Here is a 72,089-nt window from a genome sequence, read left to right as displayed (position 1 = left end):
AATTTGTTGTGGAATCTAGAAAAAAAATTATAAATGAACGTGTTATGCTCAGATAGCAGCTATAAGGATAGGATTAATTGTGACACATAATGAAAGTATGCAACCTTTGCATGTCCTGCCGGTAAACTGTATGACATTGACACAATGAAACAGTAACAAAGTCTCTCTGCTACACATTTCTATTGTAAAATGATGTAAAAGGACACAGTAATGTGAAAGAACCAGTGAACATGTGTTATCATCTATTTGAGATGATGAGAAAGTAGTAGAAGTGCCTCTATTTCAGAATTCATTGGATACGTCTTATTAGGATCTATTTTTATAGGAAGTCTTTCTCTGATTTTAATTAATTAATTTATTTATTTATTTACACGTGAAGTTCCGTAGGACCAAATTGAGCAGCAAATCTCCAGGGCCATGGAATGTGTTAGTACATGAAATTACAACATAAAAGTAATAACAGAAAAAAATAAATGTTCATGAACCCGAAAAAAAGTCAGTCCATAAGTTTAAGTAAACGCAATCAACAATGTAATAAGAATCAGCTTAATTTTTCAAGGAACTCCTCGACAGAATAGAAGGAGTGACCCATGAGGAAACTCTTCAGTTTCGATTTGAAAGCCCGTGGATTACTGCTAAGATTTTTGAATTCGAGTGGTAGCTTATTGAAAATGGATGCAGCAGTATACTGCACACCTTTTTGCACAAGAGTTAAGGAAATCCGATCCAAATGCAGGTTTGATTTCTGCTGAGTATTAACCGAGTCAAAGCTGCTTATTCTTGGGAATACGCTAATATTGCTAACAAGAAATGACAGTAACGAATATATATATTGAGAGGCCAATGTCAAAATACCTAGGCTCGTGAACAGGAGTCGACAAGAGGTTCGTGAACTTACACCACTTATTGCCTGAACTACTCGTTTCTGAGCCAAACATATCCTTTTAGAATGGGAAGAGTTACCCCAAAATGTAATACCATACGACATAAGCGAATGAAAATAAGCAAAGTAGACTAATTTTCGTGTCGCACGACCACTCACTTCTGATACCGTTCGAATAGTAAAATTGGCTGTATTAAGTCTTTGAACAAGATCCTGAACGTGGGATTTCCAAGACAGCTTACTATCAATCTGAACACCTAGAAATTTGAACTATTCAATTTCAGTAATCATATGCCCGTTACGTGAAATTAAAACGTCAGATTTTGTTGAATAGTGTGTTAGAAACTGTAAAAACTGAGACTTACTGTGATTTAGCGTTAGTTTATTTTCTACAAGCCATGAACTAAGGTCATGTACTGCACTATTTGAAACCGAGCCAATGTTGCATTCGACATTCTTTACTACCAAGCTAGTGTCATCAGCAAACAAATATTTTAGAGTTATCCATAATACTAGAGGGCACATCAGTTATATAAATAAGGAACAGGAGTGGCCCCAACACTGATCCCTGGGGCATCCCCCACCCCTCGCCCCCCACTTGACAGTACCCCACTCAGACCCCACATCACAGCCGTCATCAACATTGTGAATAATAACCTTTTGCTGCCTGTTGCTAAAGTAAGAGGTGAACCAGTTGTGAGCTACTCCTTGTATTCCGTAATGGTCCAACTTCTGGAACAATATTTTGTTATCAACACAATCAAATGCCTTAGTTAAATCAAAAAACATGCCAAGCGTTCGAAAGCTTTTGTGTAGCCCATCCAGTACCTCACAGAGAAAAGAGAATATAGCATTTTCAGTTGTTAAACGACTTCTAAAGCCGAACTGTACATTTGATAGCAAATCATGTGATATAAAATGATCAATTATCCTTACATACACAGCATTTTCAATAACTTTTGCCAACACTGATGGCGTAGAAATAGGTCTAAAATTATCTACATTGTCTCTTTCTCTCTTTTTATAAACTGGCTTTGCTACTGAGTACTTTAATCAGGAAACTGACCATTCCTAAAGGAAAAATTACAAATATTGCTAAATACATTTCAGACATCAATCTCGGAAATGCATTTGCCAAGAAAGTTACATGATTTCCTGTAGAAACCAAATTTTTATTTACTTCATCACCAATGTTCAGAAAATGATTGTTAAATACTGTACATATATATGATTTATCAGTGACAGAAATATTTTTACTGTGAACTGACTTTATATTGTCAATCTTGTGCTGCTGAGCAGACACTTCCTTCACAACTGACCATTGTTGTTGTTGTTGTGGTCTTCAGTCCTGAGACTGGTTTGATGCAGCTCTCCATGCTACTCTATCCTGTGCAAGCTTCTTCATCTCCCAGTACCTACTGCAACCTACATCCTTCTGAATCTGCTTAGTGTATTCATCTCTTGGTCTCCCCCTACGATTTTTACCCTCCACGCTGCCCTCCAATACTAAATTGGTGATCCCTTGATGCCTCAGAACATGTCCTACCAACCGATCCCTTCTTCTAGTCAAGTTGTGCCACAAACTTCTCTTCTCCCCAATCCTATTCAATACTTCCTCATTAGTTACGTGATCTACCCATCTAATCTTCAGCATTCTTCTGTAGCACCACATTTCGAAAGCTTCTATTCTCTTCTTGTCCAAACTATTTACTGTCCATGTTTCACTTCCATACATGGCTACACTCCATACAAATACTTTCAGAAATGACTTCCTCACACTTAAATCTATACTCGATGTTAACAAATTTCTCTTCTTCAGAAACGCTTTCCTTGCCATTGCCAGTCTACATTTTATATCCTCTATACTTCGACCATCATCAGTTATTTTGCTCCCCAAATAGCAAAACTCCTTTACTACTTTAAGTGTCTCATTTCCTAATCTAATACCCTCAACATCACCCGACTTAATTTGGCTACATTCCATTATCCTTGTTTTGCTTTTGTTGATGTTCATCTTATATCCTCCCTTCAAGACACCATCCATTCCGTTCAACTGCTCTTCCAAGTCCTTTGCTGTCTCTGATAGAATTACAATGTCATCAGCGAACCTCAAAGTTTTTATTTCTTCTCCATGGATTTTAATACCTACTCCGAATTTTTCTTTTGTTTCCTTTACTGCTTGTTCAATATACAGATTGAATAACATCGGGGAGAGGCTACAACCCTGTCTTACTCCCTTCCCAACCACTGCTTCCCTTTCATGTCCCTCGACTCTTATAACTGCCATCTGGTTTCTGTACAAATTGTAAACAGCCTTTCGCTCCCTGTATTTTACCCCTGCCACCTTTAGAATTTGAAAGAGAGTATTCCAGTCAACATTGTCAAAAGCTTTCTCTAAGTCTACAAATGCTAGAAACGTAGGTTTGCCTTTCCTTAATCTAGCTTCTAAGATAAGCCGTAGGGTCAGTATTGCCTCACGTGTTCCAGTATTTCTACGGAATCCAAACTGATCTTCCCCGAGGTCAGCTTCTACTAGTTTTTCCATTCGTCTGTAAAGAATTCGTGTTAGTGTTTTGCAGCTGTGGCTTATTAAACTGATAGTTCGGTAATTTTCACATCTGTCAACACCTGCTTTCTTTGGGATTGGAATTATTATATTCTTCTTGAAGTCTGAGGGTATTTCGCCTGTTTCATACATCTTGCTCACCAGATGGTAGAGTTTTGTCAGGACTGGCTCTCCCAAGGCCGTCAGTAGTTCCAATGGAATGTTGTCTACTCCTGGGGCCTTGTTTCGACTCAGGTCTTTCAGTGCTCTGTCAAACTCTTCCCGCAGTATCGTATCTCCCATTTCATCTTCATCGACATCCTCTTCCATTTCCATAATATTGTTCTCAAGTACGTCGCCCTTGTATAGACCCTCTATATACTCCTTCCACCTTTCTGCTTTCCCTTCTTTGCTTAGAACTGGGTTTCCATCTGAGCTCTTGATGTTCATACAAGTGGTTCTCTTATCTCCAAAGGTCTCTTTAATTTTCCTGTAGGCAGTATCTATCTTACCCCTAGTGAGATAAGCCTCTACATATGGTTTTTATTTTATCCTGTGAATTAGCTATTCTATTTGCATACCACATACTCTTTGCCTTCGTAATAACATTTTTAAGCACCTTACAGTACTGTTTGTAATGGGCTACTGTAGCTGTATTGCCACTACTTCTAACATTTTGTTATAATTCCCGGTTTGTTCTACAAGATATCCTTATCCCACTAGTCAGCCACCCGGGCTGCGTATTACTGCTAGTACCCCATTTAGATTGTTCTAATGGAAAGAGAATGAGATATGTTAATTAATTGAAACCCTAAGCTGCTGTCAGGTGTAGTTGATATACCTTGATGGGGACAGCTGAAAATGTGTGCCCCAACCGGGACTCGAACCCGTGATCTTCTGCTTACATGGCAGACACTCTGTCCATCTGAGCCACAGAGGACACAGATGAATAGCGCGACTGCAGGGACTTATCCCTTGAACGCTTCCCATGAGACCCACATTCTCAACTGTCTACAATGTACCTATGTTCAGTAAGCCCATGTTGAATAATGCTTTTCGTGCAGCCACAAGACGTGTTACAACTCACACTGTGCGCAATAGGCTGCATGATGTGCAACTTCACTCCCAATGTCCATAACGAGGTCCATATTTGCAACCACGGCACTATGTTGTGCGGTACAGATGGGCCCAACAACATGCCGAATGGACCACTTAGGATTGGCATCACATTCTCTTCACCGATGAGCATCGCATATACCTACAGCCAGACAATTGTGGGAGACGTGTTTGGAGGCAGGCTGGTCAGGCTAAACACCTTAGACACACTGTCCAGCAAGTGCAGCAAGGTGGAGGTTTCCTGCTGTTTTGGGGTGACATTAGGTGGGGCTGACGTATGCCACTGGTGGTCATGGAAGCCGCCGTAACGGCTGTACGATACGTGAATGCCATACTCCAACCGATAGTGCAACCATATCAGCAGCATATTGATGAGGCATTTGTCTTCATGGATGACAATTTGTGTCTCATCGTGCACATCTTGTGAATGACTTTCTTCAGGATAGTGACATCGCTCGACTAGAGTTGCCAGCATGTTCTCCAGACATTAACCCAATCAAACATGCCTGGGATAGATTGAAGAGGGCTGTGTATGGACAATGTGACTCACCGAACACTCTGAGGGATCTGCGCCATATCGCCATTGAGGAGTGGGTCAATCTGGACCAACAGTTCCTTGATGAACATGTGGATAGTATGCCATGACAAATAGGGGCATGCATCAATGGAAGAGGGCATGCTACTGGGTATCAGAGGTACTGGTGTGTACAGCAATCTGGACCACCACTTCTGGAGGTCTCACTGCATGGTGGCACAACATGCAATTTGTGGTTTTCATGAGCAATAAAAAGGATGATAATGATGTTTTTCTTGATCTCTATTCCAATTTTCTGTACAGGTTCCGGAACTCTCTAAACTGAGGGGATGGAAAACTTTTTTGATGTGTCTATAAAGGGTGTATCAAATACAAGTACAGATATTTCTATTGGTGAGTTAGGACCACATACTGAACAACATTACATCAGTATTTATGTCATTTGCAGACTAATAATTGTATCCATTACAAGTCTTATGTTTTTATGTTGGTTAGTACCTCCAAGTACATGTGGCAAAAGCAAGCCATTAATTATTATTTTCTCCTGGCAGCAGGTCAGGTGTTGAAGTGTGGACGTGTGGACACAAAAGAAGTTAGTTTATACTGACAGACACAGTCCATATAATGGTGCAGTCTGATCATGAAGAAAACATCAGATCATAAAGTTTTGAGACTTTGAGGCAGAGAAAAAACAAGCAATACACCAATACACTGATGTGTGTGTATATTAAGGTACCACATACAAAAATATATTTACTTATACCTGTTACACCCTATATTACAAATCAGGCTTATTTTTCACCAGAAAGGGCAATATCCCTCAGAATAGAGATTGTTGAATATCCATCTATATTACACACACATGCAAAAATTTTTGATTTATGGAATGCACACTTCTTATTAAGGATATGGTGTGTATTCTATCAACTGCAATCAAGATGTCATGCACTATTCCCTCAGAATCAAGATCACAGAGTGTCTATCTATATTACAGGCACAACCAAAAACCTGTTGAATTACCTCATATAATGCCTCCTCCTCATCAAAGACGGTGTGTAACACCCTGTACTTTATCATTTGCAATGAGGATGCCTCACACAGTATGGGTCAGATAAATAAAATACACTAAGTATAATTGTTTGAGGTAGTGTGTTTGTTCCAACATAGGCCTCAGATTTGGGAGGCTTATGATCTGTCCAGACATTTCAGTTTAGGTTTTTGATGGTTTTGTTAAATCACTTCAAGAAAAAGCCAGGACAGTTCCTCCAATGAGGCCAACTACATGGCTTCTCCTCATTAAACATTGGTTTACATTCACAGAATATGAATATGACTTTCCTCCATGTTCAGGTGTCAGATCTTATATCATTGTAAAATAGTCCTTGAACAAATAAATTACTAATACTAATCAGTATAAGAAACACTGCAGAAAAGAGAGAGATAGTTTCTAAGTTTTCTAAGTGGTAGTCTGTCTCTTCTACTGTTTTGATGCTACAGTGTGTTGTTTGATTGTTTCATAGAACTTCAACACAGACTCTTTGCTCTCATAGACAAAGATTTGCTGTAATAAAATGTGTTTCCTCCAAACTAACACTAGAATTACCTTCTTATTCAAAAACCTTGGGTGTAAGGGTATACAGTGGCAAACATTTTTTAATTTTTTTGAAGAAATTATACCTCATGGTACTTCTCATGAAGTGCAAGAATTTTCAGAAAATAAATATCTGATAACTGTAGAACAAACGGTTTGGTAGCATATGAATCTTACAATGACACGTGATTCTACACAGGATAAACTATGTGTTTGTGCTGTTAACCACAAGATAAAGCAGCTAACTGCTAATGTCTAAAGTTAGAAATCAGTACAATAACACTGCTGACACAAAGTCAGTGTTTAATGGAGACACTTTAGGTTCAAAAAGTACTCTATATGTTGTGAAATTTATTCAGAAATAACAACTATCTGATAGAGTGCTTCAATCCAAGTCTACAATTCATACTTACTGGCTATTCCATGACACTAATGGACTTCAGTTTGAGTGACAGCATATTGTATGCACTTACTGGCAACTCAACTGGAAACACTGTTCGGGTGAGCACTCAGAGCCATATGGTGAACTGTGAGAAAGACTTGAATATCCTGGATAATGATTTCATAAAATGCATGCTTGCAATATATACTGCCAGTAAAACTGATGACAAAAAATATTAACAATATGTAGAGATATGTCATAATGAGCTTCTGAGCTCACATTAACCGAATGTGTCTTTACACACACAAATAACAGCAAGGCACTCATAACTAACTCTAATTGCCTCTAATTACAAAAGAACTGTTAACCTACAGTTTGACATTTGAACAAAGCATGTGACTAATTCCGTAGTAAACAGTCTTGTCAAGAAGTGTATTTAAACAGTGTATCATATATTCATCAGCATTTAACAACTGTTCATGTTCCCTTACGAAGTGATTTTTCTGTTGATCCGTGAGTGTACTCTACATTCCAATATTATTGTATTATCTTCTGAAATGATGTACTGCATACCTTCTGATTTCATCACTATATTTTTCTGGTTAATGCAGGTAACAACTATTATACCTATATTTTTGTCACTAGAAAAATCAATTATTTCCCAGAATTATGGAAATTTTATCATTCATCTTTTGGAAATACTCAAATTAGTATAGTCTCTCCCCCAAAATTTTTGAGTTTTTGATTTTGGAGTCATCTACTGCCATGAGACAGATTAATGTTAGCAGTTGAACTTTACATTTAAAACTAACACATTTAATGACAGCAGTAAAGACAAACCCTCATCATCTACTTGAGTCACCAAGCAGTCAGGAGACACATAAACAAATTTTAAAACATTGCTGAGGTTCCAGACAAAGTCATTCTCTAGCGTTAACTGGCTGGAATTTTTATATAGAAAACTGAGAAGGGTATTTCCAAAGAGTGAGAGAAAATTGCTGAATCCATTATGTAAAGAATGTAATAAATATAAAAAATTTTCTTAAAACTTTTATGTAATACTCTTACTGACATACAGGTTGTAACTAAAAATGACCATTGACTGGAGCATATAACTGCCAAAATTCTTGCGCTTCAACAAATAGCAACTGAAAGGTTGTCACACAGAGAGAAAAACAATCTAATTTTAAGGATGTGTACAAAACTTGTTATCATTTATCACTAACTAGGTACTAAGAAACGGAACAAAGAAATCTACAGAACAGAAACTACTGGGACTTAAAATGTGGAAATAATTCAGTAGTGTACAATAACACAGTTCTAATATTTTTAGGTAACAACTGTAAGATTTAAAAATTGTTGATACTGTCAGATAAGAGTCAGCAGAAAGAGATGACTCTATAATGATTATATGCAATATTGAATGGGATGATTAGGGTGAATGGGGTAATTCAAAGAGAAGAGATTTGAGCAGAAGGATATATCTATGAAAACAGTGCTTATAATCCACATGAAAAGAAACTTAATAACAATTCAAATTTGAAACTGAAAAATAAAAGTTTCTTAAGGTTAGATAGTTTCTAAATGAAGCAACATGACTTTGTTGGGCAGAACATGTGACTCTCATGCCTGATAACCTTTGAGGTAAAGCTGTGGTGATGAGAAGACCTGAGGGAGTACATCAGAGAGGCAGACCCAGGACGTAGTGCATGGTTCACGTCAAGTTGAAGAATATTCTTTGTTGACTGTTTGAATAAAAACAGAACATACGTGATCAAATTTCACTCCACACTCATTAGTTTTTGATTATTATCTGTAACATACAGCAGTTCTGGTTATGAAAGCAGTAATACCAAGCAAGAATCACCAGAAATAAATAAAATGTATTCCATGAAAGTAGTTTCATCTTTTCACAACAATAACACTATGTAACTTAAAGCCTGATCATCACTACAAAATCAAATGTAGACAGAAAAGAACCTAGCTTGGCAGCCTAGAATTTGCAGAATTGTCTCCAGAATTGATCATGGACCTTTGGTTCTGAGTTAAGTGTAAGGACTGAACTAGAGACTTCGAAGGCCCTATGAAAAGCTAGGCTGCAACTTTCTGGACTTACCTGTATTCCATAAGGTTGGGTGCTGTAAGATCCCCCTACATGGGTCAGATGTGCACTACACATTGTAGGCTGCTACTCAGGTAGCTGAGTGTGTATGGGGTGCACAAAGGGTGTTTTAGATTAAGCAACTCTTCCAATCCAGGTAACAATAGCTGCAGGAAGGTCAGAGGTATCAGTTTAAGATCAAAAGAAATACCTGCCCCAGGTGAGAGTATTAAAATCCTAATGGTTAACTGCCAAAGCACTCCCAACAAAGACCAGAGTTTGAAGTGCTCCTGAAAAGCAGTGAAGCTCACATAATATTGGGCAGAGAAAGTTGGTACAAACCTGAAATTGATAGTGGTGACATTTTTGGTAAAAATTTAAGCGTATATTGAAAGACATGGAAATGGGAAATGAAGGTGGTTTATTTGTCACAGTAGATAAGAAACTCAAATCCACAGAAATAGAAATTGAAGCTGTATGTGAGATTGTCTGGACAAGATTCTGTATCAGGGATGGGCATAAAATGATAATTGGATTCTTCTACCGTCCATGTCTATCATCTGTGTAACCAAAAACCTTGGAGAAATCTCAGTTCACATATACATAAATTCCCCAATCATACTGTAATCATCAGTGGAGACTTTAATCATCCACAATCAACTGGGAAAATTGCAGTTTTGTTAGTGGTGGGCATGATATGGCATCCTGTGAAACATTAATAAATGCCTTCTCTGAAACAAACAAATAGTTCAGAACCCCCACTAATGATGGAAATATATTTGATCTAATGGCAACAAATAAATCTGATGTCAGAGGACATCCACATTGAAACTGATATTAGTGATCATGACACATTTGTGACAACAATGATTATCAAAGTACACAGGTCAACTAAAATAAGAAGAAAGATTTACATGTTCAGTAAACTAGGTGAAAAATCATATCTCAATGAGGAACTTGAAACTTTTAACACAGGGCAAGTGCATGCACGGGAGCTATGGCTCAACTTTAAAAGAATAGTTGTCCATACACTGGGTAGATATGTACCCAGGAGAACAGTTCATACTGAGAGGGAATCTCCATGGTATGCAATCACTATAAAGAAACTTCTAAAGAAGCAGATAGTACTGCATAATAGGTGTAAAACAAAGCATTGGGCTATAGATAGAGAGATGCTGAATGAAAAATGTTTGGATGTCAAGAGGGCAATGTGTGGTGCCTTCAATGACTACCATAGCAGAATATTGCAACTGATCTTTCACAGAACCCAAAGAGATTTCAGTAATATGTAAGGCTGTTAGTGGCACCAAAGTTAGTGTCCAGTAACTAGTGAATGAGACAGGAACTGAAATTAGGGGTATCAAAGCAAAAGCTGAGATGCTTAACTCCTTTTCAATTGTTCCTTAACAAAGGAAAATCTAGGAGAATTGCCCCAATTTCATCCTCATACTACTGAAAAGATGAAAAAAAATACATATTAGTGTCAGTGGTGTTGAGAAACAACTGAGATTGTTAAAACTGCTCAAAGCTCCAGGGTCCAGAGGAATCACTATCAGACTCTCTACTGAATTTGTGGCTGAGTTAGCCCCTCATATAACTACAATCTATCATACATCTCTGTAACAAAAAACAATGCCCAATTCTTGGAAAAAAGCACAGGTAGATGTAGAGGTAGATAAATGAGGGGAAATGAGCTCTTACACTCAGAGCTGCTGCATCATAGATGCAGACGAGCCCTTTAAATAGAGAGGTGTTTGGAGCTGAAGAACGTATTCTGTTGGGCTGCCATTCTGTCTGTGACACTAAAACCACGGAAAGTGATAGTCTATTGAGTATCATTGAAACCACAAGCTGATCGATGATGGCCAGCCTGCTATTTGCCATACTAGGTCACAGCTGAATGCCTTGGTGGGCAGCATCTTGCTCACCCCAACACTGCCACCAACACAGCATGTGGTCATGGCACTGACGGGTGGCAGCATCACATCTTGCTGATCAGAACCCCTTTGTGGCACACCCACTTACACCTAGCTGCTGACTGCAGCTCTGAAGACACTTACAATTTTCTGCACTCTGCACAATAAATAAATGTTATTACAGATGCTACTATATCACAGATGTTTCTGGGCATACAAAGTACAACCAGGCACAACATTGGTTAAGTTCAGTGAATGGTCAGGAACTGGAGTTACCATTGAGGCAAAGCTGATGGATAGAGATTTTAATGTATTGGCAGAATGGCTGACATACCTAGGTTTTGATTACTAATTACTCAACTACATTTTCTGAATAGTAATTCTAGCACTTATTCTTTAAATTTATCCAGGTTTTCAGCAGATTTTAGAACAGAGACGTTGTTTTTAAGTTTACAATATGAGTAGTAGATTGTGGTTTTTCCGGTGTATTTGTGTGAAACTGGAACTGAGTGAGTGGCACTTTGACCAAGTTTGTATTTTATACTTGATAAGCTTTGTGGGTTTTAACCACATTAATCTTGGACTATTTTAGTAAAGGCATTAATAAACTTGTTGTTGACCTCTCTCTCTCTCTCTCTCTCTCTCTCTCTCTCTCTCTCTCTCTCTCTTTTCTGTGTCAGTCTGCCTCTATCTCTTCAGAATATACCATGTTGTAGGAGTAAATGGCAGTTGTGTCACAACTTGAAGTACAGTCACAATTCCATTACATAATTAGACAGCAGACAATGCTGAAAAGTACAGAAGAATGCCATTTGACAGGCTAAACTTTTCCGTTTTTCCATTAAACCAAGATAATTAGGAGATTTCAGAACATATCTGTAGCTATGATTAGTAGTGATAGAATTCTTAGGGGAGAAATTGAATACTCAGCTTATTATACTTCTTCTGTGGGGGGGTGGGGGGGTGGGGGGGGGGATGAAACTGTTAGTTGTTCTCAAGAGATGTAAAAAGAATATTAACCATTTCTTGCCAACAGTTGAGAAGGTACGTTAAAATTTTCTTGGTGAAGGTAAGTATGCAAGGATTTTACATAGAGTTACTACAGAAGAGTTGTGTACCATACAGCTATATGAAACAAAGAAATATAAAATTGAATTAATTATTAAATCATTAATGTTTAAAGACACACATAGTATGATGAAACATCAGCTGGGCCAATGAAACTCAGTGCACCAAACATTAATTCTGTATTCAGTCAATAAGTCTTCGGCAGAAAGGAATTTCCTGACTGATTAAAACGTTTCCTTGCAACGAATCTTTCTCAAAAGTGAGGATTATGTAATGTAGACAATTACAACCCAATTTCCTCACTACTAGTCTGTCTCATGTTCTTGAGAAGGACATTTACAGGATGTCAGTTACTGAACTTTATGAAATAAAATTGTCATAACTTCTGAACATTTCTGTTAGGACATTCAAACTGCATGGTTGGCCATGTGGCATAATGGGAATTAGTATGTGTGTATGGTTCGGTTTATCAATGAAGCCCACTTTCATTTAGACGGGTTCGTCAATAAGCAAAATTGGCTCATTTGGGGGACTGAGAATCTGCAACTTATGACTGAGAAGTTTCTTCACCCTCAACATGTGACTGTGTGGTGAGCAATGTCTAATCAAGGAGTAATTGGTACAGGATTCCTTGATGGCACAGTGACTAACAAACAGTATGTGAAGGTTTTGGAAGATTATTTCAGCCCCATTATTCACAGTGATCATGATTTCAACAAGGTGTGGTTTATGCAAGATGGAGCTCAAACATATCGAAGCAGGAGAGTGTTTGATGTCCTGGAGGAGCACTTTTGGGACCACATTCTGGCTCCAGGGTACACAGAGGCCACTGGCATGGCCCTCGATTGGCCACAATATTCTCCAGATCTGAACACATGTGACTGCTTTTTGTGGGGCTATATTAAAGGCCAGATGTACAACAATAGCTCCTAAGCCATCGCTGAGCTGAAAACAGCCATTCAGAATGTCACTGACAATATTGATGTTCTGACACTTCAATGGTTCATGCAGAATTGTACTAATCACCTGTGCCACATCATCACCAGTGATGGCAGGCATATCAAACATGTCATAACCTAAATATGAATACCTGTAGTGATGTTTACTTGTTGAATAAAGTGTATGCATGCTGTAGTTTGCAACTAATTTATGTTTTTTTTTCATACAGTTCAATAATTGTCACCCTATATGAAAAAATAGTAACATGACTCAGTGCAAATAATTTGTAGTCAGACTAACAGTCTGTCTACAGAAAAGAAGCATTAACAGGAAATGCAACTTATTATTTTTGTATTTGTACAGACTAATCATAAACTGAGGTTGGTAGTTCTTTTGATTCAGTTAACATAAGAATTTCATTACATGGATCATGCTGTGCTTATGCATGAGTAGCACTGTGTAACTGCAGAAAAGGCTCATCAGTAGTCCCTTTTGTATCTAGCATATAATAACCAGAAGGCTGTTAGTTTTAAAAATAGTGATAAATTATAGTCTGGGGGTACTGTGACATGATGAGGACCACATGGTTATGTTCCAAGTGCACTGTTTTTCTTCATATATATCATTTAGACACTCAAACATGGCAGTGGGCCATAAAGATGAGAACTTAGATTACCTGAGGGGAGAGGAGTGGTTCTGGGCAACAAGCCTTGCCTCCGCCTCGCAGACCTGTAATTCACACCCATGTTTTATGCTTGAGCGAAAGGAGAACTGACACACTCTCATAGGGATCACTGATCCCTAACACTCAAATCTCATAATGGACCAAGATTAGTCTGTTTACTCATTTCAAAATAAGAAAAGGAAACAACAACTAATGCACAAATCAAAGCAATGTGGAGTACACAAAATATTTGACAATAGGTGCAATTCAATTGCTTGGTTAAGTTGACAGTGTCACTTACATGGTAGATCAGGCCCAGGCTCTAGCCGTATCTATGCAATCATAGTTCAAACCACCAGTCCCCATCCCCCCACCTAAAACTGCCACATCTAAGTGTCTGTGTTATATCTATCTGCCACTAAATGAAAATGATTCAAACAAAACTCCATTTGCAGATACAGTGTCCTCATGGAATATGTTTTGTGTACTGTAAGCTATTTGTCATTGATAGTGAGTAATTACAACTACTGACTTATGAATTATCACTAAAAGTTTTCAACATAAACCTTGTGTAACAGAGAAATTTTATTTCCATGCAATGATGAAATAATTTAATAAGTCAAAGATTTTTAATTCTAAAGAGAGATGAAAATCCTACAGTCAGGGTCTTGTGCATAAACTGGGTGATGCTACCTTTACTATAAAAGTAAATTCCACTGTCACTAACTCCGATATGTTATATTACTTTTGTGGTATCACATTTTAGGGCAAATCTGTAGATTCAATAGAATATTCTTAGTCAAGAAAACAACACTAAGCTAGAGCTGCATTGTCACTACTCCCTCATGAGATTTACACACACACACACACACACACACACACACACACACACACACACACACACACACACACACACACGAATATTTTTTATATTCCTTATATTCTTTTTGAATGCACAGGTTTGCCCTAAAATATGATACCATAACTGCTACTGCTCTTAAAGAAAGATATAGTAGAATTACTTTATTGTACTAAAAATTCTGCCTCTCAGTAGAAGCAGTGATCAAATAAGGGTGTCCTTAGGAATTTATAAAAGAATGAAAAATGACGAAATAACTTTCATTTTATTTCACATACCATTTTGTATTTGTATAGTACTGAAGACTTTTGAAAGCTGTTTTTCCTGCATGAGGAATTATTCTTACAGCTCTTTGTTAGGTAAAGTGGTGTCTGAATGAGCAATTCTGCCACCTGGGAATATAACCCCACACTTTAGAATACTGTGGAACTGGGCAATTTGAACTATGTGGAAACTTGAGTTGTGTGCAAGTAAACACGCTGTAGCATACTTTCTTGAGTGTAGTATTCGTTTTTGTTATGTGTGTCTGACATTTAAACTCATGCTTAAGAATTTTGTTTCCAGTGAGGATGTAATTCCACTGGACTATATTGTCACAGAGTTTCTGGAGGCTTCCCTTTTAAACAGAAGTTTGAAAATGTTGTTTTTGATGTATTTATTATTGGTTTCTTTCCTTCAAACCAGTCATTTAGCTTGTCTGCAGCTTTATTTATGTTTGGTCATAGTTTTCTTAGGGTTTTCCCTGTATAATGGATGCTAGTGTCTTCTGCAGACAAGGTATTTCTTTGAGACTCAATGCATAGATCTAGGTCAATGAACACTAGCTAAAAATGATTTGTGCTTGCATCACACTTCCTTAATCACTGTAAAGAAAGTGTGCATTACTCAAAATGTTTCACTGTCACTATACTTCCAGCACTATGAGTTATCAATATTTTCAAATGTAAGCGCAAAGTAGTTCATGGTGCACAACATTTATGCATTATATGTACTTCTCAAAGCAGTTTAGAGGCTTTCACTGAATTGAGTTACTTATTTTAGTTCATCATCATCATCATCTTCTTCTTCTTCTTCTTCTTCTTCTTCTTCTTCATCTTTCTCTTCTTGTGTGAATGGGTCACATAGGATCATGAAAACTCGGAAATTATCTGATTTACAGTTACCCAGGTTTATTGTCATGCTAAATGTGCATGAGTTTCTGTTGCTCAATCTGTGTTTCTTGTTTGTTCCCACTCTCTTCTTTCACAAAAACCCATGTTTGTGTAACTTTCCATATTGCATCTTGGTGCTGTAAATTGGCAATTCTAATTCCTAAAGATACTTTTCTGTCTATTTGTAGAAATTGGGTTAGGTAATCTTATTTTTCAAGAATGTGTGAATCTGATAGTTTAGCCTGTTTGGATATATTCCTTCTGTGTGTGTCCAGTGAGTTGGATTCTACAGAGAGAGAGAGAGAGAGAGAGAGAGAGAGAGAGAGAGTGAGGGGGGGGGGGGGGGGGAGACAAAATACATGTCTCTAATGCGCAAAGTGCTTTTTGTTTGATTGCTATTCTGTAAAGTCATATTTTACAGTTCCAAGAAAGTTACAATTTTTTGTGATCCTCTGAATGGAGCATTTAAATTGTTTAACATAGAATATTTTGTTATTTGGCTCCTCAGTTTCTCCCAGAATATTTGATGACAAACAGTAATCTACAGATATACTGCCACCTATTGGTGTCCAAAGAGCAAGGAATTTTGCACTTACCCTGTAGGTAGCAGCAGTATCAGTGAAATATGGTGCTCTTTGGACACAAACAGGTGCCAGTACATTTGTGAATTATTTTGTTCTTTATGATTGCTAATTGTGAGCCCACTCTTTCATGATACATTTAGATAAAATTAGTACTGTAGTCCAACTATCCCTGTGATTTTGAAGTTTTTTTTTGTGCATCAGTGATATCCTTTTCCTTTAGAGCTATCTAATATGTAAAGACTAGGAAATCTAATTCTGTACCTATGAGTTTAGGTCTTAATTGTTGTGTTAGTGAACCTGCTTTCGCCATTGCCTTGCCTGTTCATCAAGAAAACAGTTGAATAGTCATACTCTTCTGTCTTTAAATTGTTTGCTCATTTTCCCCACAAATTTTACTTTTAATTCTATCTCCTTTATGATTTCTCTAGATCCATTCCAAATTCTACTAGTATTCCACAGAGAGATTCCCAGTCTACATCAATGGACTCATAGTTCTGCTTTTTTGAAACTGACAAGCATAATATCTCCTTTGTTTGCTGTGTTGTATTTTGTTGATTTCTCGAGGTTAAGAATTTTTTCATGAAAATTGCTGTTTTCTGAACCCACCCTGCTATTTACCAATATGAGGATCTAGTTGTGGCTCTGCTCAGTTGAGAAAAGCTTTGGACACCATTTTTTAGGTGACTTACAGCAATGATTCTTGTTTCAGCGTATCATACCTCTTGTTTTGTGTAATGGAACTATGACTGCTGTCTTCCAGTCATCAGAGACTTCTTTGGTTCATCTGATTTCATTAAAACACTCTTTGAGCCTTATGATGATGATGATGATGATGTTTTGGTTTGTGGGGCGCTCAACTGCGTGGTTATCAGCGCCCGTACAATTTCCCAACCTTTGCTCAGTCCAATTTCGCCAATTTCCTGGATGATGATGAAATGATGAGGACAACACAAACACCCAGTCATCTCGAGGCAGGTGAAAATCCCTGACCCCGTCGGGAATCGAACCCGGGACCCCGTGCTCGGGAAGCGAGAACGCTACCGCGAGACCATGAGCGGCGGACTTTGAGCCTTATAATGACGTTATTTATTTGTGAGTATTACTATTATACTTTTAATTATTTAGCCAAAATTTTTGAAATCATATAGTAACTTGTTCCATACTCAAGTAGCTCTTGTTTCTTTGGCATCCTGGAACTGCAGAACATCAGATATTGAGAGCATAATAATTAAATCCATGAATAATAGTACTAATTAACTGAGAAAAATTAAAGGCATTTGAGGATATAATTTAAATTAGGATATGCAAGAAACAAACAGCAACACCCCCAAGTACAAGAGTTCCTGATTTCAAAGTTTTTGATCTGGGCCATTGGTCACTGCTTAATTAATTAATATGTGTAAGATGGCAGTTAATTAGAAGCAACCATTGCAATTTAAATGTGACTTCTGTTGTGACTTCCCATGCCCACTCACAGTTGGCGCCAACCAGAGATGGCTACAAAGGTCGCTACCCAGCCCAGTGTGCAGCTGGAGGAGTGAGTGCTATCGGTATTGCAGGATTGGTAACATGCAATAGTCTGAAGTCTTCCTAGCTGACAACACTATGAGTCCAACCCACCTCGATCTCACTCCATTTATAGTCCATATGAGATATATCGTTGTGGAGACAAGTTGTCATCAAATGGTGGCAGAGTAACCATTAGCTCAGGGTGTCTGTTTTGGACTGTTTGTTGATACAGACCACTGCACAGATCCAGAAAGTGTTAGCTAGCACAGGTAATCAAGCATTGTTCATTGTATTCTTCTCTGCATGATTTGAGAACACTGTTAGTTCAAAGTAAGCTGAGACTTTATTAGTTGATTATCTGCTGCTGAATTCACTGCAACTCAAAAGATGATGCTATCTGCATTCTGAAGATTTTGTCCAACCCAGGCAATGCACTGATAACTGGAGTTACATCTCCATGCCAATTGTCATCCTTGTTGGTATTACCTTTGCTCTTTTCAATAACTTCAGTAAGTTTCAGCTTTTGGGAAAGCAGAATCCATTGTATTCAAGTTTATTTTTCATTTCTTAGATTAACTATGGTCAGTAATAATGATTACAAAACTGACTACACTGCTTGTGGTAGGGATGAACCCTAATTTACATTTGCAAATATTCTGGTTTTGGTAAATGTTTCCCATGCATCAGTAGAATGCGGTACCTGCTTGTATAGTAACGGAACTGTATCTGGCAGTGTTTTTGTTATCTTTTCAAATCCTTTTGATTGAAGAACATAACACCATTTTTTCATGCAGATGGCTAATTATTATGTCACTTTGTGAAACCTTCTTCCCATGTACTGCCTTTCATTCTGCTGACCAGTTTTCCCCAGCCACAGTATCCACAGTATTTTTTGCAATAAAAGCCCCATACCCACTTGTGCTTCAAGATTTCAATTATCAGCAATTTGTTTCCTGTTGCCAGGGGAAAAAAAACTATAGGAAGGAGTTGTGGAGGTAAGACAATTGACCTCCACAACTCCATCACACTAGCCATTAACATTGATGTAGGGCCATATATTTTTTTAACCTTTATTTTTATAATAACTATGCTTCCATATTGAATATGAGGAATTGAAACACAATTGTTACAAGAAGAATTTCCCAACAAGTACCTTCCATTAACACTAATATTTTCCTTAGTAGATGGATCCTTGAGGGAGTATAGTGCATGTAACATGTAGAATTTAGTGGTCAGGGAAGATCATAGGTCCATGCATCATTGCGTTCCCACTTACCTGTGTGATATGATGCAACATTGACTGTACTGCCCCTTTCCTGGAAAATGAATTGGTCATGGAGTCCTCTAGCATGGCCAGGTAAACTGACAGACTTTATTCTACTTTATTTCTTTTTATGAGGCCATATGATACTCCTAATTCATGAATCAGAGATTCCTGACATCTTCACCCTCTGTCAGAGAACACAATATGCCACTGACCTTACATGAAGGAAGACAGACGTAATACTGTTCAACAATCCTTTCTGCATAGAATCAAATTCCACTGTACAAAACATAATCATCATATTAAATAACACATATGAAAATCCTATGATCTTTCATGTGTTGGATTTCTGTGTTATTTTCGGTTCTCATGCTTTTATTGTACTCATTTGCATTAACTGAAATATAAATTAGTATTCATATTTTCATTGCTATTTGTTTTACCTATTCTTAGAAACAGACTTAAGAAAAGACAAGCAAAATTAAAATTCCATTTACACTAATACTGTTCCATCTTACGTTTCCTTTACCCATGTCACTTACTCCCTATGCAAACCTCAGTTGGAAGAAACAGGGGATAGAGAGGAAAGAGGAGGGTCAGGAAAATATGGTAAGAGCAGAATTGTGTGTGTGGTTGTGTGTGTGTGTGTGTGTGTGTGTGTGTGTGTGTGTGTGTGTGTGTGTAGAATGTATTCCTTCATTAAAGAGGCTCCTGGTGCCAAACTAGTGATAACTCACTGTGTTAGTTAAGATACTAGACATATGTCCATGAAAGGCAGGATTCCGATTACAATATGGCCATCAAGATTTAGAATTTCTGTGCTTTTTCTAGATCATTTAATCCTGAAGTGAGTGTACCTTTGTATAAAGTGTGCCAGTCACAAATAATATTGTCTTGTACTGTTTCATTGTTGCTTTACAACTGTATGCCCATACCTATTCCTTCATTATTGCTTCACCTAACCTAGTGATGAGTTGTACTGTCACACATCCAAATGAGCAACAGTAGCATAAAATAAACTGTGTGCTGGGCAAGAAAAAAGTATGATCCATGCAAGAAAATGATCCACATTCTGAGCTAGTGGAACAATCCCACAATGAGGCACTTGTGTATGAAATAATTATCAATTTAACAAACGGTTGGCTGTGATCTCATGAAAATTCACTGTTAAATGCTTCAGGTGTGTCATTACTGTAGGGTAAGATTTGTACATAGCATCAGGGTGACATAATGAAAGTTTATTTTATTATTTTCTAATTAAACTGTGATTTAGTTCATATAATGTAAGTTTATTTTCTCATTGTTTAATTAAACTAAGATTAAACAGTGATTTTGCTCAGTCAAGTTTACCTTGGTAACAAGAAGACAGCTATTCTATAAAGGTGTACAAATGGCACTGCACACTCGCTTGTGTTACAAAAATCAGCATGCTCACTCGAGGGTTAAGATGAATACCAGAACCATTCCTTAAAAAAAGGCATGGCTAGGTTTGCTTCACTCTACCCTCTTTGTTCAATGCATCTGGTGCTCAATGTTGAATGACTAGTGGTCAAACTGTATCCTGGGTGACTACCTTCTTTCCTTCCTTCAGCAGCTTTGCTATACAGTGAGTAGCAACTTTCTTTTTCAAATATTGTTACATTCCATCTTGGATTTTCAATTGTGTGACTTCCTTAAAAAAACTGACTCTGTCTGCAATGAGCTCATTAACCCATATCATGTCATCCCAGTCTGTGACACAATCATTTCCTGTGTCTAAAGCCAGCTTGTATTACATTAACTGAGAGGATGTGAGGCACTGTCAAATTTAATGCTATCGGGAGCTATCCAACAACATACAGAATGAATGCTCGGTCTGACAATCTGTACACCCAGGCTTAAAAATACCAACCTTCCATCAACACAACCCTGGAACTATAATCCAGCAGTACTCTTATTGTTAACATGACTTCTTCTTTAAACGAAATATACTTATTTTGTCATGACCTGTGATGTGAACAGGTATAATGACAGTATTGACGATCAGTGGCTCACTCATGATGCTCATTCTGTACTCATGACATCTGATCTTTACTCTCAGGCAGAAACCTTTCTGAATGCCAGTCCTCAAAAATTCGTTCAATGAATGATTTAGTTGTATAATTTTTAGAGTATTGTACCACAGTAAGTGATGTATTAAATGTGATTCTTGATAATAAATGCTCTACTGTTTTGCAGATTTAGTTGGTTCCATGTGTTACTACATAACTGTAGGTTTTTTGATTACTTATGAGGTGGCACATAGGAACTGTAACTCATGAAATATTAGTTCACTATATGAAATTAATAAATAAGAGATTTACGTAAGATGGCGCCCAGTGTAAAAGTCTATCGTGTGTCTCGTCAGAAAGGCGCCAATTTTGCTGGTCAAAAGAAAGTGTGTGTACAATATAGATATATCGAAAGTAAATGACGTGTTTCTAAATTACCACTCATGATCAGTAAACTGAAAGTGGATATTAGTAAACTTACATTACAAAAACGTGATCTGATGTTGATCCAGGAAACGACGAAAGAAAACTCGACTTATTCGGATAAGCTGACAAAAGATATGTTTATAAATAGCTCACAGAGTGTCGGAAATAAAAAAAGCGTGAAAGTAGCGTAAATTTAGTGCACAACAACGGATGTGATGTGTTATCTACGATAAATTACGAAAACTCCAAAAGTAAACAACGTGCTCTTGCATCCAGCCGCTACTCCTAGGGTTTCGCCTCTTCCGCTGTCATGGCCTACTGATCTACACACGATATATGCTTCTGAGAAACGCCTCATCTGAGTCATTCGTGGCGCAGATTTTGCTCTCGTGCGTAAGATTCCCTCACAGTCATTTTTAAGTACTAATTTACGGTCGAGTTTATCTCTCTCTGTTCGTGATTCGGGATTACTTAACCTCATCTCTTAAATGTAAGCGTCTTTCATTGGTGTCCAACTTCTCTGGATAAAACTTTTCCCGAGCATTTTAGGCTATTTTGTTTTTCACTTCTAGTGGCGGAAATGGTGTGTTCTATCTCTGATTGATACAGAGGGGTAGATGTTATATTTCAGAGCTACCAAAAGCTGGCGATGAAGTAATTATTTAATAACCACTGGGATTGACCATATGTTTATCATTAGGTACCATACAATTGTTTCACAGAAGCCTATATGTAAACTTTCTTACTGTGACATCAAATAAGATAACAACCCAGGGGTGGAGGGGGGGGGGGGGGGGGAGCATTCTGGCATAAATGCTTGCTATTGGCTGGAACCCACTGACGTCACAATGAGGTTGCATAGCGTAGTGCACCAATGTCATTATACGGTAAATGCGTCGCACGACAAGTGCTGTGGCGTTTTACTCATTCATTTTACTTTCGGTTTGGTTCTATTTACAGTCAGCATGTCAAATCAAGTGGCAGAACAAATTTATTACTGTTTAGGACTAAATAATGATAATTAAGATGAAAAATAACTCAATCATTTGATGAAGAAGCAAATTCCGGATTTCAGTTGCCCTTGATAGTGGGATAAATCTGATTATGGCACACTTCTGATTTCAAATTGATATGCAAATTAATTAAATTTTGATAGCTGATTGATTTGTGACCTTTAGCGATTGTCATGCTAAGTGGTTTTTCATGTAACCTGCACCTCTCCTCACTCCAGGGGTCCCTCGACCTATTGTTCTGCAAAGTGGTTCCCCCCCTCCACCCCCCAAGAAGCCTCCCCTTCCCCTCCACCTCCTCTACCACTCTGGGAGAAGGGAGTCTCCTCCTGGGGAAACCTCAGCCCTCCTCTCCCCTCTTCCACCTCCTCCTCCCCACACCCACCTGTGAATTAGTGGGAGAAAGACTCAGTCTGTGCTGAGTTGCTGGAGAAGAAGGACATACCGTAGTATCTTCATTTATTTATTTTATTTAATTTTGAGAGTGTTGGATTGTTCTCCACACTGTGGCCCCCTTCCTGCCCCAACTTTTTCCAATAACTTGTGTGTATATGTTCATATCAAAGTTTTAAGACCAACTGCCCTAGACCACGCACAACTAGAGGATGCTCAAAACTGTCATATAGCTGACCCCAAACGCCCCCCACCACCACATGTGAATTGGCGAGAAAAAGGCTGTTCGTGCTTTTGCAAATGGTTGGCCAATGCACACTGCAGGAGACAACTTTGTCATATTCAGCTGCCGAGACTGAATAAACCAGAGGTGCTCGCCTTGGTGTATGGCACTCACCTGAGGACGCTTGAAATGGATTTTGCTCCTCTTTCCGATCATGTGTGTGTATATGTTCACTTTGTTCTGTGCTCTAGTGCACAATACCACTTAAAAATAGTTGGAAACTGTCCTACAGCCACAGCCAGAAAAACTGTCTCCTATCGATCTACAAGTGAAATAGTTGCTCAGGGACATGTACACAGATACATGGTAAGAAGGGATACAGTAGATGAGTAAACTAACACTGAAATGTAGGAAGGCTTATACATGCTATCACAATTGATGGGAAATGCTTCAATACTCTAACTACACATTGGAATTATCGTGAAAAGAAAGCACTGCTTGTAAACAATCAGCCATAATGCAAGAAACACACTGGGAATTCAGAAAAATTATTATAATAACACAACTACTGCAAAAACTGACCACAAAAGATCTCACCAGGAGAGAGTGGCGGCTGCTGCAGGTGTTTTCACCTTCATGTATGGATACAGACAAACCAGCTTACAACCAGTGTTACCTCCCCTCATACCTCCGCTCCTTCCTCCTCCTCTTCCTCCTGTTGATAGGGATACCGGTTTTCCAGGCGTGTTCTAAACTGTCCCTGATAGTATACAAGAGATCCATCTTCCTGGCAGTGATATACTCCTTCTCGTCTGGAGAAATCAGTCACAGATGGACAAAAGACTAAAAAATAGGACGCTTCCTGTAAGCAATTAAACGTATTTCTCGAGAAGGCTAGCCCTCATAGAACAGTAGTGAAACACCTGAATGTTTGTAACAGATGAAGCACTGAATGGTCAACAGTGATGGGCTTTAAAATTTTCTGGATGTGCTGACACTATCTACAATTGGTCCTCAGCTAAGTAAAATCAATTTCATTTAGGAAAACATTGAAATAATATGTCCTGTGCAAATGAGATAAACACAGATCTTTATATTAGTCATGCCACAGTACGCCAATCTACCCACTCTGCCCATGGCAGATGGATAGCAGTGTCTATACTCGCCAGTCTCTGCCAATGAATGTGGTTATAACCCTTCATTGCTAACGTTTATTCTAATTCTTCAGGTAAACTGTCTGAAGGCTGCCTGGTAGAGGTTTCAGACACTCTTCTATACCTAATAACAGCTTTGTGTGTGTGTGTGTGTGTGTGTGTGTGTGTGTGTTCTCATACACTATGGAAGGATGAGATTTCTGCTGTACAGATGGTGGAGGGATAGATGGAGGAGGAATTTTACACAGATCACTTGCTCCTCATGAAGTAACACACTGCGTATCTGCCTAAAGTGTTGCCATTCTTAGTATCTCAAGTGCTATAATGTCAGCTCATTTATTAAAAAAAAAAAGACTGAATGAACATGAACACTCATTTGCTGCATGAAGTATTGCCATCGTGTGTTCTCCACGTGTGATTCTTATGCTTGCTACAATGAATATTGTATCGAGAGACCTCACCTCATATCGTGTAGAGGGTGTAGTCTTACGCTTTTAAAATTAATACTGTGACTACAGTGCTAATAGTGGATATAGTACAAAAATCAATGAAATCTCCAGCTAAATAAATGTTAACTCACACTTGTGGCATGAGCTTATGCTTGCTACAATGACTATTTAACTGAGAAAGTAGTACAAAGGAAGCACTGAACACAATCTAGCAGTTCTTAAACATACATAAAGCTAGCAGGTTCCACACACTATGGTGAGTAGAAGACTTTGAGAGAGGACAAGTTACTCTCACCTATTTTTCTCATATGGAAAATTCTCAAAGATTTTATTACAATCTGACACACCTTGAGCAAGACTCCAGAAAGTTAACAGCCTAAGCAAACATTGAAAGAGAGTGGTAGGGCGCTAAAACCATGAGGCATTTCTATGATTCTTACATAATAGAAACGACTTGTTGGGAGTTGAAAGCAATTGGCAGCGAACCCATCCATTAGTAAATCTTGCTGGACAGGTTCAAAGCCGTACAGGGCAGACGGGGCAGCCCCTTGTCGGGACAGGGCTCCAGCAGAACAATGCCGCGATACCTGCTGTGGCCCCAGCAGAAGCCTGGGCAGGGGCGACGGTCTAAAGGGACGCGTCTACACGGTGGAATTGTGTGCAGAGCTACGCGTAATAAAAATTCATATGTTTTTCTGTTCGCCGATATTGCAAGGCCAGTGTGCCACTTCCCTTGGCCGCCCCTGCTGTATGAGAAAACTCAGGCATCTGAGAAACATTTAGAGATGCAATCTTTATTATATCTCATAGCTAGGACAAACAAGCTCCAAGGCACAGGCGATTTAAATAAAGATCTTTGAGATTGTATCTGTTCTTTTGTTGCCATTGAAAGAGATACGACTTCAGAGAAAATCATCTTTTCCCCCTCTGCAAAAACTTAAAAAAGCTAGTAATTGGCAGTTTCTTTTTTTTTTCAGAGATGCAGGTTTCTTGACTCCTGCCCTAGTTCGACATGAGTTTGTGCTGTCATGTGAGAGGGGAGATTCAGATCCTCTAGAGCCTTGTGATTGGCTCAAGCTGGTGTGAAGGTGGTGTCGTTTGTGCACTTTGCGGGAAAACGGAATTTTTTTCTCTGTAGGTGGGAAGTACTCAGGTGTGGGACTTTGGTCTGGTAAGCACTTCTGGTCGAAGCTCTGGCATATGTGGTTGGCACTTGGGACCTGTCGTGAGACTGACATCACCTGGGAGTAGTTTAGACTGGGGAGCCTATGGTGAAGTTCTTACTGTACCGATAGTGTGACTTCAAACATCATGGACTGCTCGTTTGCCGAGGGCCACTTGTTTGTTTTTGGTTTACTAGTCTTGACGTTTGGTATCCTTGTGCGCTCTGTTGTATAAGTGAGCCAAATTGGTCATTGGTAGGACCAGCGAATAGGTGTGTCACACACCAAAATCTACCATGATTTCAGGGCTCTGGTAGGAGTAAATTGCGATCCGTCTGCCTGATTACTAGATTGTGAGATTTTTGCATTTCTTTAGTGGCTGCGATCGGTTCACAGGTGCTGCTTCCGCGTCTAACCTCTTCCACGACACAAATCTCGCCAGTTGCAAGTCACGTCACCGCACGAAGTAAACAGGGCAACGGACTGCTACTCCGGCATTGTCAGGGCATTCAAATCTCAATCGCCACTTGCCTCTCAGCTGCACCTATGTAGAGATACTTCAGTAGATTTGATCAATCAAAGTCTGCTCAGCGTCAGATGAATTCAGCTTGTGTTATCCACATTTTTAGGGCCAGAGTACTTGACTCACTTATCACCTAGTTAAACTGTCTTTGACAACCAGGCGCCACCCAGTGGAGTGTTTACCATCTGTTAGTCGTTTATGGAATTCAATCTGTAGCTTGTTTAGTATAATTTATGGCTTATCTGGTAAAATAAATGTTGTCAGTACACTAAATTTTGCCAACATTCTCAATCAATGAAATAGTCCAAACAAGTTACCTTTCAACTTCATCAATAACGTAATGCTGGTAGGGCCAAAAACAACATGATGAGCAATACTGAGTGAATATTTTGGGATGGATAGATGTGTTTTTCTTGTGAGTGATACCAGTATGTCTTAGGAGGAGAGACACGTAATCCTCTTGTAAGTGAGCAACTATTAAAACAGACACAATAGCAACGAGTATGTTACGCTACAAGTGCATCTCGCCCTTGTTTCTACAGAAAAGCGACACACTGTAATAACATCGCACAACTGTCGAAAAAGAACCTTCCATCAGTACTGTGTACATGCCTTCACCTCGATGTGTGGATAGAGACTAAGCAGCTTAGAACCGGTCTTACCTTCCCTCCTAACTTTCCTCCTCCTCCTCCCCTCCCCCACCTCCCCCAAATTGTGTTGTGTTGACAAGTCTTATACTATTTCCGGTCTGCAGCTGGATTCTCCTAGAGGTAGTGATTCTGCTTTCCCACTCGCTGATGGTACACAATGAGATCCACCTGTGGGCGGTGCTCTGCACTGATCGGTGTCAGGTTGACAATCATATACTATTTCCGTTCCGCAGAAATCAAACGCATTTCTAGGAAATGCTGACTTGTGGAACAATAGTGAATTACTTGACTGATGATCAAGGAATGGCCAACAGATGCTGCGGCCCTCGGCTACTTGCGAGAGGGGCGGATGCTCTGACTGGGCGGGCGCAGTGACTGGCGGTTGATGTGGACACTGTGGGCGGTCGCTATTCAGTATGCTGGCGCTGACCACCCCACTGCTGCCTCTCACAGCAAGAGCACTCGAAATCGGTGTCTCTGGAAGTCATATAAGTAAATTGTCATGCATGTTGGTATTACATACATTTCAAAATGGTTCAAATGGCTCTGAGCACTATGGGACTTATCATCTGAGGTCATCAGTCCCCTAGAACTTAGAACTACTTAAACCTAACTAACCTAAGGACATCACACACTTCCATGTCCGAGGCAGGATTCGAACCTGCGACCGTAGCGGTCGCGCGGTTCCAGACTGAAGCGCTTAGAACCGATCGGCCACACTAGCCGGCTACATACATTTCAGACACATAAATATCAATACAGAACAGTGGCTTTCATGTTATGTATTCACAAGTCCAAATAAACAGTCATTTTTACACCCTGCAGCAAACTACAGTTCGGATCCTTCCCTCCTCATTATTTAGTAACATCCACCTAAGTAAAACTATGACACTGCTGTCGATGACAGATGAGCGAACTGCCGAGGGTGGAGCTCTATAAAAATCATTTTTGTCTTTTTTTCCTCAGTTTTACGTGTTTCCCATCAATTTCACAATTTTACCAGGTTTCCCGTAATTTTAAAGCATTTTATCCAATTACTCGAGTTCACAACCACTGATGTCGACGACACGTACGTCAAGAAAACGTCTTTTCTCGTCGATCTGGTGATGTTATCAGCCAATGACACTGCAGCATGGTTCTCAATACCTGTATCATTGCTAAACCACCTCTTCTATTATTTTGCGAGTGATATATACATGTGGACATATCGTGAACCCTGTTACACTGCCTACATCACATGACAGCCAGAAGCAGAGAGGATGTGCAGGAACTATCTTCCTTAGGCGGAACACTTTATGAATGCGGTAAGATTTTATTACGATTGACCATCTCTCGCCATGTGGATAGGAGTAACAAAGTATTCTCGCATTCATAGAACAAAGTCGAAGACTGAAAGATCTCACTTTGACCTTTGATGATTACCATCCCAACAAATGAGTCATATCCACAACAGCACTCTGTCCTCTATTTCGAAATGAGCTGCGCCGTCGTAGAAACTATAGGCTACGGATCCTGAGCAAAACTCTAGACGGTCTTGTTCTATATGTCTCGTAATTTTTCCTTTGTCTTTGACCAACCCTTCCTGCAACATTGTCTCCAATTTAATTTGAAACTGAGCAGAAGTGGGAAAGCTCTATACCCGCTATATTCGACGTCTCGTGAAGGAGCATAACGCCCTGAGTTCCACGCAATCAATACATTTCGATAGTTTGCTTTTGGAAAGAGCATAAAACGTGATCCAAACTTCTACAGCAGACGTCACTAGTGATATAGATCGGTGTTCTTATTCCAGTACCATAACTGCCGTTCTGTGAAGACTGTAGATACGAGCCTGATACATTTGAGAGTGTTGTGATGATATAACAGATGCTCAGTAAGGAGAAGAAAGGTATGGTTTATGCATCATGGAAATACAAACAGAAGAAGTTTGAAACATTTTATGTAAATCACTTTTCCTATCAGTTGTGGAGTATTGTTCTAGTGCCTGGGGTCCAAAATGGTTCAAATGGCTCTAAGCACTATGGGACTTAACATCTGAGGTCATCAGATGATCTACTTAAACCTAACTATCCTAAGGACATCACAAACATCCATGCCCGAGGCAGGATTCGCGCCTGCGACCGTAGCAGTCGCGCGGTTCCGGACTGAAGCGCCTAGAACGCTCATCCACCGCGGCCGGCGCTTGGAGTCCATACCAAGAATGTAATAGAATGTAATGGCTAAAGCGGTGTGGTTTCCGATATATCAGTCGTAGAATGCAACGCTGTTAATACTCCAATGCAGGAAATATGCTTCTAACACTTGACATACATTCATCCTACAAATTTTCTATCACACTCGTTATGGCGAAGGGCTTTAAGATGACAAAACTGCTACCTTCTACACAAAAAAAAACAAAAAAAACGAAAAAACCATAGTTTCTTATGCATCGGGGAAATTGTGTATTCCACATACATTTTAGTTCGCCTGGAGGAGGGTACCAAAATAGGTTTTCCATCGGTTGGTGGACATGATTCATCACCCATGCATAGGAAGTCCTCAGCCGGCTGTGGTATGGGGGAGGTTTGCTGTTAACGATTGCAGGTAGATAGCCCTCTAAGTCATGCCCAGAACAAATGAACTGTATACTAGTCGAACGAAGGTAATACCGCACTACTGATACAACCCGAGAGAGCAACGGAAAAAATAATCAAAATATCCACGGGTATGCTGCCGGTCTATAGTGTCCAACGGGCACAATATTTCGGCGATCAAACATGTCGCCATCATCAGGTGAACTGACGGACTGAGCTCCTGTGAACGTACCGGCACGGAGATCCGTACGCTATGGCTGCTCAGAGGGAACTGGGTTCGGTCGCGGCGGCGGCCGATTTAAATACCCTCCGCCCGCGGCGCGCTCCCTCCGCCGTCCGCGCCCAGCGCCACGGTCGCGCGGTGGAACAGATTGCGACGGCGTCTGAGATGACGTCGGTGTGATGGCTCTGTCCGCCGTGGTCGTCACAACTATACGTCTGCTCGATTTACTCTTGATTAACCCGATCGCTGGTTCCCAAGCCTTGCTAAGATTATAGCCACAGTCCCGGTTTATGAGGTCGTCATTGGTGCGAATTTCGATGGCCTCTCTAACAACGCTGTCCCAGTATCTCGACGTCTGTACCAGCAGATACTGGGACAGCGTTGTTAGAGAGGCCATCGAAATTCGCACCAATGACGACCTCATAAACCGGGACTGTGGCTATAATCTTAGCAAGGCTTGGGAACCAGCGATCGGGTTAATCAAGAGTAAATCGAGCAGACGTATAGTTGTGACGACCACGGCGGACAGAGCCATCACACCGACGTCATCTCAGACGCCGTCGCAATCTGTTCCACCGCGCGACCGTGGCGCTGGGCGCGGACGGCGGAGGGAGCGCGCCGCGGGCGGAGGGTATTTAAATCGGCCGCCGCCGCGACCGAACCCAGTTCCCTCTGAGCAGCCATAGCGTACGGATCTCCGTGCCGGTACGTTCACAGGAGCTCAGTCCGTCAGTTCACCTGATGATGGCGACATGTTTGATCGCCGAAATATTGTGCCCGTTGGACACTATAGACCGGCAGCATACCCGTGGATATTTTGATTATCAAATACGCCGGGAGAAACTCAAGAATCACAACGGAAAAAATGGTTAAATGTGTGATAAATGACCTGCTTCAGATCTTCCTCTTTCTAGAATGCATCATCAGTCTACCTCTTTATAGCCTAACTCAACCGATTCCTCCATATACTGTCTATCATCCTTTAACGGAGATCCATGTCAGTTTAGAGGCAGGTGGTTCTCTTTTCTAGGAAAGCATCGAAGACAGCAGTCAACTTGTACATATTCCTACAGCCTCAGTAGACATACTGTAGAATGTTGTATGTGCAGCAACTACTCTGTAAGGATTTGTTATCTGACACTAGATGGTTGTGATTGGTAGAAAGTACGGAGAAGCACTTTGTCAATATTCTTTTTAGAGTTTAAAACACTGAAACCGTCTTTCATGGGGCCAAACAAGCGATCCATTCTGTAGCCGTATATTGCAATCCCAAAACTTTTAATACAATGGGCCTAAAATGTATTGTGGTCACGTGTGCAGAAACTTTATAAAAATATTAAGGTGGCTGCCGATAACTTTCGGGTCATACCTGGGCTTGTCATCCGACATATATAAATTTATTACTCTATATTTGGTAGTCATTCACGTTAAACAGTCTATACCAGCCAATTTCATCTTTGGGAAAGCCATGGTAAACAATGTTTGTCGTCTTGCGACCTATATTAATGCAGTCTGACATAGTGCTCTTACAGTGACCCTTGCTCATGATTGACAGGAAAGGAGTTAATTCGTTTGGATGCACGCCACGACTTCCGTGTTCCGTTGAACGCACAGCCACGACAATCCTCAGAGTAAAGTCGTCAAGGCGCACAAGGGTGGCTGGGAACTTTTTGCTGGCCAGGGACCGCAGTGGCCTTCCTCCTATTTTTATATACTTTCATAACAACCATCTTGCGTCAGTGTCGTCAGTAGTAAAATGAAATATACAGTCAATAGTAAAATGCATTGATATAGTTAACTAATCTTGGTATATTGTCACATTGGTACATTCCATCATTCGGTGCCAAGGGCACCCTGCATACTGACTCTGCACTCCATGTAGAATAGTGGAATCTCCTTATAACAGTATACGAAGATTAATTAACTACAGTAACTCATTTTACTGCTAACCAGATACTCAAATTTACTATCCTACATCTACATCTACATCCACACTCCGCAAGCCACCTGACGGTGCGTGGCGGAGGGTACCTAGAGTACCACTATCGGTTCTCCCTTCTATTCCAGTCTCGTATTGTTCGTGGAAATAAGGATTGTCGGTATGCCTCTGTGTGGGCTCTAATCTCTATGATTTTATCCTCATGGTCTCTTCGCGAGATATACGTAGGAGGGAGCAATATACTGCTTGACTCCTCGGTGAAGGTATATTCTCGAAACTTCAACAAAAGCCAGTACCGAGCTACCGAGCGTCTCTCCTGCAGAGTCTTCCACTGGAGTTTATCTACCATCTCCGTAACGCTTTCGCGATTACTAAATGATCCTGTAACGAAGCGTGCTGCTCTCCGTTGGATCTTCTCTCTCTCTTCCACCAACCCTATCTGGTACGGATCCCACACTGCTGAGCAGTATTCAAGCAGTGGGCGAACAAGTGTACTGTAACCTACTTCCTTTGTTTTCGGATTGCATTTCCTTCGGATTCTTCCAATGAATATCAGTCTGGCATCTGCTTTACCGACGATCAACTTTATATGATCATTCCATTTTAAATCACTCCTAATGCGTACTCCCAGATAATTTATGGAATTAACTGCTTCCAGTTGCTGACCTTCTAAATGATAAGGGATCTTTCTTTCTATGTATTCGCAGCACATTACACTGTCTACATTGAGATTGAATTGCCATTCCCTGCACCATGCGTCAATTCGCTGCAGATCCTCCTGCATTTCAGTACAATTTTCCATTGACGGCTCTGACGCAGGGTGTCACTTATTTTAATTGACGTCATAGTGATAACGTTGCCATGCTGGCTGCGGCTGCTGTAAAACTATTTTATAATACCAGAAGATCGAAACCAGTAATTAGTGAAGAATTGTTTCAGCTCCAGGCGGTTGTGAAATATGACGTTTTAAGTATCTGCGAGGTATGGGGCATCATCTGTACAAAAGATGATTCATTTACGTCCATAGATGAGGCATAGACTATCAAACCAACTATATACGATGGCCGTGTGTTTCATCGTCTTCTGCAATCGCTCTGGCATGCAAAACTGAGTGTGGTCTGAGCAAGGCTCCTCTGGTCTAGGCTGCACGCGGACAAGGGTTACAATACTCTGCCGATTAAGCTGTGTGAAAGGAGGGAAGAGTGTGTCTATTCTTCTGAGTATTGGCGACAGATATCGGCCAAGTATACTACAGCCATATTTACGTTGCGATAATGAGGAAAGAGCGTGTTGCCCAGCTAACTAGCGACTGACTCCACGCACGACGTCTTGGAATGGTCTTTTTATGCAGCTCGTACATGGACGAAGGAGTGGTACACTCCCGAAAAAGTTTGCACGCGTCTTCATTGGAGGACGGCACCGAAACGATCGCCGATTAAAAAGGAACAGCACAGCTGATATAGTAAATAGCCTGAGGAGGAAACAAAGCAGGCCGGTGTGGCCGAGCGGTTCTAGGCGCTTCAGTCTGGAACCGCGCGACCGCTACGGTCGCAGGTTCGAATCCTGCCTCGGGCATGGATGTGTGTATTGTCCTTAGGTTAGTTAGGTTTAAGTAGTTCTAAGTTCTAGGGGACTGATGACCTCAGATTTTAAGTCCCATAGTGCTCAGAGCCATTTGAACCATTTTTTTGAGGAAACAAACCACAATTATGCAGAGATTTCCAAGACCAGTATTTTCGATCATGCTCAACAATGCAATGCAAGAACAGACTAAACATGCCGATTAGTAGAATCACAGACATCATATCAAATAACACGTGAGAAACTCTCAATGAATAAAAAGTTTGCGTTCCAGATTCCAGGAGGGGGCAAGTGCCTTCTTTTGCTCCCCCTCTACGGAAGCCTTTGACTGCCATCTAACCTTTCGTATGAAGACAAATACAAATTTACATGCAGAAAGAACGAAATCGCTGTATGGAAATTTACGACAGTAGAAGAAGTTTAAAATTAAGCACTAATTCAAAGGTCAGCGGATCATCTCATTTATGTTGGACATAAGTATGTAGCTTTTGTAGATATGACTGAAAAGTGCCAGGGGCACATTGGGTAATACTGCTCCTGGTCACGACTGAAAAACCTGTCTGTACGTGAAAGAATGCCCTCACTACTTTCTAGAAATCTTTGCCAACCGCTGCAGTGTGACAGGTGACACAGGCTACTGCACTGAGCCGTGGAAAACTACTTCTATCCCACGTTTCCTTAAATCCTACAGAATCTGACAGCGATGCGTCCTTCTAACGACTCACCTCGGTGTTCGGAAAGGTCTTATAATACATTCTTTCACAACCCGTACGTAAAAATCTGAACAATCACCTACGCCTCCCTCTCAATCAGTGTGACCTCCATCCTGGCTTCATCTCTCAGGACCATCTCGAGACCGCTATTCCAGCCCTAAACTCCACTTTCCAGAAATTCCGAAGATCCCTTCAGTTCCACCCAAACTAGTTTACGTCCAGGTGCAGCAAGTGACTCCTCAAGATCAATGCTCCCAGGACCCAGACAATCATTACAGGAATTAATCTCAGCTTCCGCCGTCATCACTCATACTTCATAATTCACAACCGTCCTGTTAATTCACCAACACAGTAACATACTTTGAACTACTAATCAGCCAACAAAAAGAACCCACAAAAGACTAAAAACTATTAGCTGATCAAATATAGGGAATGAATTCCTCCACCATACATACGCCTTACCTACCAATCTTTAATCCGACCAGTCCTCATTATACCATTGTCACCTGAATTTCAAACCCACCAAAATTTTATCACAAATACTAAATCACTGAACGCGATCCATCCCACTTCACCTACCTTCCTTAAACCAAATTATTATCATATACGAATTTCTTAATTTCCTATCTCGCCTCTCCCATATTGAACACCTTCTGATATCCTTCACTGCCTCCAAATTTGACAGCAACCACGCTATCGCTTTATCCCTGATTATTAACCCTCGTACTCAAAACGCTTGTTCTTCCTATCACCCCCCTCCCCCTTCCCGTTTCTTCCCTCCCTTTCCAAATGTTTGGTTCTGGGCCATCCTCCACAATTCTTCCATTCCCCATCCTGTTCCAACCACTCTCATTGCAATAACCCTCCCCAATTACTGCTAACTTCCTATAACTGCAGTAAGGAAAATGCTGCGTTTCTGTAAAGACTGTCGTCGCTTTGTGATATTTGAAAAAGACAACAATATTTCACCTAGAATCTTTAATAATTTTAAAAACGTGTACATATTTCATAGTTGTTTATAAACTCTGCCGATTTATTTTATTAATGCTATCTGCTGAAGAGCGGCAGTGTCCCTCCGTCAATCCAGCCTCTCCCTAACTGGCGAGGGGATGGAATAACAATAAATAAATAAAAAGGAGGAAATGAAAACATGCCTAATTTGAGTTGTGTAAAATATTTTGGACTCAAGGAAGATAAAACTAGTGTTTTTTTTTTTTAAATTCATTGACTCATAATCAGAAACATATACTATCACTTTATAGTGGTAGTTCATAGCTTGACTTCAGATAACTGCTTGAAATTGTAAGGCTAAATGATTAAGCTTCGTCAATCGTCAGATTTCTTTTTCCAACGAAGGAAGAGGACACGAATTATGTCCTGCATGGAGATCTGAAACTCTGATACCAAACACAAGAGATATAAAAGCAATCACTACTTTAAACCCAGTTATTTCGTCTGTTCCAGGACTTGAAACTCCACTAAACACACAGGCACCGTGAAGTAAAGGAGCACTGGGTCTGCCGAAAGCGCAGACATGAACAAAATATATATTACCTTACAGGTACAAGTGTACAGTTAGTGCAGCACGTTTTATTGTTATTTTTTCATTAAAAGAAAAGTTTCAAATATGCTCTGGACATACATTAATCAACCTGTTAACTACGTATAACCTGTCCTGTGTGTAGAAAAACTGTTGTTGTTGTTGTGGTCTTCAGTCCTGAGACTGGTTTGATGCAGCTCTCCATGATACTCTATCCTGTGCAAGCTTCTTCATCTCCCAGTACCTACTGCAACCTACATCCTTCTGAATCTGCTTAGTGTATTCATCTCTTGGTCTTCCTCTACGATTTTTACCCTCCACGCTGCCCTCCAAAGCTAAATTTGTGATCCCTTGATGCCTCAAAACATGTCCTACCAACCGATCCCTTCTTCTAGTCAAGTTGTGCCACAAACTTCTCTTCTCCCCAATCCTATTCAATACTTCCTCATTAGTTACGTGATCTACCCACCTTATCTTCAGCATTCTTCTGTAGCACCACACTTCGAAAGCTTCTATTCTCTTCTTGTCCAAACTATTTACCGTCCATGTTTCACTTCCATACATGGCTACACTCCATACAAATACTTTCAGAAACGACTTCGTGACACTTAAATCTATACTCGATGTTAACAAATTCCTCTTCTTGAGAAACGATTTCCTTGCCATTGCCAGTCTACATTTTATATCCCCTCTACTTCGACCATCATCAGTTATTTTACTCCCCAAATAGCAAAACTCCTTCACTACTTTAAGTGTCTCATTTCCTAATCTAATTCCCTCAGCATCACCCGACTTAATTCGACTACATTCCATTATCCTCGTTTTACTTTTGTTGATGTTCATCTTATATCCTCCTTTCAAGACACTGTCCATTCCATTCAACTGTTCTTCCAAGTCCTTTGCTGTCTCTGACAGAATTACAATGTCATCGGCGAACCTCAAAGTTTTTACTTCTTCTCCATGAATTTTAATACCTACTCCGAATTTTTCTTTTGTTTCCTTTACTGCTTGCTCAATATACAGATTGAATAATATCGGGGAAAGGCTACAACCCTGTCTCACTCCTTTCCCAACCACTGCTTCCCTTTCATGTCCCTCGACTCTTATAACTGCCATCTGGTTTCTGTACAAATTGTAAATAGCCTTTCGCTCCCTGTATTTTACCCTTGCCACCTTTAGAATGTGGAAGAGAGTATTCCAGTCAACATTGTCAAAAGCTTTCTCTAAGTCTACAAATGCTAGAAACGTAGGTTTGCTTTTTCTTAATCTTTCTTCTAAGATAAGTCGTAAGGTTTGCATTGCCTCACGTGTTCCAACATTTCTACGGAATCCAAACTGATCTTCCCCGAGGTCCGCTTCTACCAGTTTTTCCATTCGTCTGTAAAGAATTCGTGTTAGTATTTTGCAGCTGTGACTTATTAAACTGATAGTTCGGTAATTTTCACATCTGTCAACACCTGCTTTCTTTGGGATTGGAATTATTATATTCTTCTTGAAGTCTGAGGGTATTTCACCTGTCTCATACATCTTGCTCACCAGATGGTAGAGTTTTGTCAGGACTGGCTCTCCCAAGGCCGTCAGTAGTTCTAATAGAATGTTGTCTACTCCCGGGGCCTTGTTTCGACTCAGGTTTTTCAGTGCTCTGTCAAACTCTTCCCGCAGTATCGTATCTCCCATTTCATCTTCATCTACATCCTCTTCCATTTCCATAATATTGTCCTCAAGTACATCGCCCTTGTATAGACCCTCTATATACTCCTTCCACCTTTCTGCCTTCCCTTCTTTGCTTAGTACTGGGTTGCCATCTGAGCTCTTTAATTCATACAAGTGGTTCTCTTCTCTCCAAAGGTCTCTTTAATTTTCCTATAGGCAGTATCTATCTTACCCCTAGTGAGACAAGCCTCTACATCCTTACATTTGTCCTCTAGCCATCCCTGCTTAGCCATTTTGCACTTCCTGTCGATCTCATTTTTGAGACGTTTGTATTCCTTTTTGCCTGCTTCATTTACTGCATTTTTATATTTTCTCCTTTCATCAATTAAATTCAATATTTCTTCTGTTACCCAAGGATTTCTATTAGCCCTCGTCTTTTTACCTACTTGACCGTCTGCTGCTTTCACTACTTCATCCCTCAGAGCTACCCATTCTTCTTCTACTGTATTTCTTTCCCCCATCCCTGTCAATTGTTCCCTTATGCTCTCCCTGAAACTCTCTACAACCTCTGGTTCTTTCAGTTTATCCAGGTCCCATCTCCTTAAATTCCCACCTTTTTGCAGTTTCTTCAGTTTCAATCTGCAGTTCATAACCAAGAGATTGTGGTCAGAGTCCACATCCACAGAGTAGAAAAACTAGTGAATATAATAAAAGTACATTCACAATCATAACTTTCAAGTAGATGAATAGAGATCTGCACTCATATCATTGAAGTGTTCTACTATATAGGGAAACGTATGCCCTTAGATTGTTTTAAAAGCAGGTTATTTCGTCAGCTCCGTTTAATGTTAACATCGAGTACGACATTATTATGTTTCAATACCCGAAAATGATTCCGTTTGCATATACACCCAGACATTTATTATACTTACACAAATCACGTATTTAGTATCACATAAGGTGGTAGTCAGAAAACGTAAGACTACTTTTGCCAGTACATTAAGCTCCGAACGAGGCGTGTTTCCTTACGAAACCCACTACGCTCAGCCGATTGCCTTTTATAAGGTAACGGCGATGATGTGGAACCTGATAGCGTGGCGATTCTCTGAGCAGCCGCCCAGCAAAGGCGGCAGGTGTACGTCACAGGTGGTTAGCCTGGCCGGACAACTTGACAGGTGTCAGTCGCGAGAAAACAGGCCCGTCTGCACACCATCGTTACCTCATCGCACAGGAAGGCTCTCTAGAATACTAGGACCAATAATACTGTGATCAAGAAACATACTAATTTTAGGGTAATTAAAAATATGAAATGAATCATATACGGGGTTATGCTGAAAATAAATAACGTTTGATCTAAGGAGCCGCGCAATTCTCTCCTCAGCCCCCACGCCGTGTCACAGGTCCTCCTAATCGTTGGCGCCAATATGAAGCTAAGAGTGAGCAGAACGATCGTTTACTGTTTATTTGTGCGGCTTTTAAACGTGTGAGAGAAGTAATGACTCCAGAACTTACAATGTGTTAGATCCGTAGTGTAATACGGTTTCTGAATGCAAAATAAGTCTACCCCTATTGAAATTTGCAGACAAATAACGGAAGTTCATGGAAATGTGATGATTGAAGCTTCAGATAAAATATTCGTGCTGAAGAACGATCAGGCCAGCCATCAGTTGTGACTGATGAACTCAAATCAAGGACTAAGGAAATAATTCGACAGGATAGATGTTTCGCTGCTGATGGAATAAGCTCGTGCTTTTGTGAAATTTCGTGATCAATTCCTTAGCAAATTGTTAGTGGTGATTTGGGCTATAGAGTAAGTGCCCGGTGAGTTCCTCGACTTTTGGCAGATGAATACAGGAAACAACGAATCGGAGCTGCACTGACTGCTCACTTGGTACGACAAGGGAAGGGAGAAGTTTTTGAACTGTATTGTTACTGGTGGCCTAAGCTGGAGTTCACGTAAAACTCCGGAAACAAAGCTGGACCAAAATGCCATACAAATTCAAATCACCAGAAACGTTATGGCCACAGTGTTTTGGAATCGAAAGGCCGCCATACTAATCGACCTTATGTCTAGAAGAGAGATTATAAATTTAGCAACCTGCTGTTAGACACTTGACCACGTCTGTGTACCATTCATGGCGTGTATTGTTCTCTAGCGGCATTGTACTTCTTCACGATATCGCACTCGTCCGCCTTCTTCTGTGTTGATGGAGATTTTGTTTTGGCAGTTAAAATTGGATGTTTTTGAACATTCGCCTTATAACCCGAAATAGGACCCAAGTGATTACCATCTTCTTCTCAAAGTGCAGTTTGTTTTGGGCTGAAATTACCAAAGAAATGGCTACAAACTATGAGAGGGTGCTATTGAGTGATTCAACAACTTGTCAGCAACTGAATATGCAGAAGACATTGTAAAGCTCTTGGAAGTTACGAAAGATGCTTAAATTTGAAAGGCCACTATATGTAGAAAAATAGCTAAGATATTGAAATATGTTGTAAAATAAGTTTTCCGTCATCATCTTCAAACAGATGTCTGGAAGACCCAACGTTATTTATTTTTAGAATGATCCTCATACTCTGTATTTAAACACAGACGGAAATCAGCATTCATCTCACAGTTGGTGAAGATGTTTCAACATTGTCGTCTTTCCATCTGCACAATGTAATGCAGCAGGCTTTTCTACCTAGCTGCTAGACAGTGTTTTCCACCAATATTTCTATCTGTGAATGAATATTTACAATCCTAGTATTTTCTCAGTCAGGCAACTGTTGTTATAAATGTTCTCATCAGTCATTTGATACTACAGAGTGATGTAATGCATAACAGAAAAAGGAAATTAATATTATTTATTTTTCATCGTAAGCTACGTAATTACTTTGGGTTTAGGCTAATAAAATATGTCTGCAGTACGATGAAGGTTTGGAATGTTTTCTAAATTATGACTGGCTTCCACCCTTTGTAAGCAGAAGGAACAGTGTAACTAACAAATGGGAATAGCAGTTCTCTTTCAGTAGACTAGACTGGTCAATAAAGCAAGTGTTATTAACATTAACGCACCTCAGAAGTAACTTTTTTTAAAAGTCAGTTTTAAATCTCCAAACTATTAGTGCAAACGTTAATGCAAGCCTCTGCCGCTCGCATTCGAGAGGACGACGTTTCAAACCCTCATCTGGCCACTCTGATTTAGATTTTCCGTGACTTCCCTAAATCGCTTCAGGCAAATGCCGCGATGGTTCCTTTGAAAAGGCACGGCCGAATTCCTTCCCTAATCGGATGGGACCTGTTGAATCCTCCCTAGTTGTCAATGTCCCCTCCCCCAAATCAACCAACCAACCAATCTCTGCGTCTCCGCTTATGTGCGTGTAACAACATTAACAACAAGAAAAAGAGGAATGTGACCTTTTATTATTCGTTTGAGGCAAACTTAAACTCGTAGGTTTCATCAGCTAAAATGTACGGAAGACATTACCAGTAAAAGCTTTTGTTCTTAAACTGATAAAAAACCTTATAATGATAGTCTCAGCACACAAAAAGGTGCAAACTGAGAAAAGTTCCCAAGAGTTTTTTTTTTTCGAAGGTCTTACTAGCAGCACTGACGCTTTGAACAGCTGAGGGTTACAATAAATGGCAATCTGAATATTTGATAGTCGTCATTAACTAACGGAGACGTGAATCTTCAGCTCAGGCAACCATTATTGACAATGGAATGAGGTGATGCACATCACTGTCATAGGCCACACACACAAGTGGCCTCTAGATGAAACAAAGGCTTGCACTAGGATGTGAACCAGCGGAAGTACAACTGTATGTGCATTTTATCTTCACTCAGATAACTTACGTTATTTTTGAGAAGATATTTGCAGATGTCAAACAATGTAAATGTAGCGAAGAGGTATTTTTCATAGTTGTCTTAGCCCGTTTTTGAACTGTCGTTTCTTTCTCGACTATTTGAAGCCTTCACTCGTTAACTCAGAGAAGAATTAAACCTACCGTAAGTGTTCTTCGTTTCTATAGAATGATTTTTATGTAAATTTGTAAAATTAATATATATAGCATTTCGCTTATGGCATGGAACAGAGCAGATAACTCACTCTGCTGTTCGCACCTGTTATTAAAATAGTTACTAAAATTAGCCTTTCAGTGAGGTAAATTTGTTTTAAAGTTTTTATTAGTTTAAAGCAAAATCAGTTTGACACGATACAATATTAGATTACAACCGGAGCCTGATTTGGCCTGTCACCCAGATATAGTGTTCTAGTATCTGGTTTACTGAGGCTAAAACAGGACATTTGTCTCCTTATACCATCAGATTATAGGACACAATTTGTAACGCAAAATCTAGTTACTTATGAAGTAGTACATAATTGATATATGTAAAAGTATCATACAAAACAAAGTTCCCTTTCACAGAAACGAATGAAATGACGCACGAACTTTTCAAGGATCTAAGAGCGAGTCTAAGAGAAATGTCAATAATTTTGCAAGAAAGATGTCGTTCCCATAAGGCTGTTTGGTTAAAATACGTATTTCAGGGCTACTGGCCAGTTTCAAGTTTTAGCTCATTTTCAAGCGCAAAAACTGATGTAGATCTACCATGTTCGCAAGTATTTGTTAAAAATCACGAGCCATGCGCATTTACATGTCATGATTGTCAGTAGATGTGCATGGCATGTGACTTTTAATATATACATTGCATGTAGACGGGTACACATCCGTTTGCGCACTTGAAAATGAATTAAAGCACGAAACAAGCCAATAGTTCTAAATAAAGCATTTCCTTTAAGCACTCGGAAGGAAATGACATCTTTCCTTGAATTTAACGATAATGTAGAGTCCATTTCGAAGCATCCAAATGTTTTTTAGGCGCTGTACAGTGTAACCTCTACAAAGAACCGAGAGTCACAATTTGGAGAAGGTGCTAATATCTAGTTTTACTAACTATACAGATTGGTCAGAAACAGTCTGAAAAGCTTCTAAGGGAGTTCTAGGGTAGGTTGCGCTGAGAAAGAATTGTGAAGAAAAAATTCGATATGTTGCGCCGTTTCTGAGTTAATTAGCATTAACGTTAGCCAATCAGGCTCTTGCGTGTGTAAATTCAAGCAGCCCTCTAGAGACGGTGTCGCCTAACGAGATCTGTGTTTGATTTTCTAAAACTGAACAAAACAGCAATATAAAGATTAGGCATGGGCAGTAATAAGGTTTGAATCCGAGCCAAAGGCTGAGCAGTGTCCTGCGCCATCAACTATGCTATGAGAACAACGGGCAACATGAATTTGGGCGCGCAACGGTCTGATTAGCTAACTTCAATGCTAATTAACCCGGAAACGGCGTAACGTATCGGTTCAGCAAACATGAGCTCTAAAATGCATACCTGAGGAGCTACGAGCAACTTTCCCATCTTCGCTACTGTGAAACGCTATAGAGCATTTTAGTACCCATGTTTACTAGGTGTTATTTCTTGTTTTCGTCCCATCTCTAAAAGCTGCCTACCTTGCAATCCTAGAAAAAACAGTACCAGTAGATGTGTTAGCTGCCTACTTTACAATCGTAGCAAAAACAGTACCAGCACATGAGCTCAGATGGAACCCCAGTTCTAAGCGAAGAAGGTAAAGCAGAAAGGTGGAAGGAGTATATAGAGGGTCTATACAGGGGCGATGTACTTGAGGACAATATTATGGAAATGGAAGAGGATGTAGAAGAGGATGAAATGGGAGATACGATACTGCGTGAAGAGTTTGACAGAGCACTGAAAAACCTGAGTCGAAACAAGGCCCCGGGAGTAAACAACATTCCATTGGAACTACTGATGGCCTTGGGAGAGCCAGTCCTGACAAAACTCTACCATCTGGTGAGCAAGATGTATGAGACAGGCGAAATACCCTCAGACTTCAAGAAGAATATAATAATTCCAATCCCAAAGAAAGCAGGTGTTGACAGATGTGAAAATTACCGAACTATCAGTTTAATAAGTCACAGCTGCAAAATACTAACGCGAATTCTTTACAGACGAATGGAAAAACTGGTAGAAGCCGACCTCGGCGAAGATCAGTTTGGATTCCGCAGAAATGTTGGAACACGTGAGGCAATACTGACCCTACGACTTATCTTAGAAAATAGAATAAATAAAGGCAAACCTACGTTTCTAGCATTTGTAGACATAGAGAAAGCTTTTGACAATGTTGACTGGAATACTCTCTTTCAAATTCTGAAGGTGGCAGGGGTAAAACACAGGGAGCGAAAGGCTATTTACAATTTGTACAGAAACCAGATGGCAGTTATAAGAATCGAGGGGCAGGAAAGGGAAGCAGCGGTTGGGAAGGGAGTGAGACAGGGTTGTAGCCTGTCCCCGATGTTATTCAATCTGTATATTGAGTAAGCAGTAAAGGAAACAGAAGAAAAATTCGGAGTGGGTATTAAAGTCCATGGAGAAGAAATAAAAACTTTAAGGGTCACCGATGACATTGTAATTCTGTCAGAGACAGCAAAGGACTTGGAAGAACAGTTGAATGGAATGGACAGTGTCTTGAAAGGAGGATATAAGATGAACATCAACAAAAGTAAAACGAGGATAATGGAATGTAGTCGAATTAAGTCGGGTGATGCTGAGGGAATTAGATTAGGAAATGAGACACTTAAAGTAGTGAAGGAGTTTTGCTATTTAGGGAGTAAAATAATTGATGATGGTCGAAGTAGAGAGGATATAAAATGTAGACTGGCAATGGCAAGGAAAGCGTTTCTGAAGAAGAGAAATTTGTTAACATCGAGTATAGATTTAAGTGTCAGGAAGACGTTTCTGAAAGTATTTGTATGGAGTGTAGCCATGTATGGAATTGAAACATGGACGATAAATAGTTTGGACAAGAAGAGAATAGAAGCTTTCGAAATGTGGTGCTACAGAAGAATGCTGAAGATTAGATGGGTAGATCACATAACTAATGAGGAGGTATTGAATAGAATTGGGGGGGAAAAGGAGTTTGTGGCACAACTTGACAAAAAGAAGGGACTGGTTGGTAGGAGATGTTCTGAGTCATCAAGGGAACACCAATTTAGCATTGGAGGGAAGCGTGAAGGGTAAAAATCGTAGAGGGAGACCAAGAGATGAATACACTAAGCAGATTCAGAAGGATGTAGGTTGCAGTAAGTACTGGGAGATGAAGAAACTTGCACAGAATGGAGTAGCATGGAGAGCTGCATGAAACCAGTCTCAGGACTGAAGACAACAACAACAACAACAACATGTGTTCTACTGTCAGAGGTATCAGAACTGTTTTTGCTTATAACTTTCGACTCGTTTGTTTTTCAGCAAAGATACCCTTGCACCTCAAACTGATACATTTATCCTTCTCCATCATTCTAGGAAGTTTGGAACATCATCACGGAATCACACACACAATCACACACACACACGAGATAAATTGTGTAACGAAATTTTAACCCTTGATAACTGATGAAAATGACTAATGTTGAGTAGGTCGACAACGCATTTCTAAACTACGGAAACTTGGCCGCTGGATTTCCCTGTTGCCTGGTGGTCTGGACAGCGCCTGACCGCGAATGCTTTCCCTGCCGGATATCGCGATGTATCCAAGGTGGCTTGCACGCTCGGTGAGCGGCAGCCTTCCACCCTGTGGACCTGGGGGCGAATCCGCTGGGGTTCTGACACATCCATTGTAGTTTCATAATAGGACGTACCGGGAACAAACCCGTCAATAGCTGTTAGTTAGCGTACAGAAAGTCTCTTACAAATTGTGTCGGCCGTAAAAAGGGCCGTTTTTTGTAGCTAGTAAATTGTTTACTTAAAGCAGGTGCTCGAAATGGCGACTCTCTGATGCGACACAAGATTGGTAACGTCGAACGGTGTTTTGCCGAAATCTTTCAAAGATTCCCGGCATTGTCCTGATGTGATTGGCGGCATGAGTGAACCGACAACCACAGTGCTGCCGTCAAACGACGAACGGCAACAGGGCAATTCCACGACCAATCGGAGCGCGTGGCGCCATGTTTCGGTACTTTAAAAATGGTGCTTTGTCGACCTACACAACATAAGTAAGTTTGGTTGCTACTGGCATCAGTTATCAATAGTTAAAATTTCGTTACACAATTTTTCTCCATTATATATATATATATATATATATATATATATATATATATATATATATATATTACTTTGACGCTCTGAAGCGTGATTGCATGAGGTTTCTGGGAAGGTATTCGTATTCAAAATATTGTATACTCAATCCCCTCTACAAGGCCCAGAAATTTATAACATGAATTTCCGAATACTCTGTGTATATACTTACTATATATGTTTAACAATTTAAAGCCAATGTCCATCCAAACGTTTATTAGAGTAGTGTGTAAAGATCTGAATATATATACCGGCCCGATCACGTGTTAGACAGATTATTGTGCAAAAGTTTGAAATAAATTGGTCAAGAGCGTTTAGAGATTTTTGTTAAAAACATTTTCCCTTTATATAGTATGTATATATTTATATACCATATGTATTAAAAATATACAGTCCAGGTCCGCAGGTCTGTCCAAGCATTTAATAAAGGATCGTGTACAAAGTTGAAGCAAATCAGTCAAGAACTTTTTGAGAAACTTTTTGACAACCGTTCCCCTTTACATTTAAATGACATGTAACAATAACATATACAGCATATCTTTGTTGGAACGTATATTAGGGCATAGTGTAAATATCTGAAGTAAACCAGTCAAGAGCTTCTCACGATATTTGCTAGCAACCAGTCCTTGTTATATACATATATCAGTGTATTATAAATAATAAAAATTTTTGCCTATGTTAGTTCAAATGTTTGTTAGAGAATCGTATAAAATTATAAGTAACTCGATCAAGAACTTTTGGTGATTTTTGGTAACAACGTTAAACAATGACTTGTCTTATGCCATATATATTAAGAAACAATGTTGCCCAACACCGTCCGAACATTTGTTGGAGTATCGCTTAAAAATCTAAAGTAAACTGAACGTTTATTAGAATATTGTGTACAAATTTGACGTAAATCGGTCAAGAACTTTTCGAGATTTTTGGTAACAAAACAGGATGTTCAAAAAAGTGTCGAATACTTTGAGAGGTGGTAGTACTCATCGAAACAAGAAAAATTAATCCAGTAAACACGCGTCCGGAAACGCATACTTTCCGAGATAAACAAACACGTCTTTATAGGAAGGGCTGCGCGACACTTGGTTGCGGATATTATCGTTGGTGCCCCGTCAAATGTGTGGGCAGGGTATTATGATGTCTTACTCATAGTACCCTACTATTGGTCTGCAGTCAGCTGTGTGGTTAAAGTCGTGTTGTAGGCTGCGTTAGTTTTCGTCGTGTTTATGTGCGTTATTGTATAATACTGTAAACCCTGGGTACGTATCATGCTGTTTTACCTTCTTTTAACCGCAAATTCAGTTATGTGTTCACTGTTATTGCGCTATTTTTGTATGTACAGATGGTGTGATACATTTACATTTTCTCTCTTCCACCTCTTGTTAGCAATTGAAACCAACTACTGCTACTATGGCTTAGCAAATGGACGTAGCCTGCGGGCCCGTGACCTCCACAGCCCAGAGTGCCGTTTGATAGGCTGCTCGGCAGACTTTTCCAGCGTTCGAGAGATACAGGTACCCTTGCACCTCGGAAGACTGACACCGAAAAGCCCCGCACAGCCCTCACGATTGACATGAAGGAGAATGCGCTACGTTAGGTGGAAGCAGTATGCGACGATTACAAGCAGCAGAAGGCTGTCTCACTCTCTTGTCGGGGGATACTTCATGAACAATTATTATACCCATATCACCTACAGCGCGGTCAGGACCTAAGGCCACAGGATCATCGTGGTAGACGGCGGTTCTGCCAATGGCTGTTGCAGAAGTGTGCCGCAGATCCACTGCTCTCATCCAAGATTTTATTTACCGATAAGGCAGGGTTGACAAGAGGTGGTGTTGTGCATTTCCATAACCAGCATGTATGGGCAGATGCAAATCTCCAAGCAATTCAAGAAAGAAGGCATCAACACCGATTCTCAATCCACGTATGGGCAGGCGTACTTGGTGATAGATTAATAGGACCATAAATGCTACCACAAACATTATCTAGACTTTCACATTAATGTATTCCGTACCTTGTTGGAGGCTGTGCCATTGCAGCAACGAAACGAATACAAATGTGATTCACATGTGATGGCGCACCAGCACAATGTGTGCGAACATCTGACGCAGACATTTCAGGACCACTGGATTGGTCGGGGGGCGGGGGAGACAAGGGGGGGGCAGACATATTGGCCTGATCGTTCCCTAGACCTCAATCCCCTCGAATTTTGGTTATAGGGACACTTGAAAGAACTGGTCTAATCAACGATGTGCGTGCTGACACAACATGGTCTGTCTTCAAAGCATGCCAGAAAGTACAACAGAAACCGGATGTACTTCAAAGGGTGCGCCAGTCCTTACGCCACAGGACAGACGGATGAAATGCCAAGAATCGACGCCACTTTGAACAACTCCTGTAAACATGTGTTTATCGCAGAAAGTGTGCATTTGCGGATTCGTGTTTATTGGACAGATCTCAGAAAATATGCATCTCCAGACCCATGTTTATCGTACTTATGTGTCTTGTTTTGATTAGTACTACCTCCTTTCAAAGTATTCGACACTTGTTTTGAACACCCTGTGTAGTAGTATATAATTTCACAATTCCTATTACAAGGCTTCCAGTTTTTGTAGAGAGGGCTTACTAGATAAAGTTTTGATAAGAAGCACATGCCCGGAGATGTTCCATTTGGATATAAAATAACTTTGAAGATCGAATCTCTCCCTTCACGGTACGCTCATAAACTCGTTCGTCAGTCCCAGTTGTACGAGGGTGAGTCAAATGAAAACCTTAAACACTTTTTTTAAAATACTATTTATCGTGCAGAAGTGGTACAAAGCTGTATCACTTTTCAACTTAATCCCCCCCACGCTCACTGCAAGTCCTCCAGCGTTTACAAAGTGCATCAATTCCTTTATAAAAAAATTCTTTTCGTAGTCCGCGCAACCACTCATGCACCGCGTGGCGTACCTCTTCATCAGGACGGAACTTCTTTCCTCCCATTGCGTCTTAGAGTGGTCCAAAGATATGGAAATCACTTGGGGCAAGGTCTGGTGAGTATGGTGGATGAGGAAGACACTCAAGATGCAGGTCTGTGATTGCTGCAACTGTTGTACGGGCAGTGTGGGGTCTTGCATTGTCATGTTGCAAAAGGACAGCTGGTGACAGCAATCCACGTCACTTTGATTTGATTACAGGCCGCAGATGATTTTTTAGGAGATCTTTGTATGATGCACTGGTGACAGTGGTCCCTCTAGGCATGTAATACTCCAAAATGACGCCTTTTTCGTCCCAAAAGAGAGTCTGCATAACCTTCCCTGTTGATGGTTCTGTTCGAAACTTCTTTAGTGTTGGTGATGAGGAATGGCGCCATTCCTTGCTCGCTCTCTCCGTTTCCGGTTGGTGGAAGTGAATACAGGTTTCGTCCCCAGTAACGATTCTTGCAAGGAAGCCATCACCTTCTCGTTCAAAGCGCCGAACAAGTTCTTCACAAGCATCAACACGTCGTTCTCTCATTTCAGAACTAAGCTGCCGTGGCATCCATTTTGCAGACACTTTGTGAAACTGGAGCACATCATGCACAATGTGGTGTGCTGACCCATGACTAATCTGTAAACATGTTGTAATGTCATTCAGTGTCACTCGGCGGTTTTCCATCACTATGGCTTCAACTGCTGCAACGTTCTGTGGAGTCACAACTCGTTGTGCCTGACCTGGACGAGGAGCATCTTCCACTGAAGGCACACCATTTGCGAACTTCTACTCCATTCGTAGACTTGCTGCTGTGACAAACATGCATCACCGTACTGAACCTTCATTCGTCGATGAATTTCAATAGGTTTCAAACCTTCACTACGAAAAAACCGAATAACAGAACGCTGTTCTTCCCTGGTGAAAGTCGCAAGTGGGGCGGCCATCTTTATACTGATACTGCGACAGTATGTGTGCATCTGCACTATGCTGCCACTTACAGGCCATTCTGCACGCTAATGTAGCACGCTTACCAACTTACAGGATAACGGCGCGAAATTTCGATTTGTTACTACAAATTTAAGGTTTTCATTTAATTCACCCTCGTAAGTATATCACATAACATTTTTTAGTCCGACTAGAAAGACGACTGCGAGAAACTACGTCCGCAACTAGAAGGGTTGACTGTGTTGCATCACAGAGGCGCCGCATTCTCGACTTCGAAGAGGACGTCCTTCGCCAAATAGATGGGAACCCGACAATGAGTATTCGAAACATTGCCCATGCTATGGACTACTGTAGGGTACACAGGGCACAACTCATTGTCTCCGCGGTCCGCCTACCGTTAAGTGGGAGATTTTAAAGTTATCCGATTTCACGTCCAAAGGATACATTTCTGGTCATGTGTTTCTGATCAAAACTTTATCTAGTAAGTCCCCTCTACAGCTTCTAGGAACGTGTAATAGGAATTGTGAAATATTGTGTGTATATCGTAGCTCTAGTGACTACATTTTCAGATCTATTGCCTCCAGTCTCAAACATGTCTTTATTATTATGCTGATAACTCCCACGTTCGTCCGTCTATATAAAACTACAGAAAACGAATTTTACCATGCCATACGCATTTCTGAAAGGCGTCATCAGCGGCAGTATTTGTAGATGCTGCTCTACATGTATCCTGATTACAGAGCTGTTCTGCTTCCTATCGTTCAAATTTTCACTATCGTGGCACTAAGAATATCAAGACTCGTTTACTTCCAGTTTTTTTTTTTAGTTCCTACCGATATGAATTCACTTCAAATTGATATCCTATCCCAATTATACGAATTTAGGCCTTCTGTAGTTTCGCTAAATCACTCCAGACGAATGGTGGGGTGATTCCATCAACAACGCGACTATTCGGTTGCCCTCCTCATTCCCCAACAACTGTCAGGCAAAAAATGCATGTGTCAACTGTAAGTCAATTCTGTTCAACCTACACTCCTGGAAATTGAAATAAGAACACCGTGAATTCATTGTCCCAGGAAGGGGAAACTTTATTGACACATTCCTGGGGTCAGATACATCACATGATCACACTGACAGAACCACAGGCACATAGACACAGGCAACAGAGCATGCACAATGTCGGCACTAGTACAGTGTATATCCACCTTTCGCAGCAATGCAGGCTGCTATTCTCCCATGGAGACGATCGTAGAGATGCTGGATGTAGTCCTGTGGAACGGCTTGCCATGCCATTTCCACCTGGCGCCTCAGTTGGACCAGCGTTCGTGCTGGACGTGCAGACCGCGTGAGACGACGCTTCATCCAGTCCCAAACATGCTCAATGGGGGACAGATCCGGAGATCTTGCTGGCCAAGGTAGTTGACTTACACCTTCTAGAGCACGTTGGGTGGCACGGGATACATGCGGACGTGCATTGTCCTGTTGGAACAGCAAGTTCCCTTGCCGGTCTAGGAATGGTAGAACGATGGGTTCGATGACGGTTTGGATGTTCCGTGCACTATTCAGTGTCCCCTCGACGATCACCAGTGGTGTACGGCCAGTGTAGGAGATCGCTCCCCACACCATGATGCCGGGTGTTGGCCCTGTGTGCCTCGGTCGTATGCAGTCCTGATTGTGGCGCTCACCTGCACGGCGCCAAACACGCATACGACCATCATTGGCACCAAGGCAGAAGCGACTCTCATCGCTGAAGACGACACGTCTCCATTCGTCCCTCCATTCACGCCTGTCGCGACACCACTGGAGGCGGGCTGCACGATGTTGGGGCGTGAGCGGAAGACGGCCTAACGGTGTGCGGGACCGTAGCCCAGCTTCATGGAGACGGTTGCGAATGGTCCTCGCCGATACCCCAGGAGGAACAGTGTCCCTAATTTGCTGGGAAGTGGCGGTGCGGTCCCCTACGGCACTGCGTAGGATCCTACGGTCTTGGCGTGCATCCGTGCGTCGCTGCGGTCCGGTCCCAGGTCGACGGGCACGTGCACCTTCCGCCGACCACTGGCGACAACATCGATGTACTGAGGAAACCTCACGCCCCACGTGTTGAGCAATTCGGCGGTACGTCCACCCGGCCTCCCGCATGCCCACTATACGCCCTCGCTCAAAGTCCGTCAACTGCACACACGGTTCACGTCCACGCTGTCGCGGCATGCTACCAGTGTAAAAGACTGCGATGGAGCTCCGTATGCCACGACAAACTGGCTGACACTGACGGCGGCGGTGCACAAATGCTGCGCAGCTAGCGCCATTCGACGGCCAACACCGCGGTTCCTGGTGTGTCCGCTGTGCGGTGCGTGTGATCATTGCTTGTACAGCCCTCTCGCAGTGTCCGGAGCAAGTATGGTGGGTCTGACACACCGGTGTCAATGTGTTCTTTTTTCCATTTCCAGGAGTGTATATTGGTTTTTTATAGAAGAGAAGTAAGAATTAATCGTCCCAAAATTGCAAGACTGTGTTTTAGATAATAAACGGATATAATTTTCGACGTTGTCCCCTTACAGGTCAGTGCACCTTGTTCAGTGATTTGCCAGTGAGTTGCATTCATACCTGATCAGAGAACCTCGAATATTTGGAAGTAGCCGTCTGTGGTTACAGTAACCCTTTTGGTGGATTAAAACCATTTTCCAGCGACAAATATCTTTAGATGTGGGAATAGATGCAAGCTAGAGGGCACCAAATCACGTGAATAGGGTCGATGATGTAAAACTGAGGCATCAAATCCTTCTGATTTATCATTTCCGATCAACCTTTGTTGGTATTTGCGTTATCTTGGGAGTAGGTATCTGTTTTCATTTGATACTAAAATCTCTCCTTACTTCTTGTTTTCATCCATTTCGTCTAGGAGACTGGCGTAGTATTCACCCAGCACTGTTCCGCTCTTTGCGAGGTAACCATAAAAAATGGCCCTTTTGCATCCCAGAAAATGCTCGCCATAGCCTTTTCGACCGAAAAAATCTTTTCATGCAAGATCACGTGCAACTGTCAGTTGAAGTTTTTTTAAGCTGCCTTAACATTATCGACAAATTTGGTTTGGCTTTTACTTGTGGTCAGCGTCCAACAGTTACGGTGCCTACCTTACTTAAGGATTTCTCAGATTAATTCTACGTGCGAAATGTACCGTAATGTTTCTTCTGATACCCTTATGGTTTTATTTACTCCATATAGGCCCTACCTTCAACCTCCAATTTCATATGGTACAGATTTTTGATGTTTTCATCCATCATTGCCGGCCGGGGTGGTCGATCGGTTCTAGACGCTTCAGTCTGGAACCGCGCGACCGCTACGGTCGCAGGTTCGAATCCTGCCTCGGGCATGGATGTGTGTGATGTCCTTAGGTTTAAGTAGTTCTAAGTTCTAGGGGACTGATGACCTCAGATGTTGAGTCCCATAGCACTCAGAGCCATTTGAACCAAGCCATCCATCACTGAAGTCCCGAGAGATCCTCCTCACAGAACACTTTCAAGAGAAGTACAGTCACGACTGAATTCAGCTGACCTGTTGCGTCGTGGACGTATTTGTAGAATCTAACTGCAATATGGATCGCATTCGTTGGAAGACTGCAGACGTATTCCTAGTTCCGAAGCTGATGCCTGCATCTACGTCCCCAGTATTACCGATAAGGCTGCCGAGATATGGCAATCGGCCAACATCTCGTAGTTCCTGATGTTGCACTATAAAATGAGTAGATACATTTCCACTTTTTATGCGTGCTGTTTTTTTTCTTATCACCCTTCATCTTAGCCCTAAAGAACTGACCGTTCCATCCAGCTTGGTTGTCATTTGTCGTAAGCCTTGTGGTGTTTTTGCCAGAATAACGAAGTCATCAGCAAATTCCAGATTAGTAAACCTAGACTAGAAGGTACTGAATAGAACTGGGGAGACAAGAATTTTGTGGAACAACTTGTCTGAAAGAAGGGATCACCAATTTAGTATTGGAAGAAATTATGTTTGTGTGTGTGTGAGTGGTGGGTGGGGGGGGGTGGAGGGGAGAGGAAAATTCGTAGAGGGAGACCAAGAGATGAATACAGTAAGCTGATTCAGATGTTTGTAGGTTGCAGTAGTTCTTCAGAGATTAAGAGGCTTGCACAGGATAGAGTAGCATTGACGGCTGCATCGAAGCAGTTTCCGGACTGAAGACCACAACAACAACAAGACCTAGCCTAATTACACCAGCGGATGCCCATTTTGGAGTTTCCCGTAGTTTTTCTCAGTATGAAATCTACGAGTAATACGAAATGGAATAATGACAACATGCATCATTATCAGACACATGTCAGGAAGCTGAAGAAAGGGGTGCTCCTATCTTCCGTTCTTATATAGCAATTCGAGTCTAGATGCAGGTTTCTAAGAACAACACTGTGATGTTCATTTATTCTGTATGGGCTTACAATATTGACTCGAGTTGTGGTGTATAGAGGGGTGCGTAGCGTTTAGTGTCGCTAGCTGGCGTGCTGCGGGTCGCCAATCAAATCCGACCACTAGCAGTTATTTGTTATTTAGGAGTTATTGTTTCTGGGAAGCTCTCGAACCATCTTATGGTTGTAATTTTGTTTTTTCTGAAGTATTCGGTACCTGTATAGACAGCTTCACTCTCCATCCAGGAAGTCAGTCCTGTCCTGGCAATACGTTGGTGTTCGTAAACTAGCTTTCTGAGCTAAGAGTTGTATTCAATTGACGACCTTACCCTCAGATATTGATCTGAGTGTGAAAATGATTCAACAATATTCCGCAATGGATCTCGGTGTATACTGTCAAAAGCTTTTTTAAAATGAAGCAAGTATAGGTATAGCATACAGTTGAATTTTATGGATTGTTCTGTTACCTTTTGCAGAGTAAATATGTGTTCACAGCAGGATCTCCCATGTCGAAAGCCATCCTGTCCTTTTTGTAGTCGACAGTCTACTGCTTCTTCTATCTTTTTTAGACGAACGGGGCGAAAGAATTTGCATGGCACCGAGAGAAGCGTGATATTTATCCAATTTGTACAATCCATTAGATTTCCTTTCTTCGGTAGTTTAACAACGATACCACGCCTTCGTAATTCTGGAACCTACCTTATTATTGGTTACAACTACACTGGACAGACAGCTTCTACTTCACATCAGATTCCGTGTGTTCTGCTACCAGATATTTCCGTTCGATCTCATTACTTACTCTTAACAAGAACGTAACGAGGAAATTGTTTAACACAACGTACGAGACTGGCATTTCTTCAGTTCCATGTACACTCCTGGAAATTGAAATAAGAACACCGTGAATTCATTGTCCCAGGAAGGGGAAACTTCATTGACACATTCCTGGGGTCAGATACATCATATGATCACACTGACAGAACCACAGGCACATAGACACAGGCAACAGAGCATGCACAATGTCGGCACTAGTACAGTGTATATCCACCTTTTGCAGCAATGCAGGCTGCTATTCTCCCATGGAGACGATCGTAGAGATGCTGGATGTAGTCCTGTGGAACGGCTTGCCATGCCATTTCCACCTGGCGCCTCAGTTGGACCAGCGTTCGTGCTGGACGTGCAGACCGCGTGAGACGACGCTTCATCCAGTCCCAAACATGCTCAATGGGGGACAAATCCGGAGATCTTGCTGGCCAGGGTAGTTGACTTACACCTTCTAGAGCACGTTGGGTGGCACGGGATACATGCGGACGTGCATTGTCCTGTTGGAACAGCAAGTTCCCTTGCCGGTCTAGGAATGGTAGAACGATGGGTTCGATGACGGTTTGGATGTACCGTGCACTATTCAGTGTCCCCTCGACGATCACCAGTGGTGTACGGCCAGTGTAGGAGATCGCTCCCCACACCATGATGCCGGGTGTTGGCCCTGTGTGCCTCGGTCGTATGCAGTCCTGATTGTGGCGCTCACCTGCACGGCGCCAAACACGCATACGACCATCATTGGCACCAAGGCAGAAGCGACTCTCATCGCTGAAGACGACACGTCTCCATTCGTCCCTCCATTCACGCCTGTCGCGACACCACTGGAGGCGGGCTGCACGATGTTGGGGCGTGAGCGGAAGACGGCCTAACGGTGTGCGGGACCGTAGCCCAGCTTCATGGAGACGGTTGCGAATGGTCCTCGCCGATACCCCAGGAGCAACAGTGTCCCTAATTTGCTGGGAAGTGGCGGTGCGGTCCCCTACGGCACTGCGTAGGATCCTACGGTCTTGGCGTACATCCGTGCGACGCTGCGGTCCGGTCCCAGGTCGGCGGGCACGTGCACCTTCCGCCGACCACTGGCGACAACATCGATGTACTGTGGAGACCTCACGCCCCACGTGTTGAACAATACGGCGGTACGTCCACCCGGCCTCCCGCATGCCCACTATACGCCCTCGCTCAAAGTCCGTCAACTGCACATACGGTTCACGTCCACGCTGTCGCGTCATGCTACCAGTGTTAAAAGACTGCGATGGAGCTCCGTATGCCACGGCAAACTGGCTGACACTGACGGCGGCGGTGCACAAATGCTGCGCAGCTAGCGCCATTCGACGGCCAACACCGTGGTTCCTGGTGTGTCCGCTGTGCCGTGCGTGTGATCATTGCTTGTACAGCCCTCTCGCAGTGTCCGGAGCAAGTATGGTGGGTCTGACACACCGGTGTCAATGTGTTCTTTTTTCCATTTCCAGGAGTGTATTTCTTACCACACTTCACTATGCTGGATTTCGTATTTTATCACTAGTCGTATACTTTTCAACCGTCTAGGACTACGAGATGTATCGGCAGAATTCTCGTACAGGTCCCAGTGAAGTGGCGTTTTGTTGATATCTTATCATTACTAATGGTTTTCAAATGCGCAGTAAGATCTTTTGGCACTGCTTCCTGTGTGCCAAGAACCAGTGAGACACCTTTTTTTGGTTTGTACATGTTATTGTATTTCGATTTTAAAGTACTCGTACTTGGCAAATCGTTCAAATTCTTTCTCGTTGAGTCTGCTACCACTTGGGATATTGTTGTCAACGATCCACACTTTCTTTTTCACCACAGTTGTTGTGTCTGGTGTATTGTGTTCCAGAATTAGATCTGTGTGAAGTTGGAAGACCCATAGTACCATAGTAATTTGGTATGTTCGTTTTCGATGTTTGTTTCCGGTTTGTGATCCCATCAGTTTCTTGTCAGCGACAGATAATGATTTTGGCATACGTTTCAGTGAATCATTCGTGCCACATAATTGTGCCTGTACTTGCAATCAATTTTATTACTGATATTATTATTGCAATTATAATTATCTTTATGTACTGCTCACGTAGTATGTATATTTTAATGTTGGTTCACTAACAATATCTGATTATATACAAGAAATGCCCTGTAAGCCCTAATACTGCCAAGTGAAATAAGTTAATAAATAAGTAAAAATATCGTCAAGTGTGTGACACACCGAGAGTATTTTTCACCTCGACCTCGTACGCTGGGGCATATCACGTAAGTTCCGCATGCGTCGTAAAGCATTATTCTCCCCTGTACCTGTGTTAATTTTAGTGTTACACGCTCTTCGTGATACTGGAATGAAAATGAGAGAATGCGTAAGTAGAGGGGTGAGGGATACGTATAGTAACACTGGTACAAGTACACAGGGTGGTCCATTGATAGTGACCGGGCCAAATATCTCACGAAATAAGCATCAAACGAAAAAACTACAAAGAACGAAACTCGTCTAGCTTGAAGGGGGAAACCAGATGGCGCTATGGCTGGCCCGCTAGATGGCTCTGACATAGGTCAAACGGATATCAACTGCGATTTTTTAAATAGGGACCCCCATTTTTATTACAAATTCGTGTAGCACGTAAAGAAATATGAATGTTTTAGTTGGACCACTTTTCTCGCTTTGTAATAGACGGCTCTGTAATGGTCACAAACGTATAAGTACGTGGTATCACGTAACATTCCGCCAGTGCGGACGGTATTTGCTTCGTGATACATTACCCGTGTTAACATGGACCGTTTACCAATTGCGGAAGTGGTCGATATCGTGTTGATGTATGGCTATTGTGATCAAAATGCCTAACGGCCGTGTGCTATGTATGCTGCTCGGTATCCTGGATGACATCATCCAAGTGTTCGGACCGTTCGCCGGATAGTTACGTTATTTAAGGAAACAGGAAGTGTTCAGCCACATTTGAAACGTCAACCACGACCTGCAACAAATGATGATGCCCAAGTAGGTGTTTTAGCTTCTGTCGCGGCTAATCCGCAGACCAGTAGCAGACAGATTGAGAAAGAATCGGGAATCTCAAAAATGTCGGTGTTAAGAATGCTACATGATTATCGATTGCACCCGTACCATATTTCTATGCACCAGGAATTGCATGACGACGACTTTGAACGTGGTGACAGTTCTGCCACTGGGCACAAGAGAAATTACGGGACGATGACAGATTTTTAGCACGCGTTCTTAAACCTCCCCTTAGAAAAATTTATGAATTACTGTGCTGGTAAACCCCTTACGTTATTTGATTTTCAAAAAGCCGAGCAGAACTGAACGTACTCAGACATTTCTCTCTTTACCTATTCTGATCATCACTAAACAGACACACAATATTTTTAGCGTAACGCAATCTGACTTTCAGTAATCCCTACAAAAGAATGGCCCTGACTAACAATAACCTATACCTTTCATGAATCACTTACCTCACAAAAATCTTCGTTACTCGAACTACTACAATACAGCGAGCGCCAATACTGCCAGCTAAATAAAACATTCTAACTACTGAAGGCACTAACTACTGATAGGCCTGGTTAGCAAATGAAAGATTTTGATAGAGAACAAACAATGTATTTACCTTGATAGTGTCCAAAAGTCATAATATATATATATATATATATATATATATATATATATATATATTTATACCAGTTCACGACATCCTGTCTTACAAATTTACTCTCTCTTATGGGCACACGTCCAGATCATCCGCTCTCAAAACTCCGCCATCTCACTCCTTACATCCACCACCGCTGGCGGCTCACCTCCAACTGCCCAACACTACAATAGCAAAAATTCCAACAATACAAACCAGCCACAAACTTCGCACAGCACAGCCAGTGATTTTCATACAGACCGCTACGTGACGTTACCAACATAAAAGCCTAAACAGCCTACTAATATAGCCCCCATGCTCCCCACAAAAAATTTTACAATTTGTCTTGGGCAGTGACCAACACAGATTTGAAAAATTTTCTCATAATTACAATAACAAAGATATCAAATGCACACACTTATTGATACACTGTTGGTCAAAAGCAAAAATTGTTCTCATAAAGACAGTCCTGATCATTTATCACAATAGTGATACAGTGTTTTTCACAAAGTCTGATTAGTAAAAGAAAATGCACACGGAAGTAGTGGATTTCCATGCAGTCTTGAAGAAGTAGTGTTGTCCTTCCAACGGAAAGTCAGTGCTGTCTCTTGACATGCAGACAGGTAATGGGCCACAACAAAGCAAACTCACAACAGAGTCAGTCGAAGTTGAAGAATATTGGTAGGTAGGTCATCACAGAGCAGACCCACTGCAGTCCTGGTAGAGATTATGGTATTGGTGGGCCACCAGAGGTGCAGACCCACTGCAGTCCTTGTAGAAATAAAGATACTGGTGGGTCGTCAAAGGTGCAGACCCACTGCAGTCCTTGTAGAGATGGGCAGCAGCCATCTGTTGCGACTGTACAGGTGCCCAATCACCATCGAAAAGTCTTGCGGAAAATATAGCAAGTCCATAAACCACCACTTGTTCACTCACAAAGTTTTTGGAATTGTCCTTAGAACCAGCAGTGCTGTTAACCAGTTCCTTGCTGAATTATTAACACACATGCAAATACTAACATTCCCAACTTCTCACATATTGTGCATATACTATGACCAACAGAAATGTGTGCACTGAAAAGAATGCTTACAAGTTACTTAATTTGATGAACTGGTGTCAACTACAATTTTGTAAAAGGACAATATAATTACAAAGGTACAGAAAACATCATTAAAAACATAATAATATAGATAAAATTTGTAGTAATACAGGCTTTACAAAAGAACAGAAATAAACAGGTACATCAGTGTTACAGAAATTATGACATAAGTAAATAAATAAAATAATGAGAATAGTTTTTGAAACATTAATTTCACACATGAACGTTAAAACAGAACAGAATAAATAGTGTCTGAACATCTTTACAAAGAAAATAACATATTATTAGAAAAATTCTACAACATAACTCTTATCAGATAAACACATAAAGACAGGAAGAACACAAATACACAAGGGTACACAAACACATAGGGGAATAACACAAAAGGAAAGGACAGGGTTTGTTTTCAGTATGTCATTTGGTACTGCAGTCTAACACAAAACTTCATTCCATAGATCTTTCCTCTTATTTCAACATTTGGTCCTACATAAAAATCCTATCCAAGCATGCTTTCTGTATTAATATGTTCACATATTTCTTACCTCATTATTTATGTACATTATCTTATCTCATCATTTATTTCCAAGAAAATCCTACCTAAACCTTTTGACCCTAAACCCTACTTTTTTGTTCATATCCTCTTTCAAAATAATTATTTCTCATTGTACAATACTCATTTTGGCTCAGATCTTTTTCATATAACTTCTTAATGCATTCTTTTCCTATTCTTCATAACTCGTCCATTTATATAGCCTACTCCCTCTTAAGTTAAGTCTACTGAGCTCAGATATATATACTAAGGGACGAGGCAATGCAGCAACACAAAACAATTAACACAAACAGCAATGACAAAAAAATGCAAATTGACAAAGCAAGCAGCAGTATATCTTAATTAGTAAAGCAAATGCAAGCTTACAACTAATATGAAACAATGTGCAGCAACAAGAAAAATAAATCAGTAGTAAAACTAGCTTAACAGAGTACTACAAAGTGACATTCAGTAGCACTATGCCTGGCAAACAGCAGCAGCAAATGCAATAACTTACACCTAAATATGACATAGCTCAAGAAAAACAAATAGTACACTAAAGACAACAATACAGACATGGGAAATGTCTATTCACATCTTAATGTCTATGTCATTAAAGTGGTGCACTACAACAGCTTATTCTAAAAAAAGAATTACCAAGTACTTGAAAACAAAATTATGTATACGGTTACTGTTATTAGTCCCTTCTTATTGTTCTTTCCTTTCAAAGTGCTCCTTTTTCGAAAAATGTGGATCATAAAATTATTATTTAATAGATCTGTTGACATAAAGTGTTCACATTAGCAAATGCATTTAATTTTAATTTATAAAACCAATGCTGCAACACAGCTGGAAACCAGATATCAAATGAAATAAGCAACTATGTACAAAGCAAAGCATAAAAACATCATTCAGTTGCCATGTGACATTTTATAAGTCAGTAGAAATTCTCTCAACTCTCGTAAAAAGACACTTGTCATAATCAGGTATGCGTATGTAAGAATATTTCCCGTCAATTCATAAGCATTTCAGTAAGTAGCACAATGTACGAGCTCCACAGTGTAATAATATGTTTCCAAGTAATGAGCGTGTCATATTTGCGATGCTTTCTACAAAAGAATGTCAATAGCGAGGTTAATGGCCTCTTTTTTTCTACACCTAATGGCTTTTTCTCCAGGCGATTGGCGCAGCTGGCCAGCCATAATGCATTACGTCAAGGTCACTTAGCTTTCTTACCGAAATATTTACGACAGTAGTTTGCGCTACAGTGACAGTCTCATATAAAATATTTCACAGGTCGGGATTTTGCGTTACAAATGTGTAGAAAATGAATCCTATAAATATAACAGTGTCCAAAAAATTTTAGCTGGCATTGTGATACATTCACACATGTACACACATTTCATAACTCTTAAAGTACGATTCTTGGTTTCCAACATCCTTTTTCACAAATCAGAGTCCCTAACAACTACTAATTATTCATATACATATAAACACGTAATCACACTCCTCATATGTGGTAGCATCAGCGTATTGATCATAAACATACCTCAACAGCATAATACACATCGTCGTCTTAATAATAACATCATAAAACCTCAGTCAAATCTCAAAAACGTCGTAGCTTTCTGCAATAATTTCAAAACCTAAAAAAATTATCTGCGCATTTCAATAGTGTCATCTAGCTCAAACGTACTTTAAAAATTATGATCCCATACCAAATACGACATTCAGCGCTCTCATAGTATCACAATGGTTCCGAAAAAAAGTACACAAAGTACAGACAAAATACAATTTCATAAGTGTGAAGTTATCCAACTGTATAATTGCGTAAACATGTGTCACTGACATAGTTAAAATTGTTTGTCTCTCTCAGTTAACTGATCAGATAGCTGTGTAATTCTGTGTTACAGAAATATGGTACCGATGTGTAAAGTTGTACAAGGAAATACCATATTAGCTAGGGCTCCTAGCGCTCGCCACGCTTAGTACACAAAGTAGGCGTGTACCCCCTGAGGATTAATGTAATTGTACCGTCAGGTGTTACCGATTACAGCAATGGAATGAAATGTGTCACGGAAAACCTTTGTATCTTTGTATTTCAAAAATCTTTAAAAATAAATGTTTTGAGTACAAAATTAATCACTCAGATACGTGTACTACAGCGCTAAACTGTGCGTCTTGTTTAAGATAATCTCTGTCATGACTTAAGGATAAAAAATGTGCCAAGAGTCGTAATTATCGTCGTCCATAAGCAAAGTTCTGTAGAAGTCAATGTACTTATCTTGTAATAAACAAAGTGAAATGCTATGCATATAGATATCGTAGTTATTATGCTTATTGCCGTGATGAAGTAAGTGCTGTATTGTAATGTATTGTTGTGCTACGGAAAAGGCTGTCTCATTGTAGCTATACATGTTTTACTTTCCAGAATAATGCAGAAAAACTGTGCAGATATAAAACAGATACACCGCAAAAGCAACAATGTAAATTGTGTCACACATTAGTAGCATCGTGCTATAATTGTGTAGCTGTCAAAGAAACCAAATGCTAAGTCATCTTTAATCTCACAGAATGTACTTCAAATAAAGAATGTCTTTTCAAGTAAATCAAAATGTTGCATTAAAATGTCATTAGCAGTATATGTTCTAAGTATGTAAGCCTTATAGTCGTTACGTAATCATGCAACGAACATGGAAGAATGTACACACAACAACACTGTGTCGTCTATTCACTATAAAAATGCATTCGTAATTACTGTCTAAATACCTGTAAGTTGCCTAGGTTCTAGACTGGATATTTAACTTTAAGACATAGTTGCATGTTAACAGTTTCTAAGTGTGACAAAGAGTACTAGTAACGGGAAGTGAAAAATTTTATAGCAAAGACTAAGTTAAAAAACAGATTATATCTCAATAAACGGTTTTACGTGTGAAGTGTGGTACAATCCTTTTACCCTTTCTAGTGTGCAGAATTTGAACTTCAAAGCAATTATCATGTTGTATACGTCGGTAAGGAATGCTAAAAATTTTCTCAAGGTTAGCGTCTATGCTATTTTTCTCTGAGCCAGCTGGCGCACGTGGCTGCCTGCTGTGCGAGTCATTGTCTGTCTCTTTGTTGGCGCGCGTCATTATTAGGATTAGGAGACCTAACTTCTATAAATTCACCTTGCCGAGAAGGCCCTACCCTGTTTGAATCACGCCAGTTCTGATGAAATTCAGGTCTGTCGTTATGTCGGTAGTTTCCATTGTTCCATCTTTGTCGGTCATGTGGTGGAGAATTTCTCCCAGAATCATAACTGCGCAGTGGACCGTTGCGTCTGAAATTGTTCTGTCTCCCTTGATAATAATTATTTTGGTTCCCATATTGTCTATTTCTCTGAATGTCTCTGTCATAGTCATTATCACGGAGAGGTGATCTTTCCCTGTGATTATTATTACTCTGCCAGTGGTTGTCATATGGGTGGTGTCTGGTTTGGTCACGATCTGCGTTGTAAGAATAGCCTTGTCGTGTCCAGTTATTGTTTCTGTCGTCACGGAATTGTGACGGATGTGACCTGTAATTGTTGTGCTCCCGTTTTCGCGTTCCGCGATTGTCAGAGTCAATTTCCAATTCTTGTAACAGTCCCTGCAAAGCTTCAATGTCGTCTTTGCAACGTCCTGCCAAAATAATATGTCGTAAATGTTCAGGCAATTTGATTAAGCAAATGCGGATGAGTTCTGAGGGGCTGTATGGTTTTGACAGGTACTGATTCTTGTGCAACATGTCTTCAAAATATTTGACAAGACTGGAAATTTCAGATTGTTCAAAGTGTTTTCATCATCATGATGCTATGTTTTACGCCATATTGAGTAGCTTGAGACCAATATGCTGAGAGGAAGGCATGACAAAATTCTCCTTGACTGTGACAATCGTTAATGACCGATCTTATTCTTACAGCTGGTTCATTCTCTAAGTAGCCACACATAAATTCTAATCTGTGCTCCAATGTCCAGTTGGGAGGAAAACAATGAGAGAATTGATGAAGCCATGCTTGTGGATGAATGTCGTTGCGAGAGTTCTTAAATGTTTTGAATTTACGTGTAGTAATCAACAGCTCATAGTCAAAGTCATCGTGTCGGCGAGTCGCATATCGGTCATTGTTACGTTGTGTCGGCGGTTCCATCTCAAAATTCGGTGCACCTTGCCAATTTCTTTATTTCTTTCATAATTTCCAAAGTGTTCTGTGTTATTATTTTGTGGCTGTTCCTTATTTCTATGTCCCTCTTCCCGTATTGGAGCGCGAGTGTCCTCTGAAATATGTAATTCTTGTATTACCTGTGTCAACTGATCTCGTACTTCCCGGATTTCTCTTTTATACTGTGTATTGATTTGATTTTCATTTTGTTTGAATTTTCCAATTTGTTCATACTCTTCTGTGTCAGTGAAGGCTGCGGGTCTTGTGTCATTCAGATCATCATCTACCTTTGTAGATAAGTTAGTAAACTGATCCGAATGTTCGGCTACTTTCTCCGATACTGAAATGATTTCCTCAGTGTGTTTTTCTGAACTAAGTTTCAGAGTGTCCATTTGTGTTGAAATCGTATCTACTGTGTCCTTTAAGTTTTACTGAGTTTTTGCAAGTTGTGTAACCGAATCGGTAGATGCAACTGAGTCAATTTTATCTTGCAAGGTGTCGTGATTTTCATGAACAATAGTTTGCAATTCTTTTATGGCTGTTTCTTGATTCTGTAATGCACTTTCATGACGCGAAAAAATAAGTTGAAAACGCTCACAAATTTGTGTTTTTATGTCATTACAGACTTTTTGACATTTCGATTCGATTTTAAGTAACTTAGCAGTTAAACTTTCACGTGTTTGTTCAAGCGTTTGCTCCATTGAGTCTAACTTTTGGAGTTGTTGCTGTGTTTGTCTCTGATTTTGTTCCATCGTGTCTAACTGTTGCTGTGTTTGTCTCCGATTTTGTTCCATTGTGTCTAACTTTTGAAGCTTTTGTCCCATTTGTAGCATTAATTGTAATAACAATGCACTGGTGTATGAAACATGTTCCTCAGTGCTATTTGGCAGTGCATTTGAAAAGCCAATATTCGCATTTTGAAAAGCAGAAAATGTGTCTTGACTTCATTCAGAAACGGGTAATGACGCAAAACCTGAATCTACGGTATTTGAAAAATTATGCCCTGTCATTTCGGATCCCTGTGGCGAGCTGTTGCCGACCGACCGATCGACAATACTGCCCTCTTCACTAACTGTTTCACTGTCTACACGATTATTTATTGCCTGATCCATTTCCCTATGCACAATTACCAAATTACTATGTTGAACATTAGTTAATTCATTACACGGTGGCGCTAACACACTGTCATTTCTCAGTTTACTTTGGAGCCTAGTATTACGTTTTTCATACGCCATTATTGTCACAATATTTCACACGATAACACAGAAAAGCACAATTTGAAGAGCAAAATAAGAAAACACATTAACATAGCATTGAATATAATATCTAATTAATTGCAAGCACAGCTGCGAAATACTTGGTGTAAATCTACGTGCATGACACATCTGTTTTACTCTACAACAATGAGAAACTACAACTACAAAGGAGATTCTCTCTACAATTACGTGCTAGCAATAAACAATAGCTACACTAATTACACAAACTACAAGAAAAAATCAGAAGATTCCAGTGAGGTATCCTCGGCTAAGGGTCGACATATGAAACGTCCCCTTATAAAAATTTATGAATTACTGTGCTGGTAAACCCCTTACGTTATTTGATTTTCAAACAGCTGAGCAGAACTGAACATACTCAGACATTTCTCTCTTTACTTATTCTGATCATCACTAAACTGACACACATTACTTTTAGCGCAACGCAATCTGACTTTCAATAATCCCTACAAAAGAATGGCCCTGACTGACAATAACCTATACCTTTCATGAATCATTTACCTCACAAAAATCTTCGTTACTCGAACTACTGCAATACAGTGAGCGCCAATACTGCCAGCTAAATAAAATATTCGAACTACTGAAGGCACTAACTACTGATAGGCCTAGTTAGCAAATGAAAGATTTTGATAGAGAACAAACAATGTATTTACCTTGATATATATATATATATATATCAGTTCACGACATCCAGTCTTACAAATTTACTCTCTCTGATGGGCACACGTTCAGATCATCCGCTCTCAAAACTCCGCCATTTCACTCCCCGCATCCACCACTGCTGGCGGCTCACATCCATCTGCCCAACACTACAATAGCAAAAATTCCAACAATACAAACCAGCCACAGACTTCACACAGCACAGCCAGTGATTTTCGTACCGACCGCTACGTGACGTTACCAACATAAAAACCTAAACAGCCTAATTACAGTTCTATTTAGCGACGAAGCGTCATTCACCAACAGCGGTAACGGAAACCGGCATAATATGCACTACTCGGCAACGGAAAATCCACGATGGCTGCGACAAGTGGAACATCAGCGACCTTGGTGGGCTAATGTATGGTGCAGCATTATAGGATGAAAGATAAATGGCTCTGAGCACTATGCGACTTAACTTCTGAGGTCATCAGTCGCCTAGAACTTAGAACTTATTAAACCTAACTAACCTAAGGACATCACACACATCCATGCCCGAGGCAGTGTTCGAACCTGCGGAGGAAAGATAATTGGCCCCCATTTTATCGATGGCAATCTAAATGGTGCAATGTATGCTGATTTCCTACGTAATGTTGTACAGGATGTTTCACTGCATGACAGAATGGCGATGTACTTCCAACATGATGGATGTCCGGCACATAGCTCACGTGCGGTTGAAGCGGTATTGATTAGCATATTTCATGACAGGTGGATTGGTCGTTCGCGGATTTCTTTCTGCGGGGAAAGTTGAAGGATATTTGCTATCGTGGTCCACCAACAACGCCTGACAACATGCGTCAGGACATTGTCAATGCATGTGCGAACATTACGGAAGGCGAACTACGCGTTGTTGAGAGGAATGTCGTTACACGTATTGACAAATGCATTGACGTTGACGGACATCATTTTGAGCATTTATTGCATTAATGTGGTATTTACAGGTAATCATGCTGTAGCAGCATGCGTTCTCAGAAATGATAAGTTCACAAAGGTACATGTATCACATTGGAACAACCGAAATAAAATGTTCAAATGTACCTACGTTCTGTATTTTAATTTAAAAAACCTACCTGTTTCCAACTGTTCCTCTAAAATTGTGAGCCATATGTTTGTGACTATTACAGCGTCATCTGTCACAAAGCGAAAAAAGTGATCCAACTAAAACATTCATATTTCTTCACGTACTACACGAATATGTGATAGAAATGGGGGTTTCTATTTAAAACAAAAAAAACGCAGTTGATATCCGTTTGACCTATGGCAGCGCCATCTAGCGGGCCAATCATAACGCCATCTGGTTTCCCCCGTCCAGATATTTTCGTTCTTTGTAGTTTTTTCGTTTGACGCTTATTTCGAGAGATATTTGGCCCTGTCACGATCAATGGACCACTCTGTATAGCTGCACGTGGGGTTTTTCAGTGGTTGGATAAAAATATGGAAACACAAAAAACACAACACATTACCATGTCTAATACCGTGTAGGAAAACCATTGGTGTTCAAAACAGCTTTCAGCTGTCTCGGAATGGATCAATACAAGTACTGTATGGTTTTCGAGGGAATATTACAGTGTTATTCCTGTAACAAATGGCAAGTTCAGGTAACGATGGAGGAAGGTGGATAACGATCAAGCCTCCTTCTCTCCATTGTAGATCACAAAGGCCCAGTGAAATTCAGATCTGACAACTGTGGTGGCCAGCGGAGATGCTACAAATCACCGTCGTGCTCACAAAACCAATGCAGGATGATGCGGTCTGCGTGAAAAGGGACACTGTCTCCTTGGAGCTCCTCTTCACCATTGGGGAACAAACATTGTACCATTGGATGGGCCTGATTAGCCGAATGGTCACATAATATGGCTGACCAAATCATCACCGGACCTCCGCCAAGTCGGAGACAGTGTGCAACAAGACTCACCCGACTAAATCACTTTATTTCCATTGCTCCGTAGTCGAAGTTTTATGGCTTCGGCCTCACATTATTCTTATAGGGGCAGTGGTGAGTGGTTTTGGAATTCCAGCTCGTCGTTCAATTCACTGCTAATGGAGTTCCATTCGCATTGTTTTGGTGTTCACAAGGTTCACAAATGCGACATTCAATTTTGCAGTGATTGTTGAAGCTGTCGTTGTTAGTTTTCGTCTCAATCCTCTTCAAAAATGGTTCAAATGACTCCGAGCACTATGGGACTTAACATCTGAGGTCATAAGCCCTCTAGAACTTAGAACTACTTAATCTTAACGAACCCAAGGACATCACAAACATCCATGCCCGAGGCAGGATTCGAACCTGCGACCGTAGCGGTCGCGTGGTTCCAGACTGAAGCGCCTAGAACAGCTCGGCCACAATCCTCTTCAATGGCCATCTGTCGCTATCATTGAACACTCACTTTCGTCCGAATTCTGACTTAAGACATTATGCTTTTCCGCTTTCCCTGCATGCGGTATAAACCTTCGATACGGTGCTTCTTGAAACACCAAATACTTCGGTTCCCTTTGTTACAGAAGCACCCACCGTACCAGTACCAACTATCTCCCCACGTTCGGAGTCAATTAGCTCCGACATAATACACTCACTACTACACAGAACACTATTCTGACCACGCCTGACACTTGAACGTACTGAGGACATTGTTCAGGTGCCTTCGCCATCAGATACAACAGCGGAACCTACAGGTATGGTTAGCATCTGCATTTATTTTCAGTCATGCATTTCTCGCTGGGTTTCCCTACTCTTGTGACCCCCCTATACGGCTACTGGCAGAGAACGCGCGCCGTGTGTGCAGTAATGACGGGGCAGTGCGGTAACCGCCGCGTTTACACGTAGCGCTCTGGTTTCTGGACACGACCGCGGTCAGCGCCTCACCATACCTGCCATTCCGCCAGTTTACTTGCCCACCACGTCGTGCACGGGATGTAATCGACACGGCCAAGTGGACCAGCAATAAAAAGAACTGGGATTGTAGCTTCGTGGGATCCGTCGTTACTCTTGGAAAATTTCGAAAGATAAGCCTTAGGAAGTATTATTTATTTGGTTCGTTCGACACTTAAGGCTCACGAGTTAGTTTTTCAGTACGACTTTTTGTGCTCAGTACCTCTTCATTTACTCACTCCTCTACATTTACACCTTCGATGCGTAAAGCTCTTCCTGCACCGCGCCGGCCGCGGTGGTCTAGCAGTTCTAGGCGCTCAGTCCGGAGCCGCGCGACTGCTACGGTCGCAGGTTCGAATCCTGCCTCGGGCATCGATGTGTGTGATGTCTTTAGGTTGGTTAGGTTTAAGTAGTTCTAAGTTCTAGGGGACTGATGACCTCAGAAGTTAAGTCCTATAGTGCTCAGAGCCATTTGAACCAGTAGCAGCAGAATGGTTCAAATGGCTCTGAGCACTACGGGACTTAACATCTGAGCTCATCAGTCCCCTAGAACTTAGAACTACTTTGAACCTAACTAACCTAAGGACATCACACACATCCATGCCCGAAGCAGGATTCGAACTGCGACCGTAGCGGTCGCGCGGTTCCAGACTGAAGCGCCTAGAACCGCTCGGCCATATCGGCCGGCTGCAGCAGAATGGGTCGGTCAGGAGAGCTGAGTAACATCACTCTGGAATAGTTACTGGATGTCATCTCAGTAACAGTCGCATCAGGAACATTTCAACCCTACTACAGCTGTCCAAGTCGACTTCTGGTGATGTGATTGTGAAGTGGAAACGCGAAGGAACAACCACAACTAAACCGACAACAGTCACACCTCGTGTGCTGACGTGCAGGGACAATCGAGCATTGCGCAGGGTGATTGGAGAAAATCACAGGTTGTCAGCGGAAACAGTCACTCGTGAGCTCCAAAATGCTACTAATGATTCTAGCTAACACTATGACTTCTTCTACTCCATAGATTAATATCTTAACGAAGACTGTTAAGACAGCTTAAGTAAAAATATCAGCAAGATTTCTGTTTTGACAGCACTTCGTCACAACAGTCAAGATTAGGTATTTTGTGTATGATAAACTTATTAAGACTGCATAACAGTGTTTCATTCTGACAGCGTGTTAATTCTGTAAGTATTAGCTGTTCCAATTTACCGTGTTGTATTAACGTATTTCGACAATCCCCTGACAAATGATCAGGATAGTAAGTACACTACTGGCCATTAAAATTGCTACACCAAGAAGAAAGGCAGATGATAAACGAGTATTCATTGGACAAATAAATTATACTAGAACTGATATATGATTACATTTTCACGCAACTTGGGTGCATAGATCCTGAAAAAATGATCCAAATGGCTCTGAGCGCTATGGGACTTAACATCTGAGGTCATCAGTCCCCTAGAACTTATAACTACTTAAACCCGACTAACCTAAGTACATCACACACATCCATGCCCGAGGCAGGATTCGAACCTGCGACCGTAGCAGTCGCGCGTTTCCGGACTGAAGCGCCTTGAACCGCTCGGCCACTGCGGCCGGCGATCTTGAGAAATCAGCACCCAGAACAACCACCTCTGGCCGTAATAACAGCCTTGATACGCCTGGGCATAGAGCCAAACAGAGGTTGGATGGCTTGTACAGGTACAGCTGCCCATGCAGCTTCAACACGATACCACATTTCATCAAGAGTGGTGACAGGCGTATTGTGACGATCCAGTTGCTCGGCACCATTGACCAGACGTTTTCAGTTGGTGAGACATCTGGAGAATGTGCTGGCCAGGACAGCAAACCAACATTTTCTGTATCCAGAAAGGCCCGTACAGGACCTGCGACATGCGGTCGTGCATTATCCTGCTGAAATGTAGGGTTTCGCAGGGATCGAATGAAGGGTAGAGCCACGGGTCTTAACACATTTGAAATGTAACGTCCATTGTTCAACGAGCCGTCAATGCGAACAAGAGGTGACCGAGACGTGTAACCAATGGCACCCCATATCATCACTCCGGGCGATACGCCAGTATGGCGATGGCGAATACACGCTTCCAATGTGCGTTCACCGCGATGTCGCCGAACACGGATGCGACCATCACGATGCTGTGAACAGAACCTGGATGCATCCGAAAAAATTACGTTTTGCCATTCGTGCACCCAGGTTCGTCGTTGAGTCAACCATCGCAGGCGCTCCTGTCTGTGATGCAGCGTCAAGGATAACCGCAGCCGTGGTCTCCGAGCTGATAGTCCATGCTGCTGCAAACGTCGTCGAACTGTTCGTGCAGATGGTTGTTGTCTTGCAAACGTCCACATCTGTTGCCTCAGAGATCGAGACGTGGCTGCACGATCCGTTACAGCCATTCGGATAAGATGCCTGTCATCTCGACTGCTAGTGATACGAGGCCGTTGGGATCCAGCACGGCTTTCCGTATAACTCTCCTGAACCCACCGATTCCATATTCTGCTAACAGTCATTGGATCTCGACCAAGGTGAGCAGCAATGTCGCGATACGATAAACCGCAATCGCGATAGGCTAAAATCCGACCTTTATCAAAGTCGGAAACTTGACGGTACGCATTTCTCCTCCTTACACGAGTCATCACAACAACGTTTCACCAGGCAACGCCGGTCAACTGTGAATGAGAAACCGGTTGAAAACTTTCCTCATGTCAGCACGTTGTAGGTGTCGCCACCGGCGCCAACCTTGTGTGAATGCCCTGAAAAGCTAATCATTTGCATATCACAGCATCTTCTTCCTGTCGGTTAAATATCGCGTCTGTAGCACGTCATCTTCGTGGTGTAGCAATTTTAAAGGCCAGTACTGTATTATACTCAAATGTTTTATGTTATATTTTCTGACATGTTCCACATCCATGAGAATCATATCATCTTTTGGGTCTATGTAACGAAAACTCAATCTAATCTATTATGTGAATATAGAGTTAAAAAGAATGGAAACAATGGTGGAGCAGCTTCTCATAATTCACAAATTTCAGGAGTCAACGCTAACGAGTAAGCGACACTTTAAGTGGTGCAAAGGGCGGCGCCACTGTGGATGACTGGAAACGAGCGATTTGGAATTATCAACCACAGTCCGATGGAAGGGCTTGGGTTTGGCGAATGACTGGAGAACGCTAGGAGAACGCTAGGA

This window comes from Schistocerca cancellata, chromosome 4, assembly GCF_023864275.1.
Source record: "Schistocerca cancellata isolate TAMUIC-IGC-003103 chromosome 4, iqSchCanc2.1, whole genome shotgun sequence".
Lineage (NCBI taxonomy): Eukaryota > Metazoa > Arthropoda > Insecta > Orthoptera > Acrididae > Schistocerca > Schistocerca cancellata.
The sequence above is the reverse complement of the archived record's forward strand: the minus strand, read 5'-3'. Positions refer to the sequence as shown.